Source organism: Polypterus senegalus, chromosome 18 (genome assembly GCF_016835505.1).
Source record: "Polypterus senegalus isolate Bchr_013 chromosome 18, ASM1683550v1, whole genome shotgun sequence".
NCBI classification, from domain to species: domain Eukaryota; kingdom Metazoa; phylum Chordata; class Cladistia; order Polypteriformes; family Polypteridae; genus Polypterus; species Polypterus senegalus.
In genome coordinates this window covers 55034886-55095833 of record NC_053171.1, presented here as the reverse complement: position 1 = coordinate 55095833, position 60948 = coordinate 55034886, and the positions used below count along the sequence as shown (strand labels likewise).

General features: G+C 39.6%; 1 protein-coding gene and 1 long non-coding RNA gene across 3 annotated transcripts; one reads left to right on the top strand and one right to left on the bottom strand.

Moving 5' to 3' along the window:
* Nucleotides 1-1661: 1661 nt before the first annotated feature.
* On the bottom strand, nt 1662-44825 carry LOC120519072 (low affinity immunoglobulin gamma Fc region receptor II-a-like). 2 transcript variants are annotated; one of them, XM_039742163.1, is made up of 10 exons: nt 44748-44825; nt 37570-37605; nt 22255-22542; nt 18772-19047; nt 15264-15356; nt 13034-13064; nt 5508-5617; nt 4253-4312; nt 4118-4177; nt 1662-2195 (listed from the first exon to the last, which is right to left on the bottom strand). In XM_039742163.1, the coding sequence occupies exons 1-9, from the start codon at nt 44776-44778 to the stop codon at nt 4119-4121; spliced, it is 984 nt and encodes a 327-aa protein (XP_039598097.1). In that variant the 5' UTR covers nt 44779-44825; the 3' UTR covers nt 1662-2195; nt 4118. The 2 variants fall into 2 exon arrangements, with proteins under 2 accessions (XP_039598097.1, XP_039598098.1); XM_039742164.1 differs by having other exon boundaries at nt 5508-5614.
* On the top strand, nt 14727-29225 carry LOC120519076. Its single transcript, XR_005631378.1, has 3 exons — nt 14727-14883; nt 16364-16570; nt 29025-29225. It is a non-coding gene; the product is annotated as an uncharacterized LOC120519076 (long non-coding RNA).
* Nucleotides 44826-60948: the final 16123 nt, after the last annotated feature.

Below are 60948 nucleotides of genomic sequence, written 5' to 3'. Positions count from 1 at the left end.
AAAATTTCGTCGTCTGTATGGAAAAAATTAAACAAGACTTGCATAGATGGTCAACCCTTCATCTCACACTAGCTGGAAGAATTAACACTGTTAAGATGAATATTCTTCCTAAGCTCCTTTTTATTTCAAAACATACCAATATACATTAATAAATCGTTCTTTAAGCAATTAGATTCAACAATAACCTCATTTATTTGGAATTCTAAACATCCACGCATCAAAAGAGCGACCCTACAAAGACAAAAGGCAGAAGGCGGCATGGCTCTACCTAACTTCCAGTTTTATTACTGGGGGCAAATATACAGTCGATAAGAACCTGGACACAAATAGAAGAACATACACAGGCATGGACCGCAATAGAAGTAAAATCCTGCAGTACTTCTTTGTATTCCTTGCTTTGTGCTCCAATAAACACACGTTATCGGCAATACACTAATAACCCAATTGTGCTCCACTCACTTAGAATCTGGAACCAATGTAGAAAGCATTTTAAGACGGAGAAGCTTCTTTCTGTGGCACCCTGCAAAAGAACCACCTCTTTCAACCCTCACAAACATATGCAGTTTTAATATCTGGAAAAATTTGGAATTAACTTGCTTAGAGACCTTTATATAGACAACGTCTTTGCATCCTATGAACAATTACGTTCCAAATTTAACATTCCAGCTACAAATTTCTTTCACTATCTTCAAATCAGGAACTTTGTTAAACAGAACCTTCCAGATTTTCCTCATCTTGCACCCTCATCCACGCTGGAAAAATTATTGCTCAATTTCAAGGAGTTAGACTCCATCTCTACAATATATAAAATCCTTTTACAATCCCTTCCTTTCAAAGATCCAAGAGGACACTGGGAAAATGACCTCTCAATTAATATATCAGAAAAGGAGTGGAAAGTAGCAATGCAGAGAATTCACTCAAGCTCCATATGCGCAAAGCATACAATTATACAACTCAAAATTATATATCGAGCACATCTGTCTCGACTAAAACTCTCCAAAATGTTTCCAGGGCATGATCCAACCTGCGAACGTTGCAACCAAGCCCCAGCCTCACTAGGTCACATGTTCTGGGCCTGCTCCAAATTAACATTATTCTGGACAAAAATTTTTAATTACCTCTCAGACAGTCTTGGACTCACAATCCCTCCTAACCCATTAACAGCTGTGTTTGGGGTTCTTCCAGAGGGTCTTAAAGTGGAGAAAGACAAACAAACTGTGATTGCATTCACTACACTGTTGGCACGCAGACTTATTCTGATAAACTGGAAGAACCCAAACTCTCCTCTTTTAAGTCAGTGGGAAACTGATGTGTTATATTATTTAAAATTGGAAAAAATCAAATACTCAGTTAGAGGATCTGTGCAGACTTTTTTCAAAACATGGCAGGATCTAATCAGTAATATTTTGAAATGATTTTATAAAGCACAGAGAATTTGTTGATTTAGGTATTTTTAAAAGCCTTAAATTTTACACCGTTTGGCTTGCTCTCTCTCTCAAGGGTGGGGATCGATCTGTTCTTAGCATAATTCTTTTTTTTTGTAAAACTTGATTGCTATGTATTGATTGTAATAAAATTAATAAATAAATAAAAAAAAAAAAAAAAAGACAATACATAATTACAGCACTAACAGAAAATACATGAAAATAAAACATGTAACTACTCAAAAACAGCAAAACTAATGAGATACATAAACATACATTAACACATAACAGCAATTTTAGAAAGGTGTTCATTAAGGAGATGTCCACATTCCCACCATCATCCTTCTTATTGACTAACTGGAGCAGGAGGTCAGTACGATGCTTGCTGCAGGTGCTACACTCCAGAGTACAGCAAATCTGCCTTTCACTCTAAATGTATTTGTTCTTTTATGGCTTTTGACATTCCATGGCAACATTCCTGCTTTGCCAGTTTTATAAATTTTGGCTGCTCAATAGAGAACTACAGTAACTCTCTGTGCATTGACATTCAGGGGAAAGGCTTGACAGAAGCAGATATTTTTTTCTACAAGGACTTAGTTGCTCCAAAACAAGTTTAATGGAGCTGCACAAAAAGAGTTAAACAACAAGCACCTGCCAAGCAACTGTCAATCACCACCTCAGAAAGAACACGGGGGAGGAAGGTACTGGGTTAGCAGTCAGTCCCTCCAGGCAGCAAATTAACCTAGTTAAGGTGTGGGTCTTCTATTCAACCTGAAATTAAAATGTGAAGAAATTATTATTTAGCAGACAGGCTAATGGAATCTCTGAGTGACACAATCATAAAGTTAGTTTTAATAATACAATGATATATATTTCTGAAAGGTTTATAGAGGGTATAGCAAGGGTATCCAGCTCCATTCCTGGATTGTTATTGTGGCTGCAGGTTTTCATTCTAACCCTTTTCTAAATTAGGTGACCAGTTTTTTTTTCTGCTAATTAACTCTTTTACCCTAATTTTAATTGACTTGACTTAATCCCCTTAATTATTTCTTTTTTCCCTTATTTGCAGTCAAACAATAATGAGATACAAAATGAGCCAACACATGACCAGCTAACCTGTGTCCAATCATACAACATCTAAAAACAAAGAAAGGTGAGGGTGTCAGTAAAGTGGACTCCCTCAGGTCCACAAAACATTTTGACAGTGCTCAAAGAAAAAAGAAAACCAATAGTTTTGAAAATGTCATCTGTGGCAGAATGAGAGTATGAACACACAGTTTAATTAAATAATGGGTTTAGTTAAAAATAAGAACTGGTTTCTAATTAAAAAAAACTTGTTGGAGTTTGAGGCCCTGACCAAGATGGTCATCTGTCATACTTAATATCTCATTTCTGTTTGGATGCCATTTAAGGAAGAAATCAGCGCTCCAGGATGGGATTGGAGACCCCTGGTGTGTAAGATCATTATTGTCACATGTACAGTTAAATTCTTACTTACATGTGCTAATTGGCATGCAACAACAGTCAATGTAAGATACAAGAATATTTCAAGTAGCTTAAGAAGTGCAAAACATCCATGGGTTTCTACTTTTACAAGTTATTTCAGCATTAAGTTCAGGATCTCTCTATCACCCAAGACTAAGAATGAGTATTAAGAATTGTCATGGCTGAGCAGCAATGCTGGTTAATGAGCAGTGCTCCAGAATTTTAGCATGAAGAACCCTGTCCTCCCATGTGAGATACAGGAAAGAGGATACTACCTCCTTGACCAAGAAAGCACAGTAAGAACTACACTTTATGCACCAACTGAAAAGGGAAAGCTTTAAATGCCATATTCTCAACACAATTTACAGAGGCACCATTGAAAGCATCAAGACCAGTGGCATCACTGTCTGGTATGGGAACTGTAGTGAATTTGATCACAAGTCCATACAACAGATAGTGTGGAGATCATCATTGGGACCACTCTCCCCTCCATTATGGACATGTTCACAAAGCACTGCATCCATAAGGCCTTCAGTATTGTGGGGGATCCCTTACACTCTTCCCACACTCCTCCCACCATATCTTTTCCCAGCTTCTACCTGAATGAAGTTGTCACGGTCTGTGGCCCAATACTGCCATACTGAACAAAAGCTTCTTTCCACCAGCAGTCAGGCTCCTGAACACAATGTCACCCCCTGTACCTGGATGTGCACCCTCATTGTAGGCTCATCTCTTCTGTGTTCCTTCGCATTCCTTGTCCTTTGTACTTCTCCAATTGTCACTGATTGCTATTTATAAATATGATGTTTATTTAACAGGTGTTTTCCTTGTTCCACATTACCTTAAGTAAAATTTCCCACCTCCCCTCACATTGTTATATTGTCATATTTATTGTCTAAATATTGCACAATGGCATTGGGAAACCTAAATTCCTATCACTGTATAATGCTCCAAAATATGTCTGTAGATGGTATGAACAATAAAACTCACTTGACTTGAATATGAAATGGATTTTTGCTCACAGTCCCAGGTTTCTGAGGCCAGAGGCTAATTATTGGTTGAATGTACAATCGTAAAATGACAACATTAATGTAGGACCACAAACAACAAGAACCAGGCACATTCAGACTGAACTGAGGGATTACACAACATGGCTGAAAAGCGTGGAGGGTTAGAGTTAGAATAGGTTTGGTGAGGCGAATACTAACCTCATAAGACTCTGACCTCGGAGTAGATTGTAGTGAGGGTGTTGCTTGTAAATCGTGTTCCTATAAAACATAAACCTGTGAGGCAGTCAAAAAGTCAATAATTTAAGTAGAATGGAACAATGTCTTGAGGCTTACCTCTATTCTCCTTCAGACAAAGGTTGTTCAACTCAGTGTATATGATGTCTACGTTTTTGTCTAAAAATATAACAGATTACTTAGGTTACTGTCAGAATCAGTTGGTTCAATGTGTTTTGCTCTATCTGAATAAAATTAATTTTATTATTATTTTTTGTTTTTAAACAATTTGTCTGCATCAAGATGTCCATTAATTTCTGGATTTTTGTGTCATGTGCTAATGTGTGATGTCTCAATAGCAGTGGCATTTTTGGAAAGACAATTCTGGTGGGGCTGACTGTAGGCAAACTGTCAAAAGATGTGGAGCAATCATAGGAAGCTAGCTATAATATTAGTTGTGCAGTGTGTGTGTCTGTGTGAATGTTTATGTGAGAGCGGGAGAGATAGAGAGCGCAAGCAAGTTCAAGCAAGAGATATGATCAAGCACTTCAAGAGCTGCGCCTAAAATTTTTATGTGACTGAATAATTTGGCCTGGGTGCGTGGCCAGTGGTGAGTTTGGATTGACTCACAGAGCTGAGGAAAGTGAGTTCAGATGGTGTCACCTCTCACCCCAAGAGAGCATTTGTGAGGTGTAGTCGGCAGCGTGAATGTGCATGCAGTGGACACGGTGGAGAGAAGATCATTGTAGCTGCATAGAAGCAGCCATGGATGATTGGAAAGGCACTGGAGGAAACAGGTTATACAGCGCCCTGATGTGTGGAATACAAGACCAAGGAGCTTGTGCTGAAGCTTTATAACACATCTGGAGTACTATGTGCAATTCTGGTCTCCAGGTAAAAAAAATGCCATTGAAACACAGGAAAGGTCCAGAGAAGAGCGACTAGGCTGATTCCATGGCTACAATGACTGTTATTTTAAAATGAGTTCATCAAGAACACAAGGAAACAGTTGGAAACTTCTTAAGGGTAAATTTCACACAAACATTAGAAGTTTTTCTTTACAAAGAGGACCACAAACACATGGAATAAGCAAACAAGTAGTGTGGCAGACAATAAGACTTTAGGAACTTGCAAAACTCGACTTGATATTTTTTTAGAGGAATTAAGTGGATAGCCGGTGAGCTTTGTTGGGCTGAATGGCCTTTTCTTGTCTTGATTGTTGAATGTTCTAAAGTTGAATATGCAACTGAATATTTTAAATATTTGCTTCAAGGGTTTAGGTCTTTGGTTTTAGATTAAGTATACACTGCACCCCAGTTTTGATTCTTTTCCCAGTTTAATGGAAGCCTCTTTTGACACACTAGCAGACACTCACCTGTTTCATCTGCCATATTAAGAGATTTTGTTTGGAAATTAGACTGGTTCCTGTCAGAAAGCTTCCTTTTAGATGTAGAAATATACCCCTTTCTTTTGGTTTTGTTTCTGCTAAAAATAAATAAAACACCATGATGAAGTTGTGCATATATATATATATATTCTTTAAGCATCAGTAAGCACCTTACTGTGACTATTTATGAAGATACTACGGTATCACTAGCATCCAAAATTCTGGATGACAAGAATGAAAAACCTTGTAATTGTGCATAGTTGTTGATGGAAGGTTTTATAGGTAGCCAGGATCATTTGGCTATATTTTTTTCAACTTTGAATTTAGTTGTTATAATTTTGTGCTCTCCCAAATCAGTTCTCTGTCCTTCTGGTTTGACCACAGCCTATTTCTCCAACTACTCTGTTTTGCCCAATCAGTGTTTCATTTCCTCTAATATGCCTTTGTTACTTATTCAAGACAAGTATTTCCTGTGCTCACAACACTAACCTCTATTTGTCCCCACCACTGAGCCTTTGACTTTTTCACCACTTGATTCTAATCTCCAACATATTCTGTAACTTACTTCTTTGGTGCGACTTGTTGGCTTATAACATCTGTATTGGCTTTCTGTCAGCCTTCCATATTGGTCCAATGGATCTTAAAAATGTATATCTGAGGCATTTAACCAATGACAGGCCATACTACTGCTGTGACCAGTCTACCTTTATTGGCATTTGGAGTTTCTGTGCCATTTCCACTATTTACTTGCTGGTCTCACAAACATGATCCAATTTCAAAATCTGGTGATGTGAAGCACTTATTCCTAAAATTATGTCCTGAGACTGGAAGAAATCTGTAATTATTTATTTTAAAATATTTCATTGACAGAACAATACACAAACAGTAAAACATAAATCAATCAAAGAGGAAGACATGTGCAATTTAAATAGTTTGTTAGTCAGCAAGAAATCATCTTCCAGTAATAAATAGTTTGAAATGAAACACCATCGCTAATCTTGGGGTTTGCTCTTATTCATTGATCTGGAAATAAATTAAACTGACCATTTTAACATAAAAGAGGTCTTTCCTAAAAACACATTTTCTATGTTCTATGCAATAAACATGCTCTTTTATAAAAGCGAAAGTCAAAATTATTTGGAAGTGATGTGAAAGAAGTTAAAGAGTATCAACATCCTTGTACTTTATGCCATTAAAAAAGAGCAGCAATTTCATATACAGTATTTGATAAGGTAGGAATAATTTTAAATGTCTCCAAGTTGGCTCCACACTCCTTGTGACACTTCTAGAAGCCACTTGAACCCATAACTGTCAATAACATATCCTAAGATGAGCCACAACAAGTGAGGACATACACAGAGGTGCTTTAAGTGTGCAGGTGCTTTTATTAACATCCAAACAAAATCAAACATGGGTGCAGATAGTGCTGTGCTCTTCATCCATAAATAAATAATCCAGGATAAAAATCAAATGCAAAGTTTCTATGGTACAAAACCTTTATATTTCTTGCCCTAAACAGAATTTTTTTGTATCTTGTTTTCCCAGTGCTCATGTGTGAGATATCAAGAGAAGAGTGAGGACAATCTTCAAGAGGCACAAGGATAGGGCAGCGAGGACTTTAATAAGAAGGATATCAGAGAGGCTAAAAGACAGTTGGAGAGGAATATAGCAGATAAGGCGAAAGAAGACCCCAAGAGATTCTTTCAGTATTTTAGTAGTAAAAGAATAGTTAAGGAGGAGGTCAAGTTCATCAGGAATAGTAAAGGGGAATTAAAAGATACAGACAATGAAATAGCAGATGCCCTAAACTTACATTTTTCTGAGGTGTTTACAAGTGAGCAAGTGGATAATCTGCCAGAGGTAAACACAACTACTAAGGAGGTACTGAGGAATTTGGAAACTGTAGAGAGAGAAGTGCTGCTCAGATTAAATAAGCTGAAATCAAACAAATCACCAGGACCAGAAAATATTTATCCTCGTGTTCTTAAGGAGGCTAGTGAGTACATATATAAACCCTTGACACGTTTTTTTAGGAAGTCACTGTGCACTGGAGAGATTCCGAAGGACTGGAAAATGGCAAATATCATCCCATTATATAAAAAGGGTGACAGGGCAGATCCAAGCAACTATAGGCCAGTAAGCCTAACATGCATCACAGGAAAATTAATGGAAGGAATTATTAAGGATAAGATTGAGCAACACATGGCAAGGACAGGAGTTATTCTGAACAGTCAGCATGGGTTCAGAAGAGGGAGGTCATGTTTTACTAGTATGTTGGAATTCTATGAGGTTGCAACAAAAACATACGATCAAAGTGGAGCATATGATATTATTTATCTGGACTTTCAGAAAGCATTTGATAAGGTGCCACATGAGAGGTTGGGCATTAAGTTAAAAGAGGTGGGAGTTCAGGGTGATGTTTTTAGATGGGTACAGAATTGGCTCAGACACAGAAAGCAGAGGGTGATGGTGCGAGGAACCTCATCAGAACTGGCTGATGTTAAGAGTGGTGTTCCACAGGGGTCAGTGCTAGGGCCATTGCTATTTTTAATATATATATAAATGATTTAGATAGGAATATAAGTAACAAGCTGGTTAAGTTTGCAGATGATACCAAGATAGGTGGATTAGCAGATAATTTGGAATCTTTTATATCATTACAGAAGGACTTGGATAGCTTACAGGCTTGGGCAGATTTGTGGCAGATGAAATTTAATGTCAGTAAATGTAAAGTATTACACATAGGAAGTCAAAATATTAGGTTTGAATACACAATGGGCGGTCGGAAAACCAAGAGTACACCTTATGAGAAGGATTTAGGAGTCATAGTGGACTCCAAACTATCAACTTCCAAACAGTGTTCAGAAGCCATTAAGAAGGCTAACAGAATGTCAGGTTATATAGCACGATCTGTGGAGTACAAGTCCAAGGAGGTTATGCTCAACCTTTATAATGCACTGGTGAGGCCTCATCTTGAGTACTATGTGCAGTTTTGGTCTCCAGGCTACAAAAAGGACATAGCAGCACTAGAAAAGGTCAAGAGAAGAGCGACTAGGCTGATTCCAGGGTTACAGGGGTTGAATTATGAGGAAATATTAAAAGAGCTGAGCCATTACAGTGCAAAAGAAGATTAAGAGGTGACATGATTGAAGTGTTTAAAATTATGAAGGGAATTAGTACAGTGGATCGAGACTTGTATTTTAAAATTAGTTCATCAAGAACACGGGGACACAGTTGGAAACTTGTTAAGGGTAAATTTCGCACAAACATTAGGAACTTTTTCTTTACACAAAGAACGAAAGACACTTGGAATAAGCGACCTAGTAGTGTGGTAGACAGTAAGACGTTAGGGACTTTCAAAACACGACTTGATGTTTTCTTGAAGGAAACAAGTGGATAGGACTGGCGAGCTTTGTTGGGCTGAATGGCCTGTTCTCGTCTAGATTGTTCTAATGTTCTAATGTTCTAATGTAATACATGCTGGAGTAAACGACATGTGATACTGAAAGTTGGAGCTTCTCAACACGGAGTGCTTATTAATGCCATGAAGGAGAGGACCCTGGCTGCGAGAATCTTCACCTCGGGTCCCTTTTCTCTGGTTAGAAGATCAGATGAATACCATAGTCATCTGTTGATATTAAACAACTGGTTGAAAAGCTTCTGTGATAGACAAAACATTGGGTTAGTGGACAGCTGGGATCTCTCCTGGGAGAGGCTACGTTTCTTCAGGCGAGATGCTATGCATCCTAATAGATTCAGCACCCGGGTCCTCTCCGAAAACAAAAAAAAATCCACACAAAGGGGCGTTAACACGAATAACTTAATTATTATTTTGAGCAACAGTAACACTACACCAATTCAGCACTGTTCTTCCACGACCTTAAATATGGCCTAATTAAGTGTTAGAGCATTAACCAACAAGATATTTTACATCAACGATCTTATTAGTGATAGGAAAATCAACTTTCTTATATTAAAAGTGAAACATGGCTTAGCTCTGATACTAAGGTTGTTTTAATTGAATCTGCACCTCCAAATTACAGCTTTACTCATGTGGTTCGCCAAAGCAAGAAAGACGGAGGTTTAAAAAATATTTACTTGAGCCAGTTAAAGTGTAAAGAGGTCGCCTTTGTTACATTCGCGTCTTTTGAGTATCTTTCTGTTATTATTAAAGGATTTTCTCAGTATCTATATTGTCGATGTATAGACCTCTTAAATATAATGTGTCATTCACTTGAATTCTTAGTCTTATTGTCAAGTATAATAACTATGACAGTTTCCTAATTGTTGGTGACTTTAATATTTGCATTGATAATCGGTGTGACCTGAAAGCAAAAGAATTCATGAACCTCCTGCAGTCATTTGATCTGAGCCAGCACGTTAGCCAGCCCACACATAAGGGGGAGCTCATACTGGATTCAATGATTACTAAAAGATTAAAAGTTGATGTGAGGCAACACTTGTCCCTTGGGCTTTCACTCCCGACCACTCTGTAATTCACAGGCTACTTTCAAACTCCTGCCTTTCACACTACCTACCTACACACCTACATTCTCTTCTTCATCAATTGCTTCTCCTGGTCTTGCACTTTGGCTTTCCGTTAAACTACATACAATAGGACACAGGTGCGGCTGTCATGACTCTGGCATTAATGAGGGAACAGGTCAATTCTGTATGTGTGCATGTGAACGCGGGCTCTCCCGCTCCCACATATATCTCCAGAGCTGCTCCACCACACTACCTATGCCCCACCTGAAAACTTGAGTATGCAATTTATTTATTCACTAGCAAAATACCCACACTTCGCAGCGGAGAAGTAGTGTGTTAAAGAAGTAATGAAAAAGAAAAGGAAACATTTTGAAAATAACGTAACATGATTGTCAATGTAATTGTTTTGTCACTGTTATGAGTGTTGCTGTCATATATATATATATATATATATATATATATATATATATATATACAGTATATACATATACATACATACACACACACACATTATGTATATATCTATATCTATATTTATATATATATCTATATACACACACATACACACATATATATCTATATATCTATATCTATATGTATATCTATATCTATATATACACACACACATACATATACACACACATATATATATACCCTTTGGGGTGCGAGCAGCTGTTGCTGGGGGTGCCAGAATCCATCGAGGAAGAAAAATGGAAAACATTATTTGTACAAAATTTTAATTTATCCATTCCTAAATAATTAAATGGACAGGCTATTTCGTATCGGTGCAATACGCTGCTTGTTAAAACGGATGACTCCTGCTCTTATGTGCAGTTAGTGCTGCGTGGGTATTATGAACTATCGTATCTGTTCAAGTTCTATTTAAATTTTAAATATAAGTAATTTTTATTTAGTCGACAGAAATATGTTTGGTAGGAATGTAAGTTAAATTTAGTCATCATTGCATAAATTTTTCTTCACCATAGAAATTTAAAGACTAAATTCAAATTCAAACATATTTCTGTCGACTAAATAGAACGTACTTATACCCAAATAGAACTTGAAAAGATATATTTTTTCGAATCTGATCGCACATTGTAGAGCGACTTGATGCGCACCACATCGAGCCTGCGAGCTATTGAGCTGTCGCCTGCCTGCCTCAATAAGTGACCCTCGCTTCACTCTTACTTTTTTACCGTTCATTTAATCATGGGTAGTCACGAAAAGATTAGGAAATGGAAGGAGGATTATACTGAGTAAGGCTTTACCAAAACAATTATTGATGGGGAATAAAGTATCCATTATTCATAAAGCTTCAATTGTTTTTCTGTGTTAACCTCATATTTTTTCATACTTCTTCTCAAACTAAGGGGGTGCGAGGGTAAAATGAATCGGGAAGCTGATTTATATATATTGAATATATTTAAATAGTTTTACTGTCAAATAATGCAAACAATACGTGGCACGTGTTTTGCCCTAATTCTGGGCTCATCAGGCGTACATGCTCACTGCACCCCCTGTCAGGAATCGAACTTCGGACGTCAGCGCTAGAGGCGAAGCCTCTCGTGTTGTGACACGGTGTGCGGTTCATTTATTTGACAGTATGTACAGTAGATCGGGAGATATATATATGTACAAAGTAAGATAACTCCTGTAGCCACAATAAATGCCTTTATTGAATAGACAAACCGGGGTGAACAAGTTCCTTTCTACTGCAGCCACAGCCGCGACATCACATAAAAAACATCAATAATAACTCATAAACTTGCAATATTATTTAGGAAAATCGCAACATTTTACTCACCAAAAATTCGGATTATTTGTAAACAAAATCCATCCTCCTCTCTTTCCTCAAAAACAGTTTAATTACTCTGTCGTACGGATTATCCGTGCGCTTCAGTTCCATCAAAACATCCCTTTCTATCGCATTCGAAGCTAATGCTGAAAGGCGAACCCGCCCTATGGTATTTCTGGCAAAAGTTTGAATTCGCTTTAGGGCTGAATATGTCCGCTCGACAGAAGCAGTGTACACGGGAATGCTCACCGCCAAATATACCAATGTGAACAGCTGCCCCATGCTCTCATTCAGATTTTTCTGATGAAGGAAGTCAAGGAGATCAGTGGGAGATTTTCCTAAAAAATCATCCGTAGCATACATTACAGTCAGTTCTGTTTTTAGCTGAGACAGATCAAAAAGCACTCCGCGGCTCTTGTGAGAAGGCTGCATGCATGAAATTTTTCTTGTATTCCCGAAACTTCTGGGGCTCGAGGAGCGTGACAAGCATCAGGTTTTCGTGGTGTTGAAATCTGGTCTGTGTCTGGCAAATAATATTGTCCAGAATCCTGCCATGGAGTTGGCTGTAGTGCGCGCGACAATCTTTTGCTCGGAGCATTTGTGGTGCATTCAGTCAACTCATAGAGTTCCTCATATCGGCTTCCATCCAATCAATGGGTCTGAATATGGTGACATTGCCACACGCCTGCTAGAGGGCCCGACTGACACCAGCTCAAAATCTGATTGGTTGAAGCAACAGGTTAATCGACATTTATTCTGTGTTAGAGTGCCTACGCAACGGATTGTGGAAGTCTCTCTGCCTGGCAACAAATGATGGCTGAAATGTGATTGGTTAAATGCTTTAGTACGAAAGTCCACCTCCCACGGCTATCGAGATGCAGTCTATTCTCTCTGCCTGGCATCAAATGACGGCTGAAATGTGATTGGTTAAATATTTTAATACGAAACTCCGCCTCCCATGGCTATTGAACTGGATTCTATTACAGTTTATGGACGAAAATACGTTCCAGTTATGACCCTTATGCGTAGAATATCGAAATGAAACCTGCCCAACTTTTGTAAGTAAGGTGTAAGGAATTAGCCTGCCAAATTTCAACCTTCTACCTACACGGGAAGTTGGAGAATTAGTGATGAGTGAGTGAGTGAGTGAGTGAGTGAGTCAGTGAGGGCTTTGCCTTTTATTAGTATAGATTTATATATCACAATCATAAAATAAAATACAAAAACTTACTTGCTGCTCCTGCACAAGATGCACAGTAAACCTGCATTTGAAAAGAACAAAAGCTTTTATTATCTGCAGTCATTAACTGTAATTTAAATTTCTGTTGAAACACTATACCCCTTTCATTACATAGTCTGTTTTCTGAAACAATTTGTCTAGTGAGTAAAGGTTTGAACGTTATACAATGCAAGTATTAAGTAACCAAATTGCACTGATCCAGTAACACAGAATTATCTATTTTTAGAAAGTAACAAAGATGATGTCTGCATACTGTACAGTATATGTGTAACATTCATCTTGACCTGAAAAGAATTATTTCAAATTAACTCCAATCATTTAAAATGGAAAATCCTTTGTGAACTAAATTTAAGAGACACTAGGACCCTGCCTGCGGTGGGTTGGCACCCTGCCCGAGATTGGTTCCTGCCTTGTGCCCTGTGTTGGCTGGGATTGGCTCCAGCAGACCCCAGTGACCCTGTGTTCGGATTCAGTGGGTTGGAAAATGGATGGATGGATAGGACCCTGCATAAAAGAAATTGCTTCCTCTTAACATTTTACTGGCCCCAAAATCATTCAGTGCCCACATTTATCAAGCATTGTTAAAACATGGTCCTAGCTGGCTCAGAAGTCTCAGAGTGATGCACATGTGGCCCTACCATTAGGAGTAAGAATAATAGCTTTTATTCAGTTTTCATAATTTAGGGAACTACTTCTAACTTCACCAGGATTTAGGAGAGCTGGTGAGCTGGTCTGACATGTCAGAAGTTACCAGAACATGATGATCTTTTCTCACAGCTTAAAACCATAAGCAGAGACGGAATTGAAATGCCAAGAATATTTAAATTGCAAAGACAAAAGAAGAAAACTCATGCTAACGAGTAGGGTTTTGTTTTACTTTTTTATTTTTTAATCAGTAATCTCGGGTGACCAGAAAGTGTTTTAGGCTGACTGTTATACAGTAATGCAGATGGTGTCTTGCACCATCACTAACAAAACCAAATCATTATGTTAACACATTTCAAAGAAATAAACATTTCACCAACAAATGTATACGGGATCTTAACAGCAAAAGATGAAGTCCAAGGCAGTGTGGACCCCAGCACAGGACAATTCAAGTACTGAAATGATGGCAGGGGCATGGCTTATTGTCACAGTTTTATACTTGTTTGTTTTCTAATTATTAGATTTTTCCTTGCATTTATAAATTGGCAACATGTAACACAAAGAGAAATACATTAACCTCTTACAGTGAAGATAAACATATTTTATATTTACATCAAGAAGACATTTTTCTATTTGATGGCTTCTAAACTCTTACATTTTGTGAAAACACACACACATTTTATGACCTGACATGGTATGTTAATGTGGCAATGCATCTTGACATTCACTCTGCAGATGTTCTTTGAACAGGCTTTATTGTATTTAATTTTGCTATTTATCCATTTTCCTAATATACTGTATAATAAAGAAGCTCATAAATAGTGTTGAAACAGTGATCTAATTGCGTGGACATTTAAATATAGAGAAGGCCCTTCGAAATGAAAGATGAAAATTAAGATGGAAGTCCAGCCATGTTAATATATATGAATGTGATTTAAGTCTCCGTTTTCTCAAAGTTAAAAGCTTTGTATTCTGCATTTTCATTCATTTCATTAGTGGTTCATTGGTCTTCAGCATTTTTCATATTTTACTTTCTTCTCAGCAGGAATGGCATCTTTCCAACTACAGCTGTGCTCCCCATTTCCTCATTCCCTATTGTACCATCTCTAATGCTGTCTTGCTGTCTAAAGAAAAAGCAGCAAGTAAAGTGATTTGCCTTTTGCTCATGTATGCAGCATTTATTTAGATGCACACAGGTAAGTAGCAAAACAAGCACCATGCAAAGCAATTCTTTTATGTCTGCTGTGTCGGAGTACTGTATGTTTGTGTTCCATGATGGGTGACCAATCAGGTAACAAGACATTGTAATGAACATAAACCAGCCAGAGCACGAGGATGTCAGCATTTACAAAAATATTCATTTCCACACTGAAATGTCACTCCATCGTTTTCAGAAGTCTCTGGCTGTGATGGGCATTTTTAGAAATATTGGTTTCTGTCAGTTGGAAATGCCAGGATAGTGTTGGCAAAAGACAGAAATGAAGACAAATGTCTGCATTTTTAAATGGAAACACAGTAGTGTGGATAGGGCCATACATGTGGCACCCCTCAGTTAGACATGTACTATCCCACTTACCTTCAATCCTTAGGTAAACACACAGCAGTAGGACAACAAAAAGAAGAAAAAGACCAATTCCAACACTGACCAAAGCAACAGTGAGCCGGGGAGCTGAAGAAAAACAATAAGGAAAAAGTTACAATAGCAGGTTTTATCCCTCACAGGCAAATTTTTGTACTATATAGTATATACTAATTATGCATTTCACACTCTTCAATTAATAAATTTACACTTTCCAATATGTAGTGAACTTTTTGTGATCAATTTTTTATCCTAAAGCTTAAAGAGCAAAATATCTATCAGCAAAAAAGTTACAAAACACAATTTTGTTTGTGACCAGACAGGGTGGGTCACAGTCACAAGACGTTAGATAAAGGGTGAACACTGTCTGAGGGCAGCTTATAGCTCCACAGCATGTGTTTCCTGGAAGCTGCACGGAAGACAGCCCATCTGTCCACCATGATCAAATGAAGGATTGCAGCAAGTTATATTTCCCAAATTAATGTAATGGAGAAACAGGTTAAGTTAAAGCAGCGCAATTAAGCCGAGCCACAGAAATGCACTAAAGATCACTTAGACACTTTACGAGAACACAGTCATAAGATTGGCATCAAAGTAGAAATACACCTGCGGATATAAAGTTATCACTAGCCTCTGCTGCTTGCTTCGGGTCATCGGAGGATATGTTTCCAGAGCCGTGAGGCAGTTTTAAACATGCTGGATAGAAGAGGTTCATCTGGACGCCCACAGCTCTGGCTGTCTTCAAAAGTGGATTCATCAATTTGTGTACTTGTGCAGTAGATGGTGATAAATATCAGAAAACAAGTTAATATGCTAACCTTCATATGACAATTTGGACAATTGACAGTCCAAATGATTGATAAAGTGCATCATTAAAGATCTAGGGTGGGCAGAGCCATTGTTTAAACCATACAACCTATGGCATCTTTCAATTATGGGGGAAAACCTTAAGACTTCTTAAGAAAGTGTATAGACACTCCTCTTTCAGCCTTCTGCCTGATCCTTATAAGACAAATGTTTCTTCTGTTTCTGTTTTCTAATTACATTAGTTTAGAGGAAACCTGATTCATCAGTGTTTTAATTTTTTCCCTTTCTAGATCACTGAGCTCAGCAAAGTTCACAGATCAGTGGAAATCTTTTTCTGTTCCCTTTTAACTTCAGAATTATCCTGGTGCATTATAACAAAGTCATGGTGAAATTAGCTTCTTATGATCTTCAGCATCTTGCGTGAGGATTTCTTCAGAGGCTGGAGATGTGCCTTCAGACCTTCTCTTCATTGACATTGAAAATTGCACAGGAATAAGGTGAGTAAAATCATGTAGAATGCTGAGTTTGAGAGATCATTTTATAAAACAAAATACATGAAAAGTGAATGCCCCCAAAGATCCATTCACACTTACACACATCATTCTGCCACAGGAGTCATGAGAGTCCCATATAGCAGGAGATGTGTGATACGTGGTATGACATCACATAAAGTGTCAGCATCTCTACATGTGATTGCCAATTAAGTGTGGTTGCCGACAATTAGTGATGAGTGAAGCAATTTGCACAAAATTGAATTTTCGTATAGTAAAATTACAAGATGCAAGAAGTAAATTGTTTAGTCCCTGCCAATAAGCATTTTCCTGCATTAATTTTGAATGCATCTCCCTGTCATTTAGTGTTTAGTTCTCTAGTGACTCCTTATCACATGCAACATGTGTTTAAGTTGTGTCACACATATGTGATTGGGAGACAACTTCAGGGCTCATTTGATAGTAATAACCCTCAGAACCCTCATCTGCCTCCCTCTGCAGAAAGAATGATTGACGTACTGGCCTCCAGTGAAATTGCTTCCGGTATCCGTTCTACCGAACTCACCACTTCCTATGAGTGTCCTACTTAAACCACCATCTTAGGTAAATAAGGAGAGGTCTGAATTTATTTTTCCATCACAATATACAGGGGTCACTTCAGTGCCCTAAACATTTATGATCTCTCTGTTTATTCTTTCACAATTGTTTTGGTAATACAATGCACACTTTGCAAATTATGATGACAGTCTTTTTGATTGAAATCCTAAAGATGTGTTGGAGACAGAAACGATATTCGGTACATTCCTTCCCAGTACTTGGAGTTTGCTTATCCTCAGCCTCATCTGCAAGAACTGAAAAAATAGAAAAGGGTGGTTGCTAGGTAACAGCAAGGGATGGGGCTTGCCCGTGGAGAAAATGCAGTAATGAGCATAATGGTGTGTCTTTGTGTGGACAATGTGCAGCAGGTCACATTAAAAAAAACACTGCATTCCCTAAAGGGATATCAACAAGAGCAATAAATATAACAAGTTTTACTGGTGTGCTATAGATTAGCTGCATTACACAGCCCTGGAAAAACACAGGTAAACACAGAAGAGTGTTATTCCATATTTTCCACCTTAGAAAATTGTTACAAACCACAAAAAACTCTTTTTAGTTTCATATTTTATGATTGAATAGTAAGTTTTAGCATCCGTTTCACAAAACTATCCTCCCTCTGTAGACCAGATGATTGACAGACTTAACATTGATGATGTCACTTCTGGTTTCTGACCTCCTGAACCCACCTCTCCCTTCCTACAGGCCTGAATACAGGATCTTCTGCCATCTTGGGAACCAGTTGATGACAGACTCATGTCTAAAGAAGACACCTCTGCACTTGCTGTGTGTTTTCTTTTGTTGCAAGTTATTTCAGTTATGTGGGAATCACCTTCAGGTGCCCCAACCTTTCATAATGTGTTGTGTTATTAATTTGACAATACGGATGGATGGATGATATCAAACCCGTTTGATTGTCTCATTAGTAGGAGGTTTAGGCTGTATACACAGGAAAGTTGACAACCAATAAATGTCCATCCAGAAATGCAATGCATAGAATGTAGCGACAAGGAATAAGGAACATGCATGTTTTGAACCTCACACATTGAAGAGAAGCTCATCTGTCTGATATTTCAGGTTTTATGTACTAAACAGAGTGAAAAACACAAATAAAGAGCAGAGATTGCTACTGAACTCACTGCAGCTGTTAGCACTTCATACATCACTGGCTCCGACAGAAAGAACTCTATTGGCTGTCAAAAAAAGAGGCAAGAACGACTGTGCTTAAAGATTGACACACATCTGGTAAACGTGACATGAGCCGTAGTTTTCAGGCATGAAACATTACATGGTTCTGCAACATGATTAGAGATTGCGAACAGCAAATTTGACATATTCTACGACAAAGGTCAAAAATGTAATATCGGCTTAACAGAGCTAATAAAACAGCACTCTAGCAGGAAGACCCAACAGCTTCACCTGCTGCAAAAACCAGAGAGGGACTCCTTAGCACAGAGCTACTTTTTGTGTTCCACTCTGTATATATTCAAACATGTCCTGGTTTTGCATATTTTTCAGTTACAACTTCAAGCTTTTATGGTTCTAAGTCTGCCATTGATGAAGAAACTATAAAGAAGTAAAGTGAATTCAATCAAATATGATTTTCTCACCAGATATGTATAACTGAACAGGATCGCTAAAATTGGAGTAAATCTCTTCTTTTCTGGCTCGACACCTGTACTCGCCACTGTCTGAATGAACTACAGAGCTGATGATGAAGGTGGGCTCCATTTGTGTGAGATAGGGGTTTATGGCTTTGCTTTTGTGCAGCTCATATCTCCACTCCACAAGATCTCCTTCAACCCAGCAGAGAAGCTGGACTTGATCTCCTTCAGATACTAAGCCATCTGTATTTCCTGAGGTTATCTCAAGTCTGGCTCTTCTGCCTAAAATAAAAATATGTCACATTGTTAAGACATGAGAAAAAAAATAGGAGTCTGTGAGATTTTGTCTTCTCCTACATTACAGGAAAAAGCATAAAATACCATCTTTACTTCTGTGAACTCTAATTTACCAACTGCAAACTGTCTCCCCTACAGCCAGTAAATCACTGGTTGATGACCAGCAATTGGATCACAACTAAAGATATTATTATTATAGATGTTTATCTGATGGGTTTATCCAAAAGGGACTCCCAATATCCAAATTTGTTACTCCTTTTCACAGGAATTTTTTACAGTTGGAACACAAGTGACTTACTAAGGGTTACATAGTGCAGCAGGTCTGGGAACAACTGAAATGGCAGTCTGGTGACCAACTGCCTTAGGCACACAGGGTGAAATCCAAAGTTTATTTTTGCCTGGTTTCACTTAAGTCAGAAGTGTAAAATACATGTCTGGAGACAATCATGAGTGAATTTTGCTTAAAACTGGGTGGGAACCATTAGATGGCTCACTGGGTGTCACTTTTCTAAGCCAATCCAACTCCTCATGAAGTCAATGCTCACAGTAATGTGGTAATTTTGAACTGAAAAGATCAGAGATGCTCTTGTTAACCTGGTCTGACAAATACCAAGCTTCGGTTTATGATGAACTGTCTACAGTCGAAAAGTTGCCTAAAAAAGACCCTCTTAGACATGTAAATATGTAACATGTGTGCAGAGAGCAAATTTTATGTCTTAATAATAAACATAACTTGATGCAAGGGAAAAGCCTTTCTGTAACTTCAGACTATACATTAGCATTCAATGGCATCAATGGATGAATGTTAAACATGAACAATACGTTGTCGCAGGTGTTGTGTTTGCTCTCTGTTGTTCAGCATTATGACAATAGTGTAGGAGTCAATGTAAGTTTGAAAAAACTGGCATGAAACCAGTGAAATTTTGAAGTAAAGGGAGTGTCTCACTCCGTCAAAAGGACTGCCATTAAGAGAGCAGAAAACGAAGAGCCACAGAAGATTTCAATACTCAATATGCCCAAATAAACAAATCTACCTAAGCAGATAACTAAAGAAATGTAACATTGCTGTCTAATTGAAAATGCCAAGATGGCAAGCCAGAATAGACGCAGTGTTTTAACATGTATATCCACAGAACACAATGTTTATCTACAGTAAACTCAATTTGCTGTTGTTATGCCATATAGTGAATCAATAGAGCTCCTGAATGGATAACAGCAATGTTAGGTGTTTATTTTCTCTCAGCATCTGTCTTAGTTCCTAAACCTGACGGCTCGTGGAGGTTTAGACTTTTGACGACTCAATCAGGTTTCCAAATTTGATGATTATTCCATGCCTCGAGTGGATGATCTCCTCAAGAGGCTGGGGAATGCACAATTTCTAATTACATTTGATATGACGAAAGGGTACTGGCAAATTCCCTTAATGTCCTCTGCTAAAGAAAAAAATGCCTTTAGTACACCTAGTGGACACTGGCAATACAGGGTCCTTCCCTTTGGTTTTCACGGGGCACAGGCAACCTTTCAGCATCTGGTGGATACACAGTTAAGGCCCCACAATTCATACAGTGCCACCTAGCTGGATGATATTGTTGTCTAGCAATTGTATTCAGTGCAAGATCCAATCTGTGACCATTACAATAGAGCTCCAGCCTTACTGGGCCACATGTTTTGGGCTTGCACCTAATTAATATCATTCTGGACAATAATCTTTGCATGCCTATGAGACAACCTTGGTGTCACAATCACTCCTAAACCATTAACAGCTGTGTTTGGTGGACTCCCAGATAGGCTTAAACTGGAGAAGAACAAACAAATCGTAATTGCCTTTACCTCACTACTAGCACAAAGACTTATTATGCTTAACTGTAAGAATTCCAACCAACCATGCATAAGTCAGTGGATAACTGATGCTCTGTACTGTCTGAGAAAAAAGTCAAATTCTTGCTTAGAGGATCAGTTGAAAATGTTTTAAATATATGGCAAGATTTAGTTAATACCTTTTAGAATAAACATTTATATGGGGGGGGTGGACATTTTTCCTTCTTTTTTTTCTTCCTATTTTTGCCCGTGCTCTTGACTTTTCTCTCTTTCCATCTGGATTTGAATTCTGTCTTTGTTTTATTATGTTTTCTTTTTTTATTTTATTGATGTTTTTTCTTCTCTTCTAGTTTGACTATGAAGTTATTTGTTGTGTAAGTTCAACTTGATTGCATGCAATGTTATTTTCTTCAAATAAAATAAAAAATAAAAAGACTGACCAATGTACTAGTATTTCAACATTCATTCACTAATAAACCTTTCTCGCATGCTCCCTGACCGTGTTCTTGTCTTCACCCATTCAGGGCTACCATCTTCTGGTATTCTGTATTTTAATGAAAAATCTTAACCCTGAACATTCCTCTCTTATCAGTCCAGAAATAGCCTTTAATTTTGTTTTTTGAAGATGCACGCTGACAAAACCCTTCATTATTTGTGTTCTTGTCAGTTCTATAGAAAAGGACACATAAAGCATTAAAGCATGTTCATTTTGAATAAAGTCAACTTCAGATAACTTTTCAATGGCAGAAGATGCCAACAATCATGTTTTGAATGTAGCTGTTTTTACATTTATAAATGGAACAACTAGAGTGGGTGCTAGAAATTACTCTAAATAAGAGTTCTCCAGTGGGATGCTTTTTCTATCTACACGGATAACCATAAATAATATGGAACAAGTTAGTAAGCTGTATGGTGGACAGTAGTACTCAGTTCTCAGTTCGTCAAGATTTCATAAAGGATGGGTTGACTAGGGACTGATGAGCAGTGTTCGGTTAAACAACCTGTTCTTGTCAAAACTGTTTTTAAAATCTTTGACCAGAATTAAAGTAGGTCAGCTGCCAAGAGAACTACAGCTTCATAAGTTGTGAGGTGATTAACAAGAACAAGTCTTTTCATCTTTAGATTCCTAATAAATTTTCCAAAGGATTGGCATTTTCAGCTTTATTATTTCCGTGCAATAGTTTGATGACCTAAGTGCACCTTAAAGTACGGAGTGTTCTACTAGAATCGGCTTGTATTATATCACAAGAATTAATAAAGAGAAACCAACAAGCCTTCAGTACTTGTGAACCCACACAACAGCTATTTAGAAATATAGCCCCCCAGGTTTGCCCAATGTAGTAGCGAGTGAGCCTCCTTTAGGCACAAACTTACCTTGAACACTAAGAATGACACCGTTACTGATTTCTGAGCTGGAAGGTTGGAAATTTCTGTGGGAGTAACATCTATAGTGTCCACTGTCAGACTGGGTCAGGGTCGGGATGAAGTAAGTGTCTCCAGTGACATTTTCGATCTGAATTCCCCAGTCGTACAGACTCCCTTTGTACCAGCGGTAGAGCCAACTTGAAAAATTGCCCTTGATGTGGCAGACCAGTACCACTCTGTCTCCAATGTATATTGTTTGCAGGTGATTGTTCAGTGTCAAAGTGGCAGTTGGCTTTACTGCAATGAAGAAAGCATAAGAATTAAAGGCAAATGAGGATCTTCCAGAGGCAGAAACAGGTGCTGCACTTCTGCTAATAACTATTTGTTTTTTATTTTTGGTACACTTAATATATTGTCTTTTTGTATTACCATTTTGTATGGTCAGAGTGCAGGTCAGCCATGGTCAGCCATTTTACATTGCCCCTTAAACTTAAAGTTCATTGCAAGAAACTTTAATTTTCCTTCACCCTTAAAATATATGAACTGATATCACAAGAACCAATAACTAATCACTGGGAATAATAAGTAATATTTCTCAGTTGCTAGTCAACTGGTTTCCTGTTCATCTATAGACATTTCCATGTATTATGGCATAGACTAACATCAAAACCAACCTGTGACAGAGGATGCTGTTGAAAGTGCTTTGTAAAATGAAACTTAATTGACTGATGATGTTGTGAAGAAAATGGGTCCTCATGGAAGGGAAGAGCCAGATAGGAGGAGCAGCTATTTGTATGTAAAATTCAGTGTAGCAGATTTGTATCTTAGGTGAACTTGTGCACACTTCTTTTAGTGACTCAGGAATTACACCAACATTAAAGTCTCTAGCTTTTTTAGCCCTCCGTTTTCTTAACATTTTTATTCATTATCCAGTACTGCCACCTTGTGGACATATCACAATATAACATTTAGTTACAGAATTTGGCATGCACTTCTTAAGTTTTACCATCGTGCTATTTGGTGCAGTGGTTAGCTTGCACCCACATTGACCTAGCATCCCGGATTTGAATCAAGTACCTTCTTGTTGTCTATGAAGAGTTAATTTTTCTGAAGCCAGATGTATAATAGATATGACTGGGGACATCCATGAGTGTAATTTGTTTTAAACTGGGTGGGAACAATAGACAACTCACTGAGTATCACATTTCTAGACCCAACGTCTCATGAAGGTGGTGCACAACGCAAAGATAAGATATGCTCTTGTTATCCTGAACTGACAGACAGCAAGCTTGTTTATGATGAACCATCTACTGTTGAAAACTCTCCTAACAAAACCTCTTAGACAAATAAATGTGTGTTGCACATGCAGAGAGCACATTGCACATCTTAAAAATAAATATAACCTGATACAAGATAAAAACCTTTCTGTAGCATCAGATTATATGTTGGCATTTGATGGCATCAGTGGACGAACAGTAAACTTGAACGATACATTGTCACGGGTGCTGTGTGTGGTCTCTTTTGTTCAACATTATGCTGATAGTGTGGGAGTAAATTTGAAAGAATTGGCAACTATATTCATGAAAATATGCATTTGAAGTAAGTGGTGTGTCACACCTGTCAATAGGACTGCTGTTAAGAGAGAGGATAACAAAGAGCCACAGAAGAAGCAGATTTCAGGACTCAAAACACCCAAATCAACAAATATGCCTAATGACACCAGTGAAAGCACAGATGAGGCTCAAGACACCCACCTCCTGACTGCATATTTAAAATGAATAATTAAAGAAATGTAACATTAGTGTCTAACTGCAAATGCAAACTTGCTGTGCTGCGTTGCACATCCACAGAACACAATGCTTATCTAAACTCGATTTGCTGTTGTTATGTCCTACAGTAATTCAATAGTTAAAATGACACAAAGATGTCATGGCAGACAGTGTCACTACTCAAACGTGTGGAGCTCAGTAACTATGCTGGTCTACATGTGTGTGTGTCCATCTGTCTCTGTTGTCACAGCGCTCATTACAATGTACTCTTTAATTATTAAGCTTCAGTTACTTTGTGCTACTGAGCTCCTGAATTAATAACAGCACTTTGAGCTTTTTAGTTTCTCTCAGGGTCAAGTCTTTTGTTCTGTCTGTTTTTCTCTCTCTTTGGAACCCCGGCTGCGGTATAAAATAAATGGACTGGAGAAATTGGGGGCAGGTGAGGGTGTAGCCTTTGCAGTGCAGGATTTTGCCGCTACTCACTACACACTTTTTAACGGTTTGTCCCGAGATGTGTGTTCTCGTTTGAGAATCTCATCTGGTCATGTGAGACTAATAAGGAGTTTGCATGTTTTCTTCCATCTCTACATGGGTTGGGTCTTCCAGTCTTCCTACCTAATCCCAAAAGATGTAGGCAGTCAGTTTTATTTGTAATTGTGTCATAATCAAAAACAACTCAACTGAACAATGGATTGCTTTTCATTTCGGCACACAATTTTAATGGCAGTTTAAAAGCGGATTGCATTTTAAATCATGTCCATAGATTGCATGTCATAACCAGGTGTGAAAAGTAAAGAAGTACAATTACTTTCATCATGTATCTGTACTTTACATAAGTAGATTTAGCTGTGGATAGTTTTAACTTTCTACTCCACTACATTTCTACATGACAATGTGTAACATTTCACAGTCTTTATGAACAACTCTTTTCAGTGGATCATAAGCACAAACAAATCAATTCAGTACATCTCCACAGGAGTGCTAAATGCATGCGCGATAATGTCAGCCTTTTTCCCTTATAACAATGCTTCATCCAAACAACATGATTCACTGAAGTCCTGCACTAGTAACAACATAATTCACTGAGGTCAATTTGGATTGAAATTTATCCTGCCCCCTAGATCCACACATAATTTCTCCAGACTGCAGCAATACCCTTCTCATTTCTTCAAGTAGTGACAGGGACTCATGACGCAAAATAAGGAGCGAGGATTGGGCAGAGTGGTAACGGTAAAAATTCTACACATATATGTACATGCGTGCACAGATCAGGCAGCAAGAGTCACATTATTATGTGGTAAAATTAACCAAGTTTGTCCAAGCGTGAATTCTGTATCATGTGATAGACTTCTTGCTATTTAGCATACTATTTGTAGGAGTGCAGTATGTGAAACAATGCCTCTGATGCATCCCAAAGCTCTTTTGTTTGTATGGCACTAAAATATAATACGTATTCCCAATATCCATCTTGGAACTAGTGATACAATGGATTTGAGAATACTGACAGCAAAGACATATATAAGAATGCGGAAGAAAAAAGGAAATGAATGGCAGATGAGCTTGTGAAGTGAAGGGACCATGGCGCTAGTTTGAAATGTTGACATGAAAATAGCAAGTGCAGCTCAAGAGGATTTTTGGGGTTTTGTGAGGGGTGAGTCAGTAGAGTCGGGGTATATATAGTGCCATGGCAGTGTTTTATACTAAATGAAATTTCAGTGATCATTAACAACTGGCTGGTCTCTCATAAGATGTTCACCTTTATGACCTACACTGAATTTAAATCTTCAACTGAGGTGCAAAGGAGATTTTGTATTAAGTTTAACAAGCTGTGGTGAGGAAGTATTCCTTCTTGTCACACTATTTTAAAGCAGTTTGATAAATATCAGTCTACTGGTAGTGTGAAAGGCGGCACGGTGGCGCAGTGGTAGCGCTGCTGCCTCGCAGTTAGGAGGCCCGGGCGCTCCGGTTTCCTCCCACAATCCAAAGACATGCAGGTTAGGTGGATTGGCAGTTCTAAATTGGCCCTAGTGTGTGGGTGTGTTTGTGTGTGTCCTGCGGTGGGTTGGCACCCTGCCCGGGATTGGTTCCTGCCTTGTGCCCTGTGTTGGCTGGGATTGGCTCCAGCAGACCCCCGTGACCCTGTATTCGGATTCAGCGGGTTAGAAAATGGATGGATGGATGGTAATGTGAAAGACAAGTCATTTAAACCACTGAGAACTGCAATAACACCAGAAAATATGAAAAGCAGTAGACATACAGCACATGCAGTGTTAGTCAGTCGAGTTAGCCATTTGAAGCTGTACTGCTCACTGAAGTATTCAACAGGATTTATCCTATCACCCGCATAAAATACACAGTGTATATAATTTTTAGGAATAATTTAGCTTTTTTCCGTTAATTAAACTGTTAAAAGGAAACCAGAAAATTTTAAATGTATTGTTAATGTTGGAGCTCATTTGAAATACATTGTTTTTTAAAACATTGTTTAAGGCAAGGTTAATAAGCTAAATTTAATTATTTAATTTTTAACTAATTTATTCCTTCACTGGTGCCACACACCTAGAAATTCTTTCTCTCAGCCTTACTAAAGTTTAAACTAACCATTGGCAGTGATGCACCTCAGAAATCTATTCCTGTTTTGAATGATTATAGTTGCTCTATAGGTGCTCTATGTGTGGAGTTTGCATGTTCTCCCTCTGACTGTTTGGGTTTCCTCCTGGTCCTCAGGTTTCCTTCCACAGTCCAAAGACATGCAAATTAGGTGGATTGGTGGGGCTGAATCAATCCTAGTGTGTGCACGTGTCTGTGTGTGTGTTTGTATGTGTGTGTATGGTGGGTGTGTTCACAACTGTGATGGAATGGCATCCTGTCCACAGATCGTTCTTACCTTGCACCCTGCACTTGCTGGGACAGGCTACTGCTGGCTCACGACCCTGCTCTGAATCATCAGATATGGAATATGGATAAACAGAGTATTGTTTTTTAACAGTACATTAGTCTATTTGTTTCTCTTTTAGTAATATTCATGTGACGAAAATGTGCTTCAAAGAAAAAAAACACTTTCTTTTTTATTATAGGACCATCATTATTTCTCTCTTTATGATTCCACTGTCACTATGAGAATAGTCCTTTTCTGGATCTCAGTACGGTACAGATATTTTTTATGTGGGTCCTTCGATTAAAAAGTTTAAGAACTCCTGTTTCAGTGGTTTAAAATAAATCTGTCATGCTGTCTGCCTCCTAAATTAATATGTTTATCAGCATAATCTGTATCATTCTTAATTAAAGAGGCATAACCTGTACTATATTTGTATTTAACACAGTATACTTTCAGTAAGCACACCCAATGCAATATTATGTTGTTGTATCAGGGAATACATTCATCTGACAAGTACTTTTGCTTTAATACTTTCAGTATATGTTTAAGCAAATACTTTCTTACTTTTACTTAAGTACTTCAGCTTTTACTAGAGTACACTTGTGCTTATTTATTTGTACTTTTACTTAAGTAAATTGTTTGAGCACTTCTTCCACCAGTGGTCATGACTGAAAGCACTGCAGATGCATTGCATTAAATTTTGTGGCAGCTCCATGTGTATTGCATTTTGATTCGTGCTAAAACAAAACTAAATGTAATCAAATGGCCAATCAGCGTCAAAAGGTAGGACAAGTGGCGTTCTAATAACGAGTTTGTTTGACCTGGAAGGAAGGTGAACAGAAAGTTGATAAGGTCAGGGATTCACCAGTTCCTTGAACGTGTGGAAACTTGTGAGTTAAATTATGATTTCATTCTCTTATGCGTCGAAAGAAAGGAAAATCTGCATAGTATCTGTTTATCACAGAGGGTATGAATGAAAAGCTATGAAGAAACCAAGTATGGTGATGCTAACAAATGTATCACTATATTCAGTATTTTGCTAAAACCTCTAACAACCAACGCTTCAAAAATTTAACCTCATTGTTTAACATCTATAAAAAGAAAAACAACTTTAGACATCTTAACATAAGAGTAATCTTTTTCAGCGAGAACTAAACCACACTTTTTGTTATTTCAGTTAATCGATTATTTCATTTAATTCAATTTGTGCTCACCACCAGAACACATAAAAGTCTAGAAGTGGAATACCCCAAGCCCCACCTTTTGACGCTGGTTGGTCCTTTGATTGTGTTTACTTTTGGCCCAATTAAAACCTGGTCTCGAATCAAAATGCAATACACGCGGAGCTGCTGCTAAGCTAAATGCAATACGTCTCCTTTGCTTTCAGTTTTGGCACAAAATCTATGAACATGAATTAAAATGCAATTCGCTTTTCTATTGCATTTTAAATTAGCATGTCGTAGCGAAAAGCACTTGATCATGTGGTCGATATGCTTTTAATTATGACATGATTAAAAACATGTGAAAATCAAATGTTCCACTTGCATATGTTTTGCATTTTAATATAGTTAACAAGTTGAGTTACATTGCATTTTGGCACAAATAATCTATATTTACCAGTTAATGTTCATTTGACAATAACGTGTAATTGAAATAGTTCTGCATTTCACAAGAACAAAATGATTTCCAATCATTGTTAATCACTTTTGTCTGATTCTCAGTTGGATGTTCACTTCAGCCTTGTGGTTAAATTCTGACTCCTCTTCTGCTGCTACAATTAACCTTTCATCATTTCTGCTCATAAATTATACTAAGGTTAAACTTTCTGGCTAAATGCAAAATGGCCAGACAGAATTGCTTCAAAGTTAAAAAACTAAGTGAACCTAAAATAAGGAAGATAAATTGTAAGTAGCCTTTTGTTATACTCTTTCTTTCTTTTTTTCAGTTCTATGCTGAGTCGTTACTTTCACTACTGTCGTTCATCTGTTTCTGGAATTGTGGATTTTGTTTTTCAGTTTTGTCATTTTAAATACCTGTGCTTCTGATTCTTTGGCTAATGGACTTCTGTTTAATTTTGTAATGGAAAGACCGACATCCCATCTAGTTTTGACTACCTTCTCTTGCCTAGCCAGGTGGCTGACATAATGAATGGTACTGAAGGGAAGAGCAACAGGACTGGCATCCCGGCAGCCATGGATAAGAATCATATACCCAGATGGAATGCTACTATACAGCAAGGACACAATGGATGGAGTATCCTTACTGAAATAAGTCAGCGTTTCTCAGCCTTTAAGTATTTGCGACTCGAATTTTCATATCAGTTTTAATCGCACCCTCCTAATGTTTTTTTTAAAGGAGCCCACTAATACCAATTTGTTCATTTTAAATTAATGATTTATCATAGATGCATATTTTAGTTATACCTACTTAACTTTTATCGACATTTATCTAACTCTATATTTATTTTTCTAGTATCAGAATGTTGTTTAAGTTAATTTGTTTTGGTTTCAATAGATGTATTTTTCATATTTTTGATTCGTGTTTTCTTTTTTTCACATCTTCGCGCATCCCACAGTTTGAGAACCACTGGGATAAGTAATGGATTCTTTACTCGTTGGGAGTTCACATATATCACATATATGTGACACTGGGAGACTGCCTCCTACATTAAGGTTGTTCCCACATATACTGGGTGGCAGCATCGTTTATAGTGAACCCTGGGATGCTGGTAGGGTAGAAAAAGAGTTGTGGTCCCAAAAGACTGCCCTGCTCGGTTCCATGGAGGCCACTTGGGTGAGATGTTGGCCACTTGTGTCCATGGAGTTGTGTCTGGGGTTTGGGGCTTGGTGGCACCCCTAGTGGTCACTGTTTAATTATAAAAATAAAAAAAAAATAAAAAAGAGAGAGAGATGTTCTACAATGGCTGCTGCAAGAGATCCCTTCGACAATATTAACAATGGCAAATAAGCGGATGAAAAATAATCCCACATAACAGGCAGTGAGCAAGTCTTCAGCTCAGGGGAGCCACGACCCAATTTAAGATTTGGAAAAGGGTAGAACTGTTTCATATTTCTTCTGGTACTGAAAACAACTTAAAGCTGATATTAAAGGCAGAGTGTATAAACATGCAATCCACACATTCTGCATTTGTTTGCCAATGTTAGGAGAAGTTAAGCAAAATGACACCTTTTATTGGTTAACTAGAAAGATTACAATATGCAAGCTTTTGAGGCAACTCGGGCCCCTTCTTCAGTCAAGATCTTGCTTAACTTCACACCACATCCTTAATCTCTAACACGGTACAACACCCTAGCACTATTTGCCGATGTTAGTAATTGTCATTATTGGGATGCACGTGAATTCATTTGGATGCTATTTTTTAGGACCTTCTATTGCCACCATTTTGAGAGCCATCATTGGCTTCCTGCATTGTTAGGATTGTGGCTTCTAGGGTGATGAACCACAGGTAATCAGTGCAGTGGGATTAAAGGTATTTGAAGATACAAGCATCCTAAAAAAACACTTAAATCTCTTGTTCCAATGCTTCCCACGAGTTTTAACTGCTTTGATCTTTTTGCCCATTGTTTCAACTTTGACTTTGGTCTTTTGTTAGGAATTGGTAGCTAGGTTTATTTTTATTGGTTTGGGTTTCATTTATTACACACGTTTTCTCAGCAGGACAGTAATACTCCAAATTTTCAACTTAGATACTTTATTAATCCCAAGGGGAAATTCACATAATCCAGCAGCAGCATACTGATACAAAAAAACAATATTAAAGAGTAAAAACAGACAATAACTTTGAATATTGTTAGCTTTTAAAGGTGGAATTGAAGAGTCACATAGTGTGGGGGAGGAACGATCTCCTCAGTCTGTCAGTGGAGCAGGACAGTGACAGCAGTCTGTCACTGAAGCTACTCCTCTGCCTGGAGATGACACTGTTCAGTGGATGCAGTGGATTCTCCATGATTGACAGGAGCCTACTCAGCGCCCGTCGCTCTGCCACAGATGTTAAACTGTCCAGCTTTATTCATACAATAGAGCCTGCCTTCCTCAAAAGTTTGTCCAGGTGTGAGGCGTCCTTCTTCTTTATGCTGCCTCCCCAGCACACCACCGCGTAGAAAAGGACACTCACCACAACCTTCTGGTAGAACATCTGCAGAATCTTATTGCAGATATTGAAGGATGCCAACCTTCTAAGGAAGTATAGTCAGCTCTGACCTTTCTTACACAGAGCATCAGTATTGGCAGTCCAGTCCAATTTATCATCCAGCTGCACTCCCAGGTATTTATAGGTCTGTACCCTCTGCTTTTGCTGAACATTTGTTATGTTACAATTATGTACCCTACTCAGAGCTGCTACTGTGGATGTTCATTTTGCTTTTAAATCTAATTGTCTCGAGTTTTTTTTCTTGTCTTCTTAGGGAGTCAAGGCTGGGGGGGCTGTCACAAAACAGGTCCTGGCAAAGCCCATTGAGGCATTCCTCATGTGATTTTGGACCAACACAAAAAAAAACGTTCTTATCCTCAGTGTTAAAGCCAAATGGGGGCTTTGTGGTCTGTTGTTCCTTGAAACCTTGCAGAATTAGTTTTTTTTTTTTTCTTCAGTGTTGCACTTCTGGAGTTATTTTTAATTCTTTTCAATCCTCCCTGGTCATCTGACCATACCATCGGGCATATCATTACAAACTTACATAATTCTTTATATAAGGACGTTTCTTTTTTGTATTACTTGTATTTTTATATTATGTAGGTGCATACTGGTATACGCTTATCTATTATTGTTAGTATTTATTTATTCTTATTTTTGTCATTTTCTAGTTTGTTTTTTCTTTTCGTGTTATTTTTTTCTTTGTCGGCACTTCAAGCTACAGCCTGTGTATAAAAATGTGCTATAGAAATAAAATTTGTAATTTTTGTTGATCGTCTCCTCCTCATTCATGTACCCTGAAGTGGCACTTTTTCTCACTGTCATGTTCAGGTGGTCTCCCTCCTGAACTCAGAGCAGGATCACCAATGAAGGGTTTATTGGCAGACCTCCACTAGAATTATCAGCATTTCCATGCTCTGTAATGCTTTATAGATTTTTCCATAGTAGGAGTGAATAACAAGAACTTCTGAAAGCGGGTTTGTGTTTTGTAGAAAAAGAAATGGAGAAGAGTTGCATATGTATAGTTTTTGTGCTGAATATTCTATTTTTACTGCGGTAGGCTGGCACCCTGCCCAGGGTTTGTTTCCTGCCTTGTGCCCTGTGTTGACTGTAGTTAGGATATAGTGGGTTGGATAATGGATGGATGGATATTTTTAATTTCCCGACATATATAAGAAAAGTGTTATGGTGGCTTGAAAATTTTGACTTCATGCTTTCAGTAGATTTACACGTTTAGTGCATCTCTGAACTCAGTTTGGCCATTTTGGCATTGGGTCTGTGTATGTGTGTGTGTGTGTGTGGGTGTGTGTGTGTGTGTGTGTGTGTGTGAAGATGTAAATCTGTGGAAGCAACAGGTCAAAAACAAATCACCTAATCCAAATGAAACCAAACAAAGATATAAGCAAGGCCTAATATGAAAAGTCACTTGTTTTTTGCATAATGTCACTCCAGTAGATTTTGTTCTAACAATGTAATGATTTTGTCAGCCTACTATGTTTTGCAGCTAAAATCACAGGTTTATATATTTATTGTATTTTAATGTACTAGCTCAAACTGCTCCTGTTCTAAGTTCTCACTTCTCCAGTTCCACTTGACCTCCTTTTGTACATCATTAGCAATAAAGCTTTATGTTATACAGTAAAATTAAGAGTATTATCTGTTGCAATGTGTTTCAGAGGAAACTAATAAAATTACATTTTAAATCTAATAACTCACTTAACTGTGATGCCTGTTATAGTAACACATTTAAATGAGTAAAATATAAAAGAAAAGGTACAAATAACATAGATTCTCCAGTCCTGTTTTAACTCTGCTTGTTCTCTGGAGTTTCTGAAAGAATTTCTTTAGTACCTTTACATGTAAGTCATCATTGATCCATCTATTTTATACATCTATTTAGGATTTTGCTTTAGCAAATTACATTTTTCAACTTCTTGCTAGATCACTGAAGTTACATTAACACTGCAGCTAAAAGTGACTCAATTCTAATATTTGGGTCATATTTGTTTTTTTAATTTGACCTTTCAAATTAAATTTTCAAGTAATGCAAACCTGAAATGAGTGTGTATAGATGTTGCTTTGAGGGCAGTTATCAATGCTATCTTGGAAAAGTGAGCACAAAAGAGGATCCAAAACTAGAAAAGGCAAGTTATAGCAAGTTAAGATGCAAAAAGTACTTTGACAGTTTTTAAATGTTGAGGGGGATGTTGGATTACTTACGTCAATCTGCAACCTTGAGACTCTGCAAAAAATGAAGAGTGAAGAGTGCAGAGTGCAGAACAAAAATGAACTGAACTGAATACAATAGCAAAATCGTCTGCATGCCTAGAAATCATTTGATGTGCGAAAGCATCTGCTGTCAAACCATTGTGAGTCTGCACAATCCAATCCAATGTGCTAGTGCTGGCAGCATAAAAGTTCTCCGATCATAAGTTTTTTTCTTATGCCATGTGTAACAAACCATATTTTTTATGTGCAATACTGGCATGCATACCTGAATCACATTCATTTACAGCGGTTTTATGCAAATGCAGGCTCCAATCTTTTTTTTTTTCCCTTTAATTGATGTCTCAAATACATTTAGGTTTCATGTTGCGTCAGTCTTTGCAGCTATGGCTTCAGTGCAATCTCAGATACATGTCAGTATCAAGCAAAGAAAATCAACTATTTATTGTACATTTTCACACATTGTTGGGTCTGCCTTATCTGTGAGCGTGCTATCTTCCAACATTGTGGTCATCACCTGCGGTTTGCCACTCCTGCTCTGTGCTGTCTTCTCTTTTCTTCAAATAGAAACTGGTGCAGGCTGTGGGCTAATTACTCCAAGCAAGTGAAAAACATTGCAATGCCATTCCCAAATTTTATATATGGTTTTAACTAACTGAAATCATGGACCACAGAACACACAACTTGGGGTGATTGTGGCATGGGCTACTTTTCACCTATTATATTCTGTGTTATTATATTTTAAAGAGCCTACAGAGTGAGAATTACATCAAGTGGCAGTGTGGTGTATTTTGAGGAACTGTTCAAACAAAATTGTTACTGTACATTGTGCTCATCACAACAAATCTGAACCGAACTGAATTCACTACATAGCATTTATTATCAAAGCCTTAGATTTTTGAAAGAAATCAGCGTCATCCACTTCTGTGGTTTACACATATGGTAAAACAATATTGGGGAAATGAAAAAGACAGATTGTGCAAAAGAGCTCAGCCAGGATGAAACAAGCTGAAACGCCACAAACCAGCTGTCAATTTTTATATCCCATGCAGAGTTACTCTTGCTGAGAATGTTGTTATAAAAATTTATGACAATGTTTTTAAGTGAATAAAAGTAACTGGTAAATTTCACTGATTCTTCTCAGTGGACATTTACTCAGGCCTATATATCATGATGAGTTGTGATTTGTAGCAGTTATAAATCAACTTTAAATTATTTGTTTCACATGTTGTAAAAGACTGGATGATTGTGTGAAATTTTTCAGTGATTATTGTATAGTTGTCATAGATAGCAATTCACATATGGGCATCCACATTCAATAATGTCAGCTACAGTATGTGGAGACGATTTTTCAAGGTGAACAGTATACGCTCAGATGAGCTCAAGGATCATGTAAAAATCATTGTGAAAACATTGATGCAAATTAGTTGGGAAATGTAAACCTCTAGACCTTTTATATACAAGTTTAAAAAGAGATCACATTTAAGTCGTATACAGTACATTCATATGGAATTTAATACCACACTTGAAATTCTGACTCCAAGTTTTTCTGCCTCATATATGAGTGAAAAAATCGGAACTGAGCTTATGGAAATATATCTTTATGAATATTTGCTGAATATTTTTATATATACGATCACACTGGATAATTAGAAAACAGTATGCACAGAAATTACAGTTGGTTGAAAAAGTATTTGACCCCCTAGACAAAGTTAAAATTTCCTGTAATATTTTTCTTTGAAAATGCATTTTTAGTTTCATACTGTTACATATAAATGAGGGCCTCTTGAACAATAAATTTTCACAAAAAATCCTGAAAAGCAAATTATGCTGCAACAATAAAGAACATATCAGTGAAATCTGCTGTTGAATAAGTATTGTTAACAGTGCAATGAGAGTAATGAAAACAGGTGTAAACAATCAAGCCATTCATCCTCCAGCTTGTTGACTGGCCTATAAGTGATTATTTAGGCCAGTTCTTAGGAACATTCAACTGAGAAATCAGTACAAGTGGCTTATTTGGTGAAACCTGAAAAGCTGACAAAAATGAAGACAAGGGAACTTTCTTATGACTTGAGAACTACTGTGATTAAGACGTTTAAAGATGGCAATGGTACCAAGAAGACTGCCCAACTTGTTAGCCTCAGTGCATCCACCATGAAGGCCATCATAGTGAAGTGGAAGACAACTGGAAGCATAGTGAACCAGCCTAGGTCAGGCCACCCTGTTAAAATAACAAAGAAAATGTCAAGAAAACTAGTCAGAGAAGTCAAAGTAAATCCTAAGGTGACTCTGAGTGACCTGCAGAGCTCAGTATCTGCAGCTGGAGTAATTGAGCACAAGACTACAATATCAAAGGTTTTACACAGAGAGGGGCTGTATGGCAGAGTTGCCAGAAAAAAGCCACTACTAAAAAATGTCATCTGAAAGCTCGATTAGAATTCGCTAAGAGACATCTTGACAAGAGTCCTGCATTATGAAGTCATGTACTTTGGTCTGATAAGACCAAAATTGAACTTGTTGGCCTCAACATAAAGGTGTTTGTCTGGCGGATGGAAGGGACTGCCAATGCCAATCACACCATACCTACCATCAAACATGGTGGGGGCATCATGCTTTAGACAGACAGATAGATAGATAGATAGATAGATAGATAGATAGATAGATAGATAGATAGATAGATAGATAGATAGATAGATAGATAGATAGATAGATAGATACTTTAGGGCTGCTTCTCTAGTGCAGGCGCTGGGTCCCATGTCCTTATTGAAGGAAGAATGGATAGTAAGAAGTGTATCCAGAGTTTGCAAGAAAACCGTCAAACATCAGCCATGAAATTGGGACTCGAACGACACTACCACTTTCAGCAGGACAATGACCTGAAACACTGTGAAAAAGTAACCAAAGCATTGTTTGACAAAAAGTAGATCCAGGTTTTGCAGTGGCCTAGCCAGAGTCTGGATCTGAATCTGATTAAAAATTTGTGGCATGATCTCAAAATTGAAGTTCACAAACAAAAAGCCTTCAAACTTTGCACAGTTGGAGCAGTTCTGCAAGGAAGAATGGGAAAAAAATGTCCTCCAGCCAGATGTGCTAAGCTTGTAGATGGATATCCAAAGCAATGGCAAGCAGTTATTGCCGCAAAGAGTGCTGCTACCAAGTATTGACTGTGTGTCATGTGAAGAGGTCAATTACTTTTTCAACAGCATTTCTCACAACATGACTGACAATTTGCATTTGTTTAGTTCACCAAGCTCTAAATGTTTCAAAATATGACATAAAAGTGTGATACTCTACATTTGTAGTTTTTATATGTTGTAATGATGTAAGATGGAAATACGGTGGCTTTCCAGAATACTTTTTCAACCCACTATAAAATGAATAATGTGATTAAGGATTTAATTTTAATTAAGGACTTGATTTACTACATGATTCTGTACCTTGTAAGATGTTATTATTTTTAAAGGATATTGTAAGCCAATATGGTTTAACCACTTAGATGCATTGAGTCTTCCATGTAACTACTCCACCAATGTAAAATGACCCCTGAAAGCAGATGCCAAGGACTGGGTTGAGGATTAGCAATAAACAGATCTGGTTGAAAAGGATACAGAACAAAGACGGCAAAATGCCAAACAGGTGTCTGCTATTAGAATAATAAATAATGAACATGGATGGGCATAACCTAATAAAATGGGTTTGACTAAAGGGTGAATGTCATTAGGTGTTGTCCATTAGCACAGCAGGAGTGTCAAAGCTTCTTATTTATGTTAAGATATGTTTAAAAATGTCTTTCAGCTCACGAACAGTGACTCTCTGTGCAGACAGAACATGGCTTTTTATTATTTTAATAACCGTCTAAACTGAAACCAGTAGGCTTTCGGACTCCGTGGTTTTCTTGGTTTTCTTGCTTTGGATATTATTGGATTGAGATTTTATTTTATGGCAAACTACAGAGTGACTGTAGTTTAAAGGTCAACATTGAAATGGTCTTTAAGATTAGATGTGAGATGCATGAAAACATAGACCTTTCAGAAGATTGCATGAATATCTTAAAGGTCAGCCTATACAACCAAAACAAACCACAATTACAGTAACTATACAATGTTCTTTTACTTAAATATGGACCAGAATGAGGCTGACAGCCTGAGCACAGCGTTTTTGCATTTCAGACAAGAAATCAAATGAGGCCTTATCTGTGAAATGATTATGTTAGAGATCAACTAGGTACTTACATACAGTACATGTCCACATACTGGAGAGTTAGCATCACCACACAAACAAAGCCATTGGTTTCTTACCTGAAGACTGTGCTGAAGTAATTGCTGCAATGAACCCTGAAAGAAAGAAAGAAAGAAAGAAAGAAAGAAATGAATGAAGGAAAAAGAAAATCTGAAGTAGCCAGGTGGAAAAGGAGAACACATATGTCTGATATTTTAGTTATTGCTGTAGGAATTTCCAGTTTTCTTCGTATTGAGGAATATTTTATTGTATAGTGCACCGGAGCTAATTCAAGGCAAGTCAAGTCAAGTTTACTGCCATGTACAGTATATGCAGAACAATAAAATTCTTACTTCCATGTCTCCCCTGAACATCTGAGAGAAATGCAATACCAAAAATCAATTCATCAGTTGATGAAACTAAATTAATTAATAAAAGTATATATAATATTCATCATATGTACTGTATATATTCTTAGGTCTGAATGTGATTATTAGGTTGTTAACTACCAGGTAACGTTTGTGATTGGTTGGACAGTCAGCAGACATCCACCACCTCCTCTAAGTTGAGAGAAGCAGATCACAGACAGGTTATAAAGTACCTGCCAAATAATACAAAGAGTACACGACATGTGTTTCGCCCTTATTGGGGCCTGACGATAAGGGGATGCAAATGTGCGTACACCTGCCCTTTTTCAGCATATATATATACACACACACGTATTATGGGGTGCTATGAGGGGCTGTTCAGGAAAAAAAGTTTGGTTCGTAAATATATAAATTGGTTCAGATACATTGGTATGAATATATACATTGGTTTTAATACTGTACATCCGTTCAGATATATACATTGGTTTAGATACATTGGTTTAGATATATCTAAATTGGTTTGCATAGATCCGTTCTGATATATATATACATTGGTTGAGATATATTGGTTTGGAGATATATATTGGTTTAAATCGATCGGTTCAGATATATACAGTGCATCCGGAAAGTATTCACAGCGCATCACTTTTTCCACATTTTGTTATGTTACAGCCTTATTCCCAAATGGATTAAATTCATTTTTTTCCTCAGAATTCTACACACAACACCTCATAATGACAATGTGAAAAAAGTTTACTTGAGGTTTTTGCAAATTTATTAAAAATAAAAAAACTGAGAAATCACATGTAGATTCACAGCCTTTGCTCAATACTTTTTTGATGCACCTTTGGCAGCAATTACAACTTCAAGTCTTTTTGAATATGATGCCACAGGCTTAGCACACCTATCCTTGGCCAGTTTCGTCCATTCCTCTTTGCAACACCTCTCAAGCTCCATCAGATTGGATGGGAAGCGTCGGTGCACAGCCATTTTAAGATCTCTCCAGAGATGTTCATCGGATTCAAGTCTGGGCTCTGGCTGGGCCACTCAAGGACATTCACAGAGTTGTCCTGAAGCCACTCCTTTGATATCTTGGCTGTGTGCTTAGGGTCGTTGTCCTGCTGAAAGATGAACCGTCGCCCCAGTCTGAGGTCAAGAGCGCTCTGGAGCAGGTTTTCATCCAGGATGTCTCTGTACATTGCTGCAGTCATCTTTCCCTTTATCCTGACTAGTCTCCCAGTTCCTGCCGCTGAAAAACATCCCCACAGCATGATGCTGCCACCATCATGCTTCACTGTAGGGATGGTATTGGCCTGGTGATGAGCGGTGCCTGGTTTCCTCCAAACGTGACGCCTGGCATTCACACCAAAGAGTTCAATCTTTGTCTCATCAGACCAGAGAATTTTGTTTCTCACGGTCTGAGAGTCCTTCAGGTGCCTTTTGGCAAACTCCAGGCGGACTGCCATGTGCCTTTTACTAAGGAGTGGCTTCCGTCTGGCCACTCTACCATACAGGCCTGATTGGTGGATTGCTGCAGAGATGGTTGTCTTTCTGGAAGGTTCTCCTCTCTCCACAGAGGCCCTCTGGAGCTCTGACAGAGTGACCATCGGGTTCTTGGTCACCTCCCTGACTAAGGCCCTTCTCCCCCGATCGCTCAGTTTAGATGACCAGCCAGCTCTAGGAAGAGTCATGGAGATTTCGAACTTCTTCCACTTACGGATGAAGGAGGCCACTGTGCTCATTGGGACCTTCAAAGCAGCAGAAAGTTTTCTGTAACCTTCCCCAGATTTGTGCCTTGAGACAATCCTGTCTCGGAGGTCTACAGACAATTCCTTTGACTTCATGCTTGGTTTGTGGTCTGACATGAACTGTCTACTGTGGGACCTTATATAGACAGGTGTGTGCCTTTCCAAATCATGTCCAATCAACTGAATTTACCACAGGTGGACTTCAATTAAGCTGCAGGATGATCAGGGATGATCAGGGGAAACAGGATGCACCTGAGCTCAATTTTGAGCTTCATGGCAAAGGCTGTGAATACTTATGTACATGTGCTTTCTCAATTTTTTTATTTTTAATAAATTTGCAAAAACCTCAAGTAAACTTTTTTCACGTTGTCATTATGGGGAATTATGTGTGAAAATTCTGAGAAAAAAAATTAATTTAATCTATTTTGGAATAAGGCTGTAACATAACAAAATGTGGAAAAAGTGATGCGCTGTGAATTCTTTCCGGATGCACTGTATATTGGATGAGAGATCCGTTTGGATATATAGGTCGGTTCAGATATATACATTGGTTTGAATAGATCGGTTGGAATTTACAGGCAGGCACAACGCAGCCACCTAAGTTTAACATCTCCCCTTGGCTTCATCATTGCTTCAATATTGTTGTCATTATTGTATGTATTTTATACAAGTAGCATATGCCTGTCTGCCACGTATTGTTTTGTGCATCGTCTTGGTTGGGGGTCCTCGATTTCAAAGCAGTTTTTTTCCTTTCATTATTTAAAACACTTACACAGATACCCGCCTCCTCGTCCCGTTCCGTCCCGCCCCGACTCAATGCACCCACCTCACTCGCTCCTTCTTGTCCCCCCCATGACAGATTCTTCTCAAAAGCTGAGTTACCAGAAAGAATTGATAGCAACCGCAGTACCTTCCATTTTTTCACCTCAAGAGACGCTGGTTTATCATTGACCGAAAGACACCCAGTGATTTCTGTTATTCCATATTGGCAGCATTTCATTAAAGGGTGATCTGTTTCAGCAAGAATATTAGTCCTGTTTGCTGAAAGGATGTTAAGGAGGAAAACACTGGAATAGCACTGTTTCTCCTGAATGTTTATCAGTGATCAGGGATCAGAATAATTAGAATATCCCTGCTTCACAAATAACGGGTGTTTAACTGTTTTCATAGTGAAACTGACAAAACCACACACATGCACACGCACACACACACACACTCAAACTCACAAATTGTGGGTCGCACACACTACTGATTAAGTGTATCTGTCAGGGGCGATCATATTTTTCACCCCATAAAACTTTAGTTCATCATAGATAGAAAGCAGCGCAGTGATTTTATTATTCCTTATTGGCAGCATTTCATTTAAAGATGATTCACGTCAATAAGACAAAAGTCTTTTATTTTGACAGGACAATCTTTTTTTGAGGCGTAAGCACTCGCACATGCATGCGCTGACACAAGAAGAGAATATGCAAACTGGCCTATCTGAACGTATTTATATATATCCGAACTGTTGTATATATATTTGAACCGGTGTATATATATTTAAATCCGTTCAGATAGGCCAGTTTAAATCTATTTAAACCAATATATACAGTGGGTACGGAAAGTATTCAGACCCTCTTCAATTTTTCACTCCTTGTTATATTGCAGCCATTTGCTAAAATCATTTAAATACATTTTTTCCCTCATTAACATACACAGAGCACCCCATATTGACAGACAAAAAAAGAATTTTTGAAATTGTTGCAGATTTATTAAAAAAGAAAAACTGAAATATCACATGGATAGATGAGCAGTGCCTGGTTCTCTCCACACACTGAGGAGAGACAAGACACATGATAGCCCACATGGAGTTTGCTAAAAGACACCTGAAGGACTCTGAGATGGTGAGAAATAAGATTCTCTGGTCTGATGAGGCCAAGATAGAACTTTTTGGCCTTAATTCTAAGCGGTATGTGTGGAGGCAACCAGGCACTGCTCATCACTTGTCCAATACAGTCCCCACAGTGAAGCATGGCGGTGGCAGCATCATGCTGTGGGGTTTTTTTTCAGCTGCAGGGACAGGACGACTGGTTGCAATCGAGGGAAAGATGAATGCGGCCAAGTACAGGGATACCCTTGACAAAAACCTTCTCCAGAGTGCTAAGGACCTCAGACTGGGCCAAAGGTTTACCTTCCAACAAGACAATGACCCTAACTAAGCACACAGCTAAAATAACGGAGTGTCTTCACAACAACTCTGTGACTGTTCTTGAATGGCCCAGCCAGAGTCCTGACTTAAACCCAATTGAGCATCTCTGGAGAAACCTAAAAATGGCTGTCCACCAACGTTTACCATCCAGCCTGACAGAACTGGAGAGGATCTGCAAGGAGGAATGGCAAAGGATCCCCAAATCCAGGTGTGAAAAACTTGTTGCATCTTTCCCAAGAAGACTCATGGCTGTATTAGCTCAAAAGGGTGCTTCTACTACATACTGAGCAAAGGGTCTGAATACTTAGGACCATGTGATATTTCAGTTTTTCTTTTTTAATAAATCTGCAAAAATTTCAAAAATTCTTTTTTTGTCTGTCAATATGGGGTGCTGTGTGTACATTTAATGAGGGAAAAAAATAATTTAAATGATTTAGCAAATGGCTGCAATATAACAAAGAGTGAAAAATTGAAGGGGGTTTGAATACTTTCCGTACCCCACTGTATATATCCTAACCAATGTATATCAACCAATATACTGTATATATATCTCAACCAAGGTATATATCTGAATGGATGCATTCAAGCCAATGTATCTCAACCAATGTATATATATCAGAACGGATCTATGCAAACCAATTTATATATATCTCAACCAATGTATCTGAACCAATACATATATCTGAAACGATATATATATATATATATATATATATATATATATATCTGAACGGATGTATTAAAACCAATGTATATATACAAACCAATGTATCTGAACCAATATATATATATCCGAACCAATTTATATATTTACGAACCAATCTTTTTTTCCTGAACGGCCCCTCATAGGGTGCCAAACAGACAATTACAATGATTTTTGGAATATATAAAGTCAGCAGCAGAATATATAAAATCAAAACTTGAATATATAAAATCAGCATTGAAATATATTAAGTCAAAGCTTGAATGTATAAAGTCAGCGTCAGAATATATAAAGTCATTCCTGAATATATAAAGTCAGCGCCCCGTGATCCTGTGTTCGCGATTCAGCGGGTTAGAAAATGGATGGATGAATGGAATATTTAAAGTCAAAACTTGAATATATAAAGTCAGTGTCAAAATATATAAAGTCAAAACTTGAACATATAAAGTCAGTGTTGATATAAATAAAGTCAAAAATTCAAAATATAAAGTCAGCGTCAGAATATATAAAATCATTCCTGAATATATAAATTTAAAGTCAGGTTACATTGATATTGATTGAAAAGACTCATTCTTAGTAAACTCAATGAGTTCCTAATACAACATAATGAAATAAGTTAACAAAAACTTCTTCAGAAAAATGTTTTAAAAATTAAAAAACATTGTTCAGTTAATTCATTCAAAATGATGTATGTGCCTGGCATTTTGAACACTATATTTATTTATTCTTTTTGCATGGGCGCATTTTTGGACGAACCTCACAAGCCCGATTGTCTCTGAGTGGCTTCTGTCTAAGTTTACCTTTCACTAGTACGAGTGAAATGACAAGCACAGAAATTTGAGAATATTTGATAGAACTAGACCATTTTTTTGTGAATTATCCTAATTTTAAATATTCAGGAATGATTTTATATGTTCCAACGCTGACTTTATATTTTCAGGAGTGATTTTATATTTTACGACGCTGACTTTATATAATCAGGCTTTGGTGTTATATATTTAGAACAGTGATTTTATATATTCCAAAAATCATTATATTTGCCTGTTTGGCACCCCATAATACGTATGTATGTATGTATACATATATACATATAAACAAAAGAGCAAACTATTGACCAAAAATTACAGTGGAAACCAAAATGAAGAAGATAAAAAATAAAAACAAAATACAAATTGGAATCCACAAATAACCAAGCTAGTCAAAATCCTAAGTCCAAAACCTATATACAATGCCTAATATGTCGAGAAGCAGGAAATCAACAAGTACATTGTTAAAAGATGTATAAAACAAAACCAAAATACAAGATTTTCAAAATGAAAAGAGAGTAACACAGACATAGAGAATCAAATGCTAAGGTCCACTCCATATCAAGAGTAACAAACAAAAGTATTTCTAGCCTTGAAGGGGCTGAAGAACAACGTAATTGAGTGATTACCTAATCAGGCTTCTCATTAACACTCTTAATTTATGTTAATATGGACTAATACATTTAAACAAAAATGATTAACCAAACTGATATTACAAAAGGATGCAGGAGAAACAAAATATAAAGAAAATAAAATTATTTTAAAATTACTACTATGGCACAGTTGCCAAATTTTATATTTTTACATTGAAAACTTTAAATTGAGTTTTTGTTCTTCTCTGTTCTAAACTGATTCAATTGTAGGAATGGTTATTACAAAAAGAAAAGGTATAAAAGATTCCCTCACCTTCAAATTAGGTCAGTGCAAATTGTAATTTATTTGTGATGTGTCAAGAAATGCATCTTATCATAAACAGAACAGTCTTGTATTTAAGAAAAAACAAGTCACTTTACAAGTATACTGTAAATTTTGGTATTAACTGTAAAGAGTTGACCACCTGACAGTATAATGTGTGACTGAACAGTAAGAAAGAGATGGTAGTATCAGTCAACAAAGAACAGTGTCAAAGCATTCCAAATAATTGGATGTATTTTTATATATCTTGTATTTTTGCCCTGTAATTTTATATCACTACAACTTCCACCATGTCATGATGTATCCTACTTCATTAGGTCCAGCAGCTGGGAAAATGAAAATAATGTGTCTGTATGTCTCAAGAACTGAACTCCACATCTAACACTCCACCTTTGTCTAATTTCCGTCACCTGCAGTTGTCAAATAAAGTTTTTGTTTTGCCAGTATAGGAATTTCTGTTTTAGAATAATGTCTTGCAATAAACAGAGTTTTACTAACACATTTTGAACAAAATATGTACTTACAAGTGATGAGGCACATCTCACAGGTCTGCATTCTGCACTTGATTCAAGCATCTCATTTGTAATTTTAGATTTTCAGGAAGTGTGCACTTGGCAGACTGTCCTTTGCAGCACATGGCACTTTTTTTAAAGACGGCCCAGTCAACCCCAAAGTTGAGTTTTGCCATTCTGTTTATGCAGTGTCTTGAGCAAGAAGGCGTCAGTATCAAGGGCACTAGAGGTAAGATAACTTTTATGAGTTTTATTATTGTCTTAGTTGGAGGCAGCAGCAGATTCACCAATATCTTGGCACCTTTTTATACGCTTATTGTATGTTCTTCCTGTTATTCCTGCAGTACAAACTAAGAGTTTACAGCTCCCCACATCACTGTGATCAGGTCAATTTCTTTGCATTGAGTTTTAGATTTGTTACCAAACCTTTTATTTCCTACCACCAAGGTTTTATCCAAGCAATGCTCAAAAATCAACACTGTAACAAGTAGGGGACACCACCGAGCCCCAAACTCCGGACACCAATACACCCAATACAGTCCCTGGTTCAAATAAAGGATTTTTTTATTAAATGCAGTACCTTCACAAGTGAGCAAGATCTACTTCTACAGTTAATATGTCACTGTTTACCCTCCTTCCACTCCACCAGGTGTATGTTACCCTCTGACTCTCATGGATGTGGTCAAGCAGTCCTTTTATGCCTGACCCAAGAGTAGTTCCGATGCCACCATATTGCATTCAGCCTGCATTTCAGGGTTAGGCAGAACCTGTTTAAAGTAAGGACTCCTTTCTCTTGGCCTCCATGACACCTCCATGAGCTGGCCAATGAAACTACAATACCAATGTCACCCTGCAGGTGTGCACCTGGTAAATACACCTATCTAGTATACTGAGGAAGGAATTGTTCTGGATAGACAATCTCCCACTTTTCATCCATTATGGCCTCCCAGCTGGGAAAGGCACCAGCAACCAATTCAACCGTTATGCCTGTCCGTCCTCATCTTCCCATTTAGACCTCCCATTCAGACAAGGAACCACCCTAACTCCCGGCCGGGATGCCAGTCCATCAACCTACTATGTATATTATAAGGGACAGCCGGCAGTTTATCCCGGCTAGGACACCCCAGTAATGGAAGGATGGGGGAGGGCAGCTTATCAGGGACACTGCTTTCCCCAGGACGATAGATGGCAGCTTCCCTGGACTGCAGTGGTGCCCCAGATGCCCACAGGGCACTATGGGACTTGGAGGTCTGTAACACAGCCCTGCTGGGTACCATGGGTGCCGCCAGGAGATGATACAGGGAGACTGGGGAGTCACTACTGTGTACATAGCCTGGAAGTACTTCAAAGTCATGGGGATGGAAGCATAGAAGTACTTCTGGGCTGAAGAAATTACAAGTTCTCCATCTGACCCAGAAGTGCTGACAAGAAGCACGTCCGGGTCAAGGACTATATAAAGGACTGCTAGAAACCGAGCAAGTAAGCTGGAGTCGGGAGGAGATGAACAACACTTGTTGGGAGGTACTCCAAATTCATGGGGACGGAGGCAGAGATGTACTTCCGGGCTGCAGAAGAATACAATTCTCCATCTGATCCAGAAGTGTTTATGAACGTGGACGGAAGGACAGAAGCACTTCTGGGTCAAAGCCTATATAAAGGACTGGTGGAGACACAGCAAGTGGGTCTGAGTTGGGAGGAGGTGGACAACACTTGCTGGGAGGTGTGGAGGAAAGAGAATATTGTGTTTATTGCTGAGTTGTGTGTTATTGTAGCTGTGGTGCTTTGGAGGCACTGGAAAAGAAGAAATAATTAAAACAAGACTTCTTGGAGCTTTTAATTTGTGTCCAGAGTGTCTGTCTGTTGGGTTTAAGGGGCAACAGTGACCTTTAATGTCCACAATATACAAATGTTAAGCTGTTTATAATCATACAATACACATATATGGAAGAACACAGTAAATTAACAATGACAGTCTCATACACTTTTATGGAAGTGCAGAAGCAGAAGTAACGCATATTCCTGATTATTGCGTCCCTTGTCATTAGTTTGTGTTGTATGAAAATGAAATAAGGTAAATTTGATGCATAAGGTCCTTAAGAGAATCCCAAAAAACAAACTACATTATGCTGATTGCCAATATGAACCCACTGTGTAGTAGGTGATTCTTGGCTAAATTTCACATGCATATGATGCTTCTGTACTCTTTGTTCACCTCAGACAGTGTGGCCACACACAGCCCTAACTTCATAATTAAATTTGCCTATCAAATCACCACCATTGTAGGCCTGATCAACATTGATTAGGGAAAATTCTCAATAAATAAAGAAGAGTTGTGAGTCATTGTTACAAATGAAACTCAAAATGGACGTCCTTTTATTACAACTATTGATGGAGAACCTATATGCTCTTGATTGAATTTAGCAACTTTCTGTCTGATTTGGCTATAAATTATGATCACGTACTTCTGATGGGGGATTTTAATGTACACATTGATGTGGAAACTGACACTTTTAGCAAATGTTTTACTTATTTGTTAAATTCAGTAGGATTTTGTCAGATTGTCAAAGGTCCAACTCATAATCATAACCACACATTAGATTTAATTATAACTTACAAAGTTGAAATTCAAAATTTAAATATTACTCCATTAAATGTAGTTATTTCCGATCACTTCTTAATTACATTTGATTTAGTTCTGCCCATGCCAACGCACTCGCAGATTAAAACAAAGACAGTGCGACATCTAGATTGTAATTCTGCTTCAAAATTTATAGATACCTTGAGTAAGTCGAGTGTAATTGTGGAAAACCATTTAGATCAGTTAACATCAAATGTAAACATGGAAAACAATTTAGATCAGCTAATATCACATTATAATGTGACCTTGAGAGATGCTCTGGACACAGTGGCTCCCCTAAAAACAAAAGTGATCAAAGCACATAGAAACTCTCCCTGGTTTAATGAAAATACTCGAGCTCTTAAATTAGAGTGTCGAAAACTGGAGCGCAGATGGAGAACAACAAAGCTACATGTCTTTCAAATTGCATGGACAGAGAGTGTAAATAAATATAAAAAAGCCCTCTTTAAAGCTCTCTCAGAATACTATTCTACATTAATAGATAGCAATAATAAAAATCCTAGGGTACTGTTTAGAACAGTGGCTAAATTAACAAATGGCAATTCAGATCAACAGTGCAAAATACCAACAGATATTAGCAGTACAGACTTTATGAACTTCTTCAATGAGAAAATTAAAAATATAAGATCCCAGATCTCAGCATCACAGTACAAACCAAATACTAGCTTAGCAGACCCTGTCGCACATTGCATTCAGCACTTTAGTAATTTTAATCCTGTAACTCACCAGGAAGTCTTAACTTTAATTACTAAAATGAAGCCCACTACTTGTTCCCTAGATCCAGTGCCAACAAAACTAGTAATAAGTGCAATGGATGTTCTTGCAGCCTATTCTAACCATTATCAATAGTTCATTACTGCATGGCACCGTACCTGATGCACTAAAAGTGTCAGTCATTAAACCTTTACTTAAAAAGTCAGACCTAGACCCACACATACTAAATAATTATAGGCCTATTTCAAATTTACCATTTCTTTCTAAAATACTAGAAAAAGTAGTCGCCAGTCAGCTTCAGTCACACCTTACGCATTACAATTTATTTGAGAAATTCCAGTCTGGCTTTCGCGACTGGTCATAGTACAGAAACGCACTAACACGGGTTGTAAATGACATTCTGATATCCTCTGATGAAGGAAATTCCACTGTAATTATGTTGTTGGACTTAAGTGCAGCATTTGACACCATTGACCATTCTATTTTACTGCACAGGCTAGAAAACGATGTTGGGCTTACAGGCCCGTGCTCGCTTGGTTTAGTTCTTATTTATCAAATCGATTCCAGTATGTACAGAAATGTGCAGACAGTACTCCATCATTATACACAGAAGTTCAATATGGTGTCCGCAGGGCTCAGTACTGGGACCTTTACTGTTTTCACTTTACATGCTTCCACTGGGATCTCTCATTAGGAAACATAATGTTAATTTTCACTCATGCAGATGACACCCAGTTATACCTTTCATTTAAATCAAATGAAGTTTCTCCGATGTTGTCTTTAATTAGTTGTGTTAGTGAATTAAAGGAATGGATGAATGAGAACTACTTGTCTTTAAATACAGATAAAACAGAGATGTTAATTGTTGAGGGAATGACGCTGATCACAGCAATATTTTGTCATCATTTAACTCAGTTGGAATCCCAATTAATTTTACTGAATCAGCCCGCAATCTAGGAGTTATCTTTGACTCTAGCATGTCATTTAAAACACATATTACAAAGTTGTCCAAAACATGTTTTTCCATCTTAAAAATGTTAGGAAATTAAGGCGCTTTCTAAATAAACAGGATTGTGAGAAATTAATTCATGCATTTATCTCTAGTAGGATTGACTACTGCAATGCGGTGTTCACTGGCTGTTCAAACTGTTCTCTATACAGCCTCCAGTTAATCCAAAATGCGCTGCAAGAATTATTACAAGAACAAGAAAATATGAACACATAACCCCAGTTCTTAAATCTTTACACTGGCTCCCAGTTAAGTTTAGGGCAGATTTCAAAATCCTCCTTTTAACATATAAAGCATTAAATGGCCAAGGTCTGGCTTACTTGTCTGAACTTATCATGACTTACAAACCTGAGCGCACATTAAGATCTCAAGATGCCGGTCTGCTTAGGACTCCAAGGATTAATAAAATAACAGTGGGAGGTCGAGCTTTTAGTTACAGGGCCCCTAAACTGTGGAATGGTCTTCCTGCTTCCATAAGAGATGCCCCCTCGGTCTCAGCCTTTAAATCCCGGCTGAAGACTCACTACTTCAGTTTAGCATATCCTGACTAGAGCTGCTGATTAACTGTACATACTGCATCTCTGTTGTTAGTCATTAGCACTATAACATAAGTAACATGATAATTATATTTGAATACTAACCCTCACCTATTCTGTTTCTTTTCTCGGTACCCAAATGTGGCAATTGGTGCCACGGCCCACCTGCCAAGTTGTTTGCCTGCCTATGGTAAAGTCATCCCTGATGGAGGATCACAGGAATCATGGGAAAGAGGGGTCCTTTCATCGGAGCAACGTTTCAGCCGTGGCATGGCCAAATGGGGTGGTAGCTAGATGGATGAGGTCTCCAGGACTCTAAAAATATCCAAACCTAATTATGTCATATCATCTACTGTTAAACCGTACTTCTAAAATTTTTATTATTATGCTGTATTAAGGAATTGTTCTGTTCTGTGTATTGTATTGTATTGACCCCCTACTTTTGACACCCACTGCATGCCCAACCTACCTGGAAAGGGGTCTCTCTTTGAACTGCCTTTCCCGAGGTTTCTTCCATTTTCCCTACAAGGTTTTATTGGGAGTTTTCCTTGTCTTCTCAGAGAGTCAAGGCTGGGGGGCTGTCAAGAGGCAGGGCCTGTTAAAGTCCATTGCGGCACTTCCTGTGTGATTTTGGGCTATACAAAAATAAACTGTATTGTATAAACTGTATTGATTAATGCAGCATGGCAGACTGAAGAAATCTAAAAGAATAGTTTCCTTTATCAGTTAAGATAATTTGCATATGATAACTAGAAAGCATTTCAGATACACCAATCAGCATACAGATAAATGGTACATTCTTGTCACATCTTTATGCTGTTTTTGTCCTGGCTTGGTATGTGAACTGACTTGACTTAAATCCTGATGACTGGAACAGACGTAAGTAGCAAACCACCAAGGAGGGAAAAATGTCGTGAGTGCTACCATTCTATTCCATTTCCTGTTAATGGCCAATGACCTTTACACAAAAATTACCATCCAATTACATGCCAAAGGGCAGCCACCTGCAACATTTATAAACTGCACATAAAATAAACATGCACTGTACATTTATGTAGTGGTGTTACCATTTGTTCTGCCTGAGTGTGTCTGTGTTTCCTGTCATAATCTAAAGACCTACTGCTAGCTTGAAAGATGATGCTAAATTTGCCAGCTAGGGGTCAGTGTGGGCAACTCTGGGTGTCATGCCCTAACTGGCCCTACTTGTCTAGGTAGTCTCTATCTTATGAGATCCTGCAAGGGATGGGCATATATGTTATTGTGTTTATTAGACACAGTTAAAAAATAACCGAAAAATAGGACATTTGTGTTATATTATTTGGGATAAAGACTTCAATTTAATTAACCATGTATTTGTAGATCATGTACTTCTTGTAGACATTAAGTTTCCTAAACTTCTGTTACTTAAGTTAACTAAGGTATAGTGCCATCCATAACGATGAAGACACATTTTTCCTTGATTTACCCATTTTCTCCACAGTTTAAAACAATTCAGCTGTAATTACTGCATGCAAAAGATGTGACAAAGTCCTAAATATGACAATGGCTTTCACAGACATCCCACTGCTATGTTCCAAACATTAGGGTGCCCTGAAATGGAAGGACAATATAGAAAAAGTGTTATCATTTCTACATATTGTTACTGAAATGCATGCAAATCACCTTCGGTGGAAGTCTACAATGAGCACTTTAATCACAATGTCTTATTTGCTTGATTTGTAATTTTAAACTGTCGAGCAGAGGGTCAGTCAAGGAAAAATGTGTTTTTGTACAAACCATAACGGATGGCACTGCAAATGTGGTTGTAGATCTTTGTGGTTTACAGCTTTACATATAACATTTCTATGTTAACTTAAACAAAGCAGGGTGAGCATATGCGGAAAAAACATCCTGCTCAGAACATTCGTTGCTCATTCTTTTTTATCTTGTGACCACAGGTAGATGCTCTGATGAAATGTGCGACATAAGTAGACCAACATACTGTATGTGTCTGCGCGCAATCTGCTGAGAGGTGGTCTTTAAACCACAACAACTCAGTGTTTCCAGAAAAGAGTGAACATGTGCAATCCGCAGATGATCAGGTAAATAGGTTAAAGCCATTTCAGCCTAGATGCTCATTTGTTTAAAAAACCTCCTGAATGGTGTATTAATGTCAAAATGAAACAAAAGGACAATGTAATGGCAGGAGTGAAGCTATTGTGCTGGAACTAAAACATTTAGCCTTCTCTTCATCTGTTTTATCAACATAACAACAAACTGTGTTTTATCGCATTTCTCGTTATTTGTTCAAGTCTTTCTCTGCAAAACCAGATCTTCAACAGCAGAGTAAGGTGTAGGCAGGGCCATTTCCTGGCATACGAGGTGACACCCAAAGGTTTTTTAGGTAACTGTTATAAAGCACAGATAAATTCTTATATGGACATATTTTATTTTTATTCTTCAAAATACATTCCTCCTTGATCAATATAATTGTTTGCAAGTTCCTTCAACTTGTTCATGCCCTCCAGGAAAGCAGTTTTTGAAATTTTGTTAAGCTCCCTTGTCACTGAATACTGAATTTCTTCCACTGTTTGAAAATGCTGCCCTTTTAAGGTAAATTTTAACTTGCGGGAAGAAAAGGTAGTCAACAGGTGCAAGATCTGGAGAGTAAGGTGGGCGGTGAAGAACAGTGTTCGCAAGAAATTTCTTTACAATTGCAGCGTTATCAGATGGCGTATTATCGTGAAGAAGGAACCACTCAATGGATTGGAATTTGGCCATTCTAACTCATTGAATTCTCTTCAGTAGCCGATCCAAAATACCCATGTAGAATTCTACATTTATTTTCTGTCCTTCAGGGACAAACTCTCGATGAATTACATGTTACACAATCCATAGTACTATGTAGTTATGGTGTCTGCCGCTAGTTGTAATGCACAGTACTCTTTTAAAACAAGTCATCTAAAAACTTTTGGGTCACATACTGTATACAAACTTAGCAACCAGTGCAGCCAGTGGGGTACACTCAACCCAAACAAAGAAGAACAATAAAAAAGGGTGGAGGTCCCGGGTGCTGGGTCACCCATAATGTAATCACCAGTGCAAGCCGAGGTGATAAGAATTCAACCCAATCTGAAGAGTTTTTTGTTCTTTCTTTTGGTGAAGAGCGCAGGTATTAGCATGAACACACTTCCAGCATCAGAAAAGTAGATTGTCACAATATACAGTGCCTTCACAAAGTCTTCAGACACCTTAGCTTTGTCACTTTTTGTTATGTTGCAGCCTTTTGTTAAATTTATTTAAATTAATTTCTACAGGGGTTGAATTATGATGAATGATTAAAAGAGATGAGCCTTTCCAGTTTAAGGAAAACAAAGATTAATAGGAGGCATGATTGAAGTGTTTAAAATTATGAAGTGAATTAGTCTATTAATGCAAGACTCTGACTTCAAAATTCATCAAGAACATGAGGGCACAGTTAGAAACGGGTTGAAGGCAAATTTCACACAAATGTTAGGAAGGTTTTGTTAAGAGGACACATGGAATAAGCTACCCAGTAGTGTGGTAGACAGTAGGACTTTAGGAACTTTGAAAACTCAACTTGATTTTATTTTAGAAGAACTAAGTGGATAGGACTGGCGAGCTTTGTTGAGCTGGATGGCCTGTTCTCACCAAGATTGTTCTAATGTTTTAATGTCACTAACAAGGGGTACACCTGCTCTGCTCCATTTGTCTGTTCTTATATATATTTTGCCTTCTCCCTGTCAGCTGACTTATGATGCTTAAATGCTTCAGCTGAGTCTATTCATGGACTCAGTTTCCTGTCTTAAGTAAAATTATGTAATGTGGAATAAAATTCACAGATCACAGTAGCACACTTCAAACCTTTGGCTACTGCCATTTTGTTAGTCAGATGAGCTCCACAGAATTTAATGACTATACCTTCAGAGACTTCCTTTGAACCTATACTGCTCTTCTAAAAATGTCACCCAGCAGCTTTGACATGAAGGTGCTCTCCTGTGGTTTTTTTTCTGTAAAGATTATTAAATGAAATATAAAACTAAACACACACACAGTGTCAAGCGCCTGCCCATCTCAGTTTTCAGCAATGTGACAGTAACCTTCAGCTAGCATTCACTGGCTGTCTTGATGAATCCTACCTACAGCTCTGTGACACCTGGCTGCTCCAGGCCATTGAGCTTCACACCCCTTAAACAGACCATCACACGTGAGTGACCAGGTAGGGAGGAGATAATGAGACACCTGAAGACATTATCTTTAAGCTTCATCCACTCTTTGTAGCCTCCCATCAAGCACAGAGCAAAGTTGCGAATAAGTTTCACTCGCTGTAGTCGGAGCATACACTGAGACAACAGACAAGGCACCCAGAGTGCTGTAATCTGAGTCTCATAATACGCTTGCTGAAAGGAGTAACATCACACACCATCGGAAGGAGCCAATCTGCTACAGCAACAGCTACTCCCTGAGTATGACAGCCTTTGGAGTGACCAGACCAATAAAAAGTGTACCCACTTGTGTAGTTACTCCTGTGGAAGGAAGAAATGTATCCTTGCTGTCATCTCAGAGCTGTGTGAAGGTTTTTTTTTTAAATAAAAAAAAAAGTTGGCTGGAGTGTCAATCTTGCCACCAACCCAATGATTTCCCAGCAACTTGGAGGACCGCTTGCAGGGTCATATGCAGTTTAATGTCATATCCCGGACAAAGTCTGCTTCTAAATTAACTTTCAGAGGCAAGAATTGTGTGGCTAAATTTTCTCATCAGCTAGATTTGTCAAGCCTTGGAGTAAAATTCTTAACCAAGTGATTACTGTGGCGGACGGCCGGGACCCCTGCCCGGCTGGGACGCCCCTTTGGCACTGAATCCAGAGGAGCAGACATGGGCTGCACATTACGTCCCCTGGAACACTTGGTGGCAGCCCTCCTGGGCTGCATCAGGGCCACAATCATGGAACACCGGAGCTCAGTCCTGCTGGGCTTTGTGGCCACCACCAGGGGGAGCCACATGGCTTCCTGAGCCCATGTGGCTGTGATGCAGCCTGCCACACCCAGAAGTGCAGCCTGAAGTAGGTCAATGAGCACCTGGAGCATTTACTTTATATATATATATATTGTCACGCACGCGCGAGTAGGAGGCCGCGGATTGATTCGACAGCACCTGGGAAACCACTCGCCGCCAGGGAATGGTGGGGTATTAACTTTCTCCCTCTGCTTCCTCATAGGAAAAAAGACCGTCCTGCACCATAGGCATGGATGACCGCAGTGCGATACTTCCGCCCTTCCTCCGCCATCTTGCCCTGACGTCATCCTTCCCATCCTCCCTTGCGGTCCTTCCCGACATTCCTCCACTTCCGGCTCCTCCCCAATAAAATGGCCGCGACGCCAGGAGTCGGCGTCGCGCATTATGAACTGTTTAGTTTATGATTTTGACCTGTTTTTGTTTTCTGTACAATATACGGGCCGGAAAACCCCAACCCTTGCTACTGTCTCTCGGTCCTTTACAAGTGGCGAGTCGGCAGGATAAGAGATCCCGGAATGACGGAGGGACAGGACCTGAACACCGTGCTGCAGGGAATGAACGCCCAGCTCCAGGCCCTGCAGCAAGCGCAAGCCGCTACCAACCGGGAGCTGGAGGCCACGAAGGCCAGGTTAGTGGAAGCCCAACGGGCGAGACCAGACCCGCCCAGGCAGCCGCCTCCTCCTATGGTACCGATGGGCCCTTCGAGGACGCCGATGCCTACCTGGGCATGTTTGAGAGGACGCCACCCGAACGAGTGGCAGCGGTCCAGTGGGCGCCCATCTTGGCGCCATACCTAAAGGGACCAGCTGGGCCTATTATGACCTCCCTGAGGAGGAGGCCGCTAATTACGACCTCCTCAAGCCCGAAATATTGGCCCGCTACGGCATTAGCCCGGCCAGCAGGCGTCGAATGGCGGAACTGGGTCTTTGACCCGAAAAGCCGCTTCGCGCCCAGGCGCTCGAAGTTCTGGGGCAAGATGGGCCGCTGGCTACGCCAGAGAGCCCCGACGGGCGGAAAGTCGCCGAGCGGGTGGCCTGTGAAGGCCTGGTCAATGCAATGCCCAGTTCCCTCGCCCAGCAGGTCCGGGCACGCCTATCAAACATGTCGGGCCTCCTCGACGCCCTGGAGCGCCAGTTGGCGGTCCTCCGACTTGGGGGTCAGAAAAGCCTGCTCGCTGGAACCGCAGGGACGGGCGGCCACCCCGAGCCCCTCGACGCGCTGCAGAAGCGCCAGCCAGAGCCAAAGAGAGGCCGGGTCCGCCGCTGTTTCAAGTGTGGCGAGACCGCCACCTGCTGCCAAACTGCCCCCATCACATCGCCCGGAGCCTATGGACTGCAGCTGGACATCACGGAGAGGTATTGTACCCGCCGCATCCCTTGGCGAGTCCGAACACGGGAGTGGTGTTGCTAAATGGGCACGCCGTGGTGGCTTTGTTTGATTCCGCAGCAACATTACCATTGTTGCTCGCCGCTTGCCTTACCGCAACAGTGGTTAAAGCAACATTTGTTGGTTACCTGTGTACATGGGGGACTAGGTCATATCGCTCCGCCACTGCTATCTTACCTGGAAGGGGAACCAATCCAAATGACGGTCGCTGTGTTACCTGACCCCCTTCCCAGTGATCCTGGGACAAGACTGGTCTAAAAGAATCAGCGGTAAGCCATTCGCGCCCCCGGGCCTCGTTGGATCTTGTCATGAGGGGAAAAGGCACCTCCCGCGGCCTCCACGCCGTGCACAAGGGCAGGCCCTATGGGCGCTGGTGTCTCGGGGACCTTTCGTGGCTACGGACCTTGACCCGAAGATTCCGCCGGAGAAGGGACTAGCCAGGAACTCTCCCGGCCCAGGCCCCAAGACTCTCTCGGCGCCTGGACCATCAATTTCGGTCCACGCCGCCTCCTTTAAGAGGGAGCAGTGGAATGATGACTCCCTGCGCTTTGCCCGGAACGCGATTGTTCTGCCTAACAGCTCGACAGCGGACGGATCCACACCGCGGGAACCCTTCTTTGTCCTTGAAATGATCTGTTGTACCGAGTGGCTACCCATGAGGGCGAGGTGCGAAGTTGTTGCTAATTCAGCGCACCTTCCGGCGGAGATATGCGAGTTGGCACATGCTCACCTCCTAGGCCCACCTCGGGCCAAAAACACTGGAGAGGATTAAGCCCGCTTTTACTGGCCTGGGATCAATGAGGAGGTCCGGCGGTTCTGTCAATCCTGTCCGAGTGCCAGACCCGCCAGATTCCTAGGAGGGACCGTGCTCCTCTAGTCCCTATTCCCTCGTGGACATCCCCTTTGAAAGGATAGGGGTCGATTTGGTGGGACCCCTGGAGCCCTCAACCCGTGGCCACAAGTATATCCTAGTCATGGTGGACTATGCCACCCGGTACCCAGAGGCGGTTCCCCTGCGCCCGCTAATACTAAAAGCATCGCACGGGAACTGGTTAACTTGTTTTCACGCGTGGGCATACCCAAGGAGGTCCTCACGGACCAGGGTACGCCCTTCACTTCGGATACGCTCAAGGAGGTGGCCAAATTACTGCAGATAAAGCACCTGAAAGCGTCAGTCTATCACCCGCAAACTGACGGGTTGGTCGAGCGATTTAATCAGACGCTAGCAGATGCTCCGCAAGGTAGTCAGCGCTGACGGCAGGAACTGGGACCAGCTCCTCCCGCCGTGCTTTTGCCTACCGGGAGGTACCCCAGGCCTCTACGGGCTTCTCCCCTTTGAATTACTATACGGGCGACAACCCCGGGAATCCTCGACATCCTAAAAGAAGGCTGGGAGGCCGAGGCTCTTCCCTCCTCTAATATTTTGAGTACGAGCAACTGCGCGACCGACTCACAAAGATCAGGCCCCTCCTAAAAGAGCACGTGACTCGTGCGCAAGCAGCGCAGGCCCGGTGTTACAACCGCAACTCCGTCCTCAGGGAGTTCCGCCCGGGGGACCGAAGTTATGGTGCTCGCCCCGACCTCCCACTCGAAGCTGCTCGCCACTGGCAAGGGCCTTACGAGGTTAAGGAGAGAAAGGACTCGCCGACTATTTGGTAAAACAGCCCAACCGTCGACCGAAAGTGAGAGGATCTATCATGTCAACCTGTTAAAGCCCTGAGAGATAGAGAGGAGCTTCCCAGCCCCGTAGGTCACTCTCCCTTTCGCAAGCACAACTGCCCTTAACCTCGTGAAGAGCTGACCCCAAGCAGCGGCAGGAGTTAGCCCAAACACTCCGAGCCATCCCGAGGTAGTGAGCGAGTCACCCGCCGGACCGCTGATTGAGCACGATATAGTCACGGAGCCCGGGTAATCGTCCGAGAGGCCCTACCGACTCCGGAGGCAAAACGCGCAGAGGTCGAACTGGAGGTGAAACGTATGTTGGACATGGACATAATTGAAGAGAGCCATAGTCCCTGGTCCAGCCCTATTGTCCTCGTCTCCAAGCCAGACGGCTCCTGGAGGTTCTGTAATGACTTTAGACGCCTGAATCAGATCTCCAAGTTCGATGCCTACCCCATGCCCCGCATTGACGACCTCCTTGAGCGGCTGGGTACGGCTCGATATCTGACTACCCTTGACATGACAAAAGGGTATTGGCAAATTCCTTTAACGGCATCCGCAAAGGAGAAAACGGCCTTTAGCACCCCTAGCGGGCACTGGCAGTACAAGGTCCTCCCATTTGGGCTGCACGGGCCCGCGACCTTCCAACGCCTGGTAGATAGAGTGCTGAGCCCACCAGTCCTATAGTGCCGCTTACCTGGATGACGTTGTCATCTATTCCGCACCTGGGAGGAGCATCTACTGCAGGTCGCAGCTGTCCTCCTAACACTGGCTAAAGCCGCCTCCGCATAAACCCCCGGAAGTTTTTTTGGATTAAAGGAGGCCAAATATTTAGGCTACCTCGTGGGACAAGGACAGGTGCGGCCACAGAGCTCCAAAGTGAAAGACATCTTAGAATGGCCCCGTCCGAGTACCAAGAAACAGGTGCAGGCTTTCTTGGGGCTTGCGGGTTACTACCGCCGGTTTGTTCCCGTTTCTCGAAGAGCAGCACCCTTGACTGACCTGACAAAAGGGCGCCCCTATACGTGGTGTGGACCGACAAAGCAGAACACGCGCTCAGTGACCTAAAGAAGGCCCTAACGCCGGCACCTGTGTTACGGACGCCCGATTTTGGGCTCCCGCTTATTCTCCAGACCGACGCCGGACACAGGCCTGGGTGCCGTGCTGAGCCAAAGCGCCGATGGTGTCGAGCACCCTGTGATGTACCTTAGCCGAAACTGATGGACCGGAGACCCGCACGCTGCAGTGGAGAGGGAGGCCTTGGCCATTAAGTGGGCAGTGACCCACCTCCGTACTACCTGCTGGGTCGCGAAGTTCGCTCTGGTGACTGATCACGCTGCACTTCAGTGGATGTCCCTGCACAAAGAGTCGAATCCGCGGGTCACCAGGTGGTTCCTGGACTTACAGCCGTATAAGTTCACTGTCACTTATCGGCGGGCACCCTTCAGGCCAATGCCGATGCCCTCTCTCGTATTCACGACCTCTCGGTTAGGTCCGCCCGACCTGACGGTCCTGGGCTAAGGGGGGGATCGTGTCACGCACGCACGAGTAGGAGGCAGCGGATTGATTCGACAGCACCTGGGAAACCACTCGCCAGGGAATGGTGGGGTATTAACTTTCTCCCTCTGCTTCCTCATAGGAAAAAGACCTTCCTGCACCATAGGCATGGATGACCGCAGTGCGATACTTCCGCCCTTCCTCCGCCATCTTGCCCTGACGCCATCCTTCCCATCCTCCCTTGCGGTCCTTCCCGACATTCCTCCACTTCCGGCTCCTCCCCAATAAAATGGCGCGACGCCAGGAGTCGGCGCGCGCATTATGAACTGTTTGTTTATGATTTTGACCTGTTTTTTGTTTATCTGTACAATATACGGGGCCGGAAAAACCCCAACCCTTGCTACTGTCTCTCTCGGTCCTTTACAATATATATATATATATATATATATATATATATATATATATATATATATATATATATATATATATATATACTCTAGGCACCAGAGTCGGGAGGAGGAGGATGAAGCTGCCTCGGAGGAGTGGAAGTAGGAGTATACTTGTGCTTTTTGTTTCGGATTCACTTTGGGTGTGTTTGTGCGTGACTTGGTTGAGCTGGTGGGACATGGAGAAGACGTGTCTTCGGGCTGAAGAAAAATCAAAGCACTTCCTGTTTGATTTTTACACGTGTCTCCATTGTCAGCCTGTGTTGGGTTGGACGCCTATATAGCGCCTTTCACACTACTCTCTGCTGATTTCTAAACCTTATAATTTTAGAAGAGATGGGATTGCTGTCATCTGTAGGATTGATTACAATGAAAGTCAATTTTCACTTATTCCTGTACTGTTCAGATGCCTCTAACTCTTTTACTATGATTGTGGCTTAGTGTCCCTTTTGTATGAGGTTTATTGACAATTTGTCAGTTTTCATGTGATGCTTAATCTACAAATGTTGTGTGGTTTTGTTCATTTGAGCTGTTTTACCTATATTGATATTTCTTGTTTTAATCTCATGGTTTTGCATCCCCTTCTCCACCTATGCTAAATGGCATAGATATGGACCAGATTTCTGTTGTTCTAGCATGATGCACCAGAATGGTCTCCAAACATGTAAGCCTATGCTGACAATTTTAAAATTTGTTTGTCATATATATGCATTGCTCATGTTGCTACCCAGGAGAATGGAAATTTTTGCATCTAATAATGTTGTACTTGCAGAATTTTCCTGTAATTGTTTTGTCTGAACTTTTCCAACAAGATTGTCATGATTCCCCAAGATCTTAAATCCACAACTACATATCCAATGCAATCCTAGATGTGCATTTCCCCTAATATATAAGCTTGTCTGGCACAATGGATTAGTAAATCAAATCTACTGGTTCGCTAGATCAGATTCCTACTAACTTAATCAAAGTGTGTTTGTCTTTTACTGGTGTTCTCAACTGGTTCATCAGAGTCCTCTAGATCAGGGGTTCTCAGCGTCGGTCCTGGGGACCCCCTGTGGCTGCAGGTTTTTGTTCCAACCGGATTCTTAATCAGTGACAACACCTGATAACACTGAGCTCATTTAATCTGCTGGTATTTTTTTTTTTCTTTTATTCGACATTGAGAAAAGCACAGCAGCATGATTTTTACATTTATAAGACATTTATAAATATTTGTGCTTTTGCTATAGATTTAAATGCTTAACTCTCTTTTGGTGATTTCATTATATTTTGCCCTTTCTCTGTGCAGTTTTTCCCCATTCGTTGTATC

What these genes read in the sequence shown, in the direction of transcription:
- LOC120519072 (XM_039742163.1), bottom strand. Translation starts at nt 44,778, where the DNA reads ATGCAGACCTGTGAGATGTGCCTCATCACTT. An exon ending in TGTTCAGTTATACATATCTG is followed by an intron (nt 15,357 to 18,771) that starts GTGAGAAAATCA and finishes GTTTTTCTTCAG; the next exon opens with CTCCCCGGCTCACTGTTGCT. An exon ending in TTGTCTGAAGGAGAATAGAG is followed by an intron (nt 4,178 to 4,252) that starts GTAAGCCTCAAG and finishes TATGTTTTATAG; the next exon opens with GAACACGATTTACAAGCAAC.